The 72,089-nt window shown below is 34.3% G+C and overlaps 1 protein-coding gene and 1 long non-coding RNA gene across 4 annotated transcripts; one reads left to right on the top strand and one right to left on the bottom strand.

Annotated features, from left to right (window-relative positions):
* Window positions 1–14,223: 14,223 nt before the first annotated feature.
* unc-5 lies at window positions 14,224–49,604 on the bottom strand. Of its 3 annotated transcripts, none has more exons than XM_036372186.2 (12): window positions 49,446–49,604; window positions 38,849–39,485; window positions 38,560–38,776; window positions 24,607–24,815; window positions 23,533–23,611; window positions 23,287–23,457; window positions 23,157–23,210; window positions 22,860–23,090; window positions 22,669–22,797; window positions 22,436–22,604; window positions 22,304–22,377; window positions 14,224–17,054 (listed from the first exon to the last, which is right to left on the bottom strand). In XM_036372186.2, exons 2-12 carry the CDS (start codon window positions 39,416–39,418, stop codon window positions 15,718–15,720), a joined length of 3,240 nt encoding a protein of 1,079 aa, XP_036228079.2. In that variant the 5' UTR covers window positions 39,419–39,485; window positions 49,446–49,604; the 3' UTR covers window positions 14,224–15,717. The 3 variants fall into 3 exon arrangements, with proteins under 3 accessions (XP_036228079.2, XP_036228097.2, XP_036228090.2); XM_036372204.2 differs by having other exon boundaries at window positions 22,869–23,090; XM_036372197.2 differs by lacking the exon at window positions 49,446–49,604 and adding an exon at window positions 49,005–49,407.
* LOC118682831 (uncharacterized) lies at window positions 21,395–21,960 on the top strand. The gene is made up of 2 exons (XR_004978636.2): window positions 21,395–21,646; window positions 21,709–21,960. It is a non-coding gene; the product is annotated as an uncharacterized lncRNA (long non-coding RNA).
* Window positions 49,605–72,089: the final 22,485 nt, after the last annotated feature.

The raw sequence follows: 72,089 nt of genomic DNA, 5'->3' as shown, positions 1-72,089 counted from the left end.
AAATTTAATAGTTGCGTACACCCTACCATATGTAGGTTTTGAGACAACTTTTAAGGTGTCAATATACAAGTATTTGCAGACTTACAGCTGGGTATCTGAATTCCGAGATTTTTATTTTTCCACCTGCTCCAGAACATTTGCTAAATACAATTTTCTGCAACTGCAAAAGTGTTTGTGGTTCGCGATGCGGATGCAGGAAAGCGGGCTTGCAATGCTCTTTAGCTTGTGGCCAATGTAATGGGCAAGCTTGTCTCAATGTTCTACCATATCAGAGCGACATTAACGAAGATGGAACTTTTGACCCCGAAATCATGGAAGAACTTGAAACAAATGTCGTTGAAGACGATAATGAAGACCAGTTTAAAATTTACCAGCAGCCGGAAGACGACGATGAAGAGGAAGAAGATGATTAAAATTATAAATTGTAGTTTTTGTACCCTTTATTCCATTTTTTTACTTTTAATAAAAATAAATGTATTGAATGATATTTTTTAATAAATTTTTTTTATTTTTTTTTTTATCATGTAAGAAGTTATTAATATTAATAAGGTTTAAATTCAAATATAATTCCTATATTTTCATTAACAATTCTGCAATTTCATGGGCAGGTAAGTGTTGTTAAATAAATTAATACTAAAAAAATGTTTAAACAAAATTTGTAGAGAATTTTGTATTCTACAATATTGATAACAAATACCAATAGCAAAAAACCCATAAGAAATGAGATATTTACAAAAAAAGCGCAAAAAACCGATTTTTGTGACCTTTGACCTTGAAATTTAATAGTTGCGTACACCCTACCATATGTAGGTTTTGAGACAACTTTTAAGATGTCAATATACAAGTATTTGCAGACTTACAGCTGGGTATCTGAATTCCGAGATTAAAGGTATTTCCCCGGCCTTGATCTCTACAAATTGTGAGAGTATAAAATATGCAGTAATACCTGATCTTAGCCCTTCCGTACTCGTTATACTCTTGCAACATGTGGCTAAAGAGTGTAATAGTTTGGTTCACCTAACGGTTTGTATCACCTCAAACTAATCGAGTTAGATATATATACATTAATGGCCGAATAAGAGTCGAGTTGAAATCCGGGTGATTGTTTGTCCGTCCGTCTCTGCAAGCTGTAACTTAAGCTAAAATTGAGATATCATGATGAAACTTGGTACTTGTTTCTTGACACCATAAGAAGGTTGGTATCGTAGATGGGCGTAGTCGGACCACTACCACGCCCACAAAACTCCACTAATCGAAAACCAATAAATTGCAAGCACCACAATCAAATACAACACTGTTTTTTGTGGTGTCCCATATCTCGGGATCTTTTTGACCGATTTCCACCAAATTTAAGTAACATTACAATGCAAAATGGGTGAATTCGGATTACAACCACGCCTACTACCCATATAACACAAATTTAAATCAAGCACTAAGGAATATATTGAAATAAAACTTTGCAAAAATAGTGAATTCAAGATATGCCATCTTAAGTCTAAAAATTGTCTCACGTAATTTAAATGAAAATATTAAATATAAATACAAAGGGACGAAATTTAAAATATTGGGTATATGAAGGAAAAGTAAGTGGAGGTGCGGAAACAATTATATTAGAGGTATGAGGCTTAAACTAAACTATATTTATCGATTCATTCATAATCAGAGACAAGCCATTATGTTTAAAAAAAAGTCCATTTAAATTATTTGAGCATCACTCATACTGAGCTAAATCAACGGTTTAAAGTCAACGGGAAAGTCAGATATAACTTTCCCAGGTATGTGGGGACTAAGGGAAGTATTAACCCGATTTTTTCCAGTTTTGGCATCAGGACACAGTGGTACCCAAAAAAAAAGTTCTTTTAATTGTATAATGAAATATCTCAGAGATTGTTCTTTAAATTTCTCACAGAGTAAACGATTTTTTAGAGAAAAAAGTCAACCATTGACATTAAGGTCCCCATATTAGGTACTATTTGTGCTAACTTTTCTTCCAATATCATCGATTCGTCCATTTTCACACTGTGATATTGGAATGTCAAGATTTTATGATACACCAAAGATGGTTGAAATTAGCCGATTTGTTCCTAAGATATGGGATTTAAAGTAAAAGTGAGCGGTTTGCAACGCTTCCGTTCCATTTTCATTGCGGACGTGCTTATCATCAGATTTCACCTCATTGCACATTGTAATAGGAAATCTACTAGATATGTTTGTTCATTAAACATATTAGGTTACTCCCTACTATGATCGTCTACAAAATTTCGAATTTGAAGCTTAATGAGGGGTTTTGTTTTTGTACTTTATAGATTTTATTTTCGCTTACCGACATTTTGAGGGAGTGAATAAATGTCGTTCAATCTATAAGATATATTCTTCAAAGTCAGAGCTAATCTTTTCTCGATAAGAATGTGCCCCTGTGTCAAATATGGGTAAAATTGGGTCGATACTTCCTCTAGCCCCCTAATATAGATATCTTCGAACTTCCGGTAGGCTTTATGTCGCATATATCGTTCAATATATGAGAAATTTCAATGATTTTAATTTAATTCAAAGTGTGTCTATTTCAAGTAGCAGTATATCCATATGCCTAAAATGCATAAAATCACATCAACTTCCCGTAACCGCCATATACCTAATATAAGAACTTCAAACATCCGGTTGGCTTTTGCCGTATATATCGGTCAATATGTAAGATATCTTAACAAAATTAAGTGAACGTATTAAAACTGAATATAATATACTTTAACCCCGAAAATGTGTGAAATCGGTCAACGAATTACCTCAGCTCCCATATACTACATAAATACAAGGTGCGTTCCAAAGTAAACAGTAAAAAAGTAACAAAGTAAACTCTAGTGGCGCCATCTGTATGTCGACTAGTGCGTTAGAATCTGCTATTCTTTATCGACTTCCAGTAAAAAATTCATAACATTTCATCTATTGGAAGTGAAGTTATGGCGTTTTAAGTGTCAGTATGTTTTTGTCATCGGTGCGAAAATGAGCTTCGAACAAAGAGCCAACATTAAATTTTGCTTTAAAATTGGTAAAACTTTTACCGAAACGTTTCAATTAATGAAACAAGTTTATGGCGATGATTGCCTATTCCGTAGCAGAGTGCATGAGTGGTTTCAACGTTTTCAAAATGGTCGTGAGGACATAAATGAGAAATGAGCCGAAACCCAAAAAATCGCGACTGGAGAAGTCAAAAGTGAAGACAATGCTGATTTGTTTTTATGATTCCAAGGGTATTGTCCACAAAGGAAGTTGGCGTTTGTTGCACGATAATGCGCCTTCTCATCGATCGACGCTTGTGGCCGATTATTTGACCAAAAATCACATTTTACCAATCAACCACCTGATATGGCACCGTGCGACTTCTACCTTTTCGGAAAAATGCATTTTCCGATGAAAGGAAAGCGTTATGCAGACGTGGAGGCCATTCAAAAGGCTTGCACCGGCATACTGGCGGCCATACCGGGCAACGAGCTAAAACACTCGTTCGACATGCTTTTGGACCGTGCAAAAAGCTGTATTAAAGCAGAAGGAGACTATTTTCAATAAAATTAATTGATTTTGCCGATAAAACCATTTGTTCTGTCTTTTTTTAAAAGTCTTGTTTACTTTAGAACGCACCTTGTATAATGATCTTTGATATTCTTACAAACATTATACCGAATATATCAGTCAATGTATATGTTATCTTCCTAAAATTATGTGGAAATGTGTTCTCGAGTATACTTGAGTAAGCTAAACTTTATTGCATTCCACACAGATCTCCCTTATCATCAATATATCCCATATAGTGATTTTAGACTCTGTATTTGACTTTTACTTATTTGTGGTAGTCAATATGTGTGATATTTATGGGCCCAAAACGTAATTTATAATTCCATATGATGTGAAAGCACTTTATAGTATATACAAGTAAATAACATTTTCACGCAAAATGCATTATGGTATCCCATCTCATATCCAAAAATGGTTGAAATCGGACCATAATTTTTAAAGACCCCTGATACCGAATATGTAGACTTAAGGCTTCTTTTTACATAAAATATTGGTCAATCTGTGAGGTATCTTAATAAAAAACAGACAGCAACTTTTTCTGGAAATAATACAATATGTCGTGACGCTAAAAACCGATAACGTCGGTAAAATACTTCTCCTAGTCTCCATATACCTAATTGAAAGATTTTCGAACTCCCGGTTGACTTTGTACCGTGTACCTGCCAATATGTGAGATATCTTAAAGAAATTAAGAGAGCGTCTTTCCCTAATAACAGTGTGTCCTAGTCGAGTTAAGTGGAATTCTTAATAATTATATTGTTTAACGCTGAATGTGAATGAAATTCAACCTCATATCTCTAATATAATGACTTCCGATTATTAAACGTAGACCCTATGGTTGAGTTTATATCACATTTATCACTTTTAAGTTAATTAGCTTGATTTTAATATTAATATTTTGGACAAGCAAAATGTGGTAGGGAAACTAAGTGAAGCTATGACTAACTTTATTCAATAAAATACCAAATTTGATTGTAATACATTAGCTTTTTTCGATTAATGAGAGTACAATTACGCCTGAACTTAGCCCTTTCTTATTTATTTTTATAACACTTTTATGAGCTTCACCTGTTTGTTTTTATGTATGTGTGTATGTTTGTAACTTTTTTCAGTGGCACTGAAACTGAATGGCAATGTGTGAAAAAATAATCAACAGGCACTGCAAAAAAACAAAAATGCGCCTGAAACTATGCAGATAAAACATCAACCATAGATGATGTCATTTGAATATCAAATTTACTTCAACACATCCTTAAAGAAAACGAAAACACCACGCGTTTCTAAATAATAATTATGATTTAAAAACTAAATAACATGCGTTTAGAACAATAAACTTAAAAGTGAAAAGTAATTCTTAATATAAACTGACAGTAATATCGATCGCAATATACTTGTATTACTGCTAAAAAAGCATGGGATGCCTTGTGCCATGTTACTTGTATTAATTATGCATATACCCTGCATTTTCACAAGTTGATTATTAGCAATTCATTTTTGAAGATACTTTAAATTTAATAAACTTAAAACTGTGCAATACATTTAATAAATTTCACGACGAACGTACAAAGTAATTTAAGTCTTTTAAAAGACTTTAAATTCTAATGAACTTCAAATTTGAGTACTGCCGCAAAACACTTTATACACTGCTTTTCAAAGATGTAAACTCTCGGATGTTATCTGCGGTTTTAAGTTAACTGCCTTTAGTAGCTTTCCGCAAAAGAAAACCCGAGTATATCGCCAACTACAATACAGTATCCTTCTGAAATTGGGGTGTTATATACCGAAAAATGGCATTATGTGCAAGTTAAAGTTTATTATTTATTAGATTACGATTTGGATATTCCATAAAGTTATTCTTCATATTATTCAAGGGCTTAAATATTTATAGTAAAATTTTAGAATAATTCAACATTGATATATTAATTATTATTATGCAAACAAAGAAAGCCAGCAAAATCAGAAATAATACAATAAAATTAGGTTAAATATGTGAAACGCAAATGTTTAAACAAATTTTATTAACATATTTCGAATGCTTAGTAGCTATCCGATTTAATTATTTGTATAAAGATGTGCAATAAGAAGTACTTAACAACAAAATTAACTAGTAATGAAAGCCTAAGTTCGGGTGTAACCGAACATGATACACTCTTTCAACTTACAACTATCAAAGCCGGCCCAATACCTTCAGGTGTTGGCAATATTAAAAAATGTAGCGAGAGGATTCCATTTCATTGGTCGAATTTGGTCTCATATAAACTTATTTTGAAAATCATAGACTCCCTTAGTTTAATAACTATATTTTTCTTCCTGTCAGCGAAAAGTATACTAAAAAAGGGCTATTTATTTTTCTTAAAATTTGTTGTTCGTAAGACAGTGTACGCCCAATTAAAATGATGAGTAAATCAATATCTTGTCCTATTATTTACAAATTTACAGATTTTAAAGAAGATGCACTTAATTATTTTCTAATTAAAATGTCATTAGTGTTAATGGGAATATAATTACAGTAAGATTTAAGTTTTTCCTTTCATTATTTTTTAATTTTAGGAAACGGTGATCAGTATTATTGAATAGATAAAGATTTAAGGCATAAAGAAAATGATAAAATATAATATAATAGTTAATAAAAATTGACAAATATTTATAATCATTGATTTATCGATAATTCATCAACTATATATGGCGCGTTTTTGATCGGAGGCACCGGTTGACCTGAAGTGATGCTGTGACCGCGCCCTCTATCTCGAAAACGGTTCACCGTATTAAAAAAATGTTTAAACAAAATTTGTAGAGAATTTTGTATTCTACAATATTGATAATAAATACCAATAGCAAAAAACCCATAGGAAATGAGATATTTACAAAAAAAAGCGCAAAAAACCGATTTTTGTGACCTTTGACCTTGAAATTTAATAGTTGCGTACACCCTACCATATGTAGGTTTTGAGACAACTTTTAGGGTGTCAATATACAAGTATTTACAGAATTACAGCTGGGTATCTGAATTCCAAATTTCTTACCTAATTTAAGCTTAAATGACTGGACTACTAAAGGTATTTCCCCGGCCTTGATCTCTACAAATTGTGAGAGTATAAAATATGCAGTAATACCTGATCTTAGCCCTTCCGTACTCGTTATACTCTTGCAACATGTGGCTAAAGAGTGTAATAGTTTGGTTCACCTAACGGTTTGTATCACCTCAAACTAATCGAGTTAGATATAGGGTTATATATACATTAATGGTCGAATAAGAGTCGAGTTGAAATCCGGGTGATTGTTTGTCCGTCCGTCTCTGCAAGCTGTAACTTAAGCTAAAATTGAGATATCATGATGAAACTTGGTACTTGTTTCTTGACACCATAAGAAGGTTGGTATCGTAGATGGGCGTAATCGGACCACTACCACGCCCACAAAACTCCACTAATCGAAAACCAATAAATTGCAAGCACCACAATCAAATACAACACTGTTTTTTGTGGTGTCCCATATCTCGGGATCTTTTTGACCGATTTCCACCAAATTTAAGTAACATTATCATGGCATTACAATGCAAAAATGGGTGAATTCGGATTACAACCACGCCTACTACCCATATAACACAAATTTAAATCAAGCACTAAGGAATATATTGAAATAAAACTTTGCAAAAATAGTGAATTCAAGATATGCCATCTTAAGTCTAAAAATTGTCTCACGTAATTTAAATGAAAATATTAGATATAAATACAAAGGGAAGAAATTTAAAATATTGGGTATATGAAGGAAAAGTAAGTGGAGGTGCGGAAACAATTATATTAGAGGTATGGGGCTTAGACTAAACTATATTTATCGATTCATTTATAATCAGAGACAAGCCATTATGTTTAAAAAAAGTCCATTTAAATTATTTGAGCATCACTCATATTGAGCTAAATCAACGGTTTAAAGTCAACGGGAAAGTCAGATATAACTTTCCCAGGTATGTGGGGACTAGGGGAATTATTAATCCGATTTTTTCCAGTTTTGGCATCAGGACACAGTGGTACCAAAAAAAAAGTTCTTTTAATTGAATAATGAAATATCTCAGAGATTGTTCTTTAAATTTCTCACAGAGTAAACGATTTTTTAGAGAAAAAAGTCAACCATTGACATTAAGGTCCCCATATTAGGTACTATTTGTGCTAACTTTTCTTCCAATATCATCGATTCGTCCATTTTCACACTGTGATATTGGAATGTCAAGATTTTATGATACACCAAAGATGGTTGAAATTAGCCGATTAGTTCCTAAGATATGGGATTTAAAGTAAAAGTGAGCGGTTTGCAACGCTTCCGTTCCATTTTCATTGTGGACGTGCTTATCATCAGATTTCACCTGATTGCACATTGTAATAGGAAATCTACTAGATATGTTTGTTCATTAAACATATTAGGTTACTGCCTACTATGATCGTCTACAAAATTTCGAATTTGAAGCCTAATGAGGGGTTTTGTTTTTGCACTTTATAGATTTTATTTTCGCTTACCGGCATTTTGAGGGAGTGAATAAATGTCGTTCAATCTATAAGATATATTCTTCAAAGTCAGAGCTAATCTTTTCTCGATAAGAATGTGCCCCTGTGTCAAATATGGGTAAAATTGGGTCGATACTTCCTCTAGCCCCCTAATATAGATATCTTCGAACTTCCGGTAGGCTTTATGTCGCATATATCGTTCAATATATGAGAAATTTCAATGATTTTAATTTAATTCAAAGTGTGTCTATTTCAAGTAGCAGTATATCCATATGCCTAAAATGCATAAAATCACATCAACTTCCCGTAACCGCCATATACCTAATATAAGAACTTCAAACATCCGGTTGGCTTTTGCCGTATATATCGGTCAATATGTAAGATATCTTAACAAAATTAAGTGAACGTATTAAAACTGAATATAATATACTTTAACCCCGAAAATGTGTGAAATCGGTCAACGAATTACCTCAGCTCCCATATACTACATAAATACAAGGTGCGTTCCAAAGTAAACAGTAAAAAAGTAACAAAGTAAACTCTAGTGGCGCCATCTGTATGTCGACTAGTGCGTTAGAATCTGCTATTCTTTATCGACTTCCAGTAAAAAATTCATAACATTTCATCTATTGGAAGTGAAGTTATGGCGTTTTAAGTGTCAGTATGTTTTTGTCATCGGTGCGAAAATGAGCTTCGAACAAAGAGCCAACATTAAATTTTGATTTAAAATTGGTAAAACTTTTACCGAAACGTTTCAATTAATGAAACAAGTTTATGGCGATGATTGCCTATTCCGTAGCAGAGTGCATGAGTGGTTTCAACGTTTTCAAAATGGTCGTGAGGACATAAATGAGAAATGAGCCGAAACCCAAAAAATCGCGACTGGAGAAGTCAAAAGTGAAGACAATGCTGATTTGTTTTTATGATTCCAAGGGTATTGTCCACAAAGGAAGTTGGCGTTTGTTGCACGATAATGCGCCTTCTCATCGATCGACGCTTGTGGCCGATTATTTGACCAAAAATCACATTTTACCAATCAACCACCTGATATGGCACCGTGCGACTTCTACCTTTTCGGAAAAATGCATTTTCCGATGAAAGGAAAGCGTTATGCAGACGTGGAGGCCATTCAAAAGGCTTGCACCGGCATACTGGCGGCCATACAGGGCAACGAGCTAAAACACTCGTTCGACATGCTTTTGGACCGTGCAAAAAGCTGTATTAAAGCAGAAGGAGACTATTTTCAATAAAATTAATTGATTTTGCCGATAAAACCATTTGTTCTGTCTTTTTTTAAAAGTCTTGTTTACTTTAGAACGCACCTTGTATAATGATCTTTGATATTCTTACAAACATTATACCGAATATATCAGTCAATGTATATGTTATCTTCCTAAAATTATGTGGAAATGTGTTCTCGAGTATACTTGAGTAAGCTAAACTTTATTGCATTCCACACAGATCTCCCTTATCATCAATATATCCCATATAGTGATTTTAGACTCTGTATTTGACTTTTACTTATTTGTGGTAGTCAATATGTGTGATATTTATGGGCCCAAAACGTAATTTATAATTCCATATGATGTGAAAGCACTTTATAGTATATACAAGTAAATAACATTTTCACGCAAAATGCATTATGGTATCCCATCTCATATCCAAAAATGGTTGAAATCGGACCATAATTTTTAAAGACCCCTGATACCGAATATGTAGACTTAAGGCTTCTTTTTACATAAAATATTGGTCAATCTGTGAGGTATCTTAATAAAAAACAGACAGCAACTTTTTCTGGAAATAATACAATATGTCGTGACGCTAAAAACCGATAACGTCGGTAAAATACTTCTCCTAGTCTCCATATACCTAATTGAAAGATTTTCGAACTCCCGGTTGACTTTGTACCGTGTACCTGCCAATATGTGAGATATCTTAAAGAAATTAAGAGAGCGTCTTTCCCTAATAACAGTGTGTCCTAGTCGAGTTAAGTGGAATTCTTAATAATTATATTGTTTAACGCTGAATGTGAATGAAATTCAACCTCATATCTCTAATATAATGACTTCCGATTATTAAACGTAGACCCTATGGTTGAGTTTATATCACATTTATCACTTTTAAGTTAATTAGCTTGATTTTAATATTAATATTTTGGACAAGCAAAATGTGGTAGGGAAACTAAGTGAAGCTATGACTAACTTTATTCAATAAAATACCAAATTTGATTGTAATACATTAGCTTTTTTCGATTAATGAGAGTACAATTACGCCTGAACTTAGCCCTTTCTTATTTATTTTTATAACACTTTTATGAGCTTCACCTGTTTGTTTTTATGTATGTGTGTATGTTTGTAACTTTTTTCAGTGGCACTGAAACTGAATGGCAATGTGTGAAAAAATAATCAACAGGCACTGCAAAAAAACAAAAATGCGCCTGAAACTATGCAGATAAAACATCAACCATAGATGATGTCATTTGAATATCAAATTTACTTCAACACATCCTTAAAGAAAACGAAAACACCACGCGTTTCTAAATAATAATTATGATTTAAAAACTAAATAACATGCGTTTAGAACAATAAACTTAAAAGTGAAAAGTAATTCTTAATATAAACTGACAGTAATATCGATCGCAATATACTTGTATTACTGCTAAAAAAGCATGGGATGCCTTGTGCCATGTTACTTGTATTAATTATGCATATACCCTGCATTTTCACAAGTTGATTATTAGCAATTCATTTTTGAAGATACTTTAAATTTAATAAACTTAAAACTGTGCAATACATTTAATAAATTTCACGACGAACGTACAAAGTAATTTAAGTCTTTTAAAAGACTTTAAATTCTAATGAACTTCAAATTTGAGTACTGCCGCAAAACACTTTATACACTGCTTTTCAAAGATGTAAACTCTCGGATGTTATCTGCGGTTTTAAGTTAACTGCCTTTAGTAGCTTTCCGCAAAAGAAAACCCGAGTATATCGCCAACTACAATACAGTATCCTTCTGAAATTGGGGTGTTATATACTGAAAAATGGCATTATGTGCAAGTTAAAGTTTATTATTTATTAGATTACGATTTGGATATTCCATAAAGTTATTCTTCATATTATTCAAGGGCTTAAATATTTATAGTAAAATTTTAGAATAATTCAACATTGATATATTAATTATTATTATGCAAACAAAGAAAGCCAGCAAAATCAGAAATAATACAATAAAATTAGGTTAAATATGTGAAACGCAAATGTTTAAACAAATTTTATTAACATATTTCGAATGCTTAGTAGCTATCCGATTTAATTATTTGTATAAAGATGTGCAATAAGAAGTACTTAACAACAAAATTAACTAGTAATGAAAGCCTAAGTTCGGGTGTAACCGAACATGATACACTCTTTCAACTTACAACTATCAAAGCCGGCCCAATACCTTCAGGTGTTGGCAATATTAAAAAATGTAGCGAGAGGATTCCATTTCATTGGTCGAATTTGGTCTCATATAAACTTATTTGGAAAATCATAGACTCCCTTAGTTTAATAACTATATTTTTCTTCCTGTCAGCGAAAAGTATACTAAACAAGTAAGGAAGGGCTAAGTTCGGATGTAACCGACCATTTTATACTCTCGCAAAGTCAAATGGTATACTCGTTTGAGATTTCTTTGTGGATTGACTGATATTTTCCACATATTTAGTACTTAGGGGTTTGAACAGTTTTGGTTCGATTTAGACAATTTTTGGCCGCAAGGTGGCATACTTTAATTGCATTATTCATGCAAAGTTTTACCCCGATATAATCATTGTTACCTGATTTGCATAGTGGAAAGTGAAAGAATCAGATGGAATTGAATATGGTGTTACATGGGAAGTAAGCGTGGTTGTAGTCCGATTTCGTCCATTTTCGCACTATGACATAGAAACATGAAAAGAACGTTATGCACCGAATTTGGTTGAAATCGGTTGAGCAGATCTCAAGATATGGGTTTTCACCTAAAAGTGGGCTGTGCCACGCCCACTGACTAATTTTGAACGCGGTTCCTATAAAGCCAATTTATACCATCTCAGAGATAAAATTTAATGTCTCTGGCGTGTTTAGTGCTTGATTTATCGCGCTTTTAGTAGTTTTTAACAGTACCGTTATATGGGGAGTGGGCGGAGTTGCCACCCGATTTCAACTATTTTCACACCGTCAATAGAAGTGCTAAAAACATTTGCTTCCAGTTAATTTTGTTATTATAGCATTAGCGGTTTAGGAGATATGCACATTAAACCTATTAGAGGCGGGACCACGCCCACTTTAAAAAAAAAATTTTTAACTGCAGATGCCCCTCCCTAATGTGATCCTGTGTACCAAATAACAGTCTTGTATCTTATTGCGGAGCTTAGTTATGGCAAGTTATTTGTTTTTGATTAATGGCGTTTTGTGGGCGTGGCAGTGGTCCGATTACGCCCATCTGCAATACCAACCGTCTCACGGTACCATGAAACATGTCTACCAAGTTTCATAAAGATATCTCAATTTTTACTCAAGTTAGAGCTTGCACGGGCGGACGGACAGACGGACAGACGGACGGACGGACAGACGGACGGACGGACAGACAGTCACCCGGATTTCAACTCGTCTCTTCATCCTGATCATTTATATATATATAACCCTATATCTAACTCGATTAATTTTAGGTGATACAAACAACCGTTAGGTGAACAAAACTATTATACTCTGTAGCAACAGGTTGCGAGAGTATAAAAAGGGCTATTTGCATTAATTGCTCAGGTATACTTAAGAACTTATTTTCAAGGAATTTTATAAATGTATAAATATAAACATATACATACATACATGGACGTTTCAGAATCGTTAATTTTGGGTATATGGGGTCTAAGGCTAGGTTTTCGCCCGATTTTATCCATTTAAGGGACAAAAATACACTGTTATTAGAAAAACACGCTCTTCTAATTTCATTAAAATAACTAGCACATTGGCGCATATATACAAGTATAATATATGGTATAAAGTCAACTGGAAGCTTGTAAATCTTTATCATATATTAAGTATATGTGGACTAAGGGAAGTATTGATCCGATTCAACCCATTTTTGACATAGAGCATATTATTATCACAGAAATATTTTCCACGGACTTCAATAATATATCGCACAAATTGACCGATATTTTCGGCGAAAAGTCAGCCATACGAACAGAGGTCCAAAAATTTGGCATGGGTTCTTAAAAATTGGAATCCGATTTCGACAATTTTTGGGCGTAAAATTAAATACCTTGAGGGCACTATGTAATTAAATTTTTATCTGGATACATTGATTGGTTCTTGATTTGTATATTGGAAAGTAAAAAAATCAGATGGAATTTAAAATTGTGTTATATGGAAAACCAAAAAAAAATTAAAAAAAAACGTTTTTTTTCGTCGAACTGCTTTCCGCGGCTCAAAAAAATAACCCTAGACAGTCCGAAACCGGATCATAATACAATCGCGTCAAGCTCCTTTTGGCACTGGCGCCTCGTCCGTTTTTTGGCTGGAATGTTTGAAAAATATATCTCTGAATCATATAAACAAAGCAAAAGAACTGATTTTGACATGCTGACGAAACAACCTTATATAATTGAATCATGATTTTAGTAAATTATTCGATTTGAAACGTTGGTAAATATTGTAAATAAAAAAAGAAAGAAACATATTTTCTTTAAAGATATTCAATGTGCCCTTGAGCAGTTTCCTGATAGTATTCTATAATATAAACGAAATGGCAACAGACGACTCACTACTCTCCGATAGATAGTCGATATTCACTCGCAAAGTGCAATTAGGTATTCTCTTGTGGAAAGTAGGCTATTCTCGCTTAATTATAAATGCGCAACATGGGTGTTACAAAAGTGTTCTTTAAATTCGAAATGCTTTTTTTTAAGTTTTAATGATCTCAAAATCAATTTCGTGAATAGCAGGACACCTGCAACATAGGTGTCCTACTATGTAGATAAGTTAGATCCTTAATTGTTTGTATATTTGAATATAGCGAATGCGCAATACAACAAGTAGCCTTTAAATTATTTTTATACATACAGTTATCAAAACAATTGTACTTACCTTTTTTCTATTCGAAAAAACAACTCTATATGGTAAATACCAAAACAATGTATGTTACATTATGTAGTAATGTTTATTTATAAAATTTATACTTAACTTTACTTATGTGAACTTTGTCCAAGAACATTCTGAAAAAATTTAAATGTTCATGATGTTTGTTGTTGCAGTTGTACATGATTAATTTTTAGTTTAAGAGTTATTCTATTTGAGCATATACATATGTAAATTGCGATCTATTCATTTATGAGTATATTGTTTTACAGTCAGAGCAAACCATATTTTGTTCTTATACATACTTTTACATGATTGCGTGTTTAATATTCATTTCTTTGAAACAATTAGACTCAATTTTATATAGTAGTATGTGTTGAGCAGTCATTCTAGTCAATCTTATGAACTACATATAATATAAATACATATGCCACTCCATTCTTATCCTTAATAAACGGAGAATTTGGCACGGAATTTTTTTTTTCGCTTTTGCACTTGGAAAAATTTGGACACTATTTGTCTTTCACATGCTTTTTATATTTGGCTACGCAAATAAGTATTATTTTAATTTAGTTTAGCTTTTTCTCACAATCGCGGTCATTTGTTAGAACTGATTAGTAAGTTGTGCAGCAGTAGTCTGTTTTTGTTCTAAAATTATTGGCTTAATATAATTTGAAAAAAATTATTCAAATAAACCTGATTTATTATTTTGTTTAATTAACTGCAGTTATAAATTCGAAAGTAAAGCAATCTATGAAAGCACAATAATAGAAAATCACAAATATATTTTAACACGGTGACAGTATAAATACATGTATCATATTTACTGAAGAAAACGTTATTAGCATGCACGTGACACTATCTTCTCTCGAAATAAGTTTTAACTTCGTATTTCCAATAATTAATTGAATATATATATATATATATATATAAATTAATTTCATGAGAAAGCCTGTTAATTTCTTAAAACTTACTATAATATATAGGCGTGGAATACACAGTCGTAAAATATTATAAATTTATTATATAATATTATAATGTGTAAATAAAACTAAAAATAATCAGATCAGAATATAAAAGAGCCCAATAAAAAAAAATTTGTATTACAATTTTTGATCACAGGTATTAAGTAATTTCCTTTTATGTATGTTAGTACTTTTTATTATATTTACGTGTTTTATTTACTTATTTGTTGCTTTCATATCATTTTTTACGCTTATAAAATGCAATATCGAACACTGTATATGCTTAAATGTACAGTGAAACTATAAATATTATTTTATAAAATAAGTAACTAAACCACAAACACTTGCAGTTGTAAAATAAATATTAAAATACAAGTTTTTAGCACTGGTTTGACCGCGACTATGCATGTAATATTTTGGGAATTCCCCTACTATTTAAGAGTCAAATCGAATATGTTTCGATACTTAAATACACATTTACTTATACATGTTCTTACTTATTTTATAATATCTACTATTTTAATATCTTAATTTTCCAAATAAAGGCATTTCAACTTATCAGTAATAACATTTGTGCAAATATTTTTTTCACACCCAAAGAGGGCCAATAGTATCTGAAACAATTTGTTTTATATCCCCTCTGTCCATTTCACTGAACACTATTAATAATTCAACAATTGTACGCGAGGAATGTTTTGCACGACATTCCCATAGATTGAGGATTTGCTCGGTTGGCGATGATTTTGTAGCGAAATACGCAATATAATGATCTGTGCCAAGTTTTTTAGCCAACAAACGCCAATCTTTTTCATCTTGGCGAGGTGGGTCCAAAGCAGCGCAGATCAGCCGCTTGCAAGTGTGTGGTAAATAAACGCTATTCAAATTTTTCGTCTCATTTATATAGCTAATATCACGATCAATAGAAACAATTGCTTGATGTTGTCGATTTTCAAATGTTTGAGACCGAACGTCGCCTTGTGAAAAATGTTCACTTGAAATAATGAACGAGTGTATCTGTGATTCGATGTTTTCTAAACCACTTTGCTCAAAGTCCACATCAAAAACTAAATGTGAATTGAGTGATCTCTTTATGGTAAACTCACAATGCAAAATTGAATTGTTATTGAGAATATGATTATATGGAATAACTTGTTCATAATTAGTTTGTTCCTTGATGTCCCACGAACTTGACTCCGTATTACGAACACGAATAACTAAATCGCAGGTGTTTAAGTGAAAAGCAAAAGTCTCACTTTCACCCATTATAGTACCGCCCAACTTTGTCTCAATTGTCTTGCATATGTCCCTACTATTAGGAAAGTGTTTTACAACATATATTCGAAGACTACAGTTCGAGCTGCTCGGCGTTAATTGACTAAACGCAATAAGTCGCATTTCAATAGCAGGCAGGTAATCGGTGAGATTGTTTGGTTCAGCAACTACTGCGAAACGTCCTAATTGTTCTGTCATTATATATAAATACTTATCTTCCAAATTTACAAAAACCGGTGTGTTTATAGTTTCTTCTCCAACGGAAATTATTTTTCGCCAATTCGAGTTAATATCGTAATGATCGTTATCTGCTTGGTATATATGCACATTCCAGTGTTGAGGTTCAATTAAACAATGCGGTAGTTTGATTATAACTGGTTTCTGGAAACTATAATTTCGCGGAGAACAATATACAATTGTGCTGCAAACGAATAACGATTCAGCGCAAGGTATTCGGACACTTTCGTCACTCAATACAATCAAAGACATGTGTTTTTTCTGATTTTTACCAATAGCCAACTCTGGGACATGCAACATCATTTCTCCTCTATAAAGGCTTAAGCTGCCGCCAGAATTATTTATTATTTCGGTTACTACATTTTTTGATGACGACGGCAAGGTAAAATTTGCTTTTATATCGTATGTGGAGTTTGCTGTAATGGAGTAAAATAATTTTTTTTATAATTAAATGCAAAGAAGTGATCAAAAAAGTTTGTTAAAATCTTAAAAGTGTAAGTAATTTTGTTAGTTTCAAAGGAATGTACGTAAATCGTTAGCTTTAGAAATTTTTTTTAAGGTACGTTTATACACTTATAAAAAAAAAAGTAAATTAAGTCCAGAAAAAACTTTTCAAATACTTTCGTTAAATTAAATTCTAATTTTTAATCTCAATATTTTTGATTGTATCGTTTTAAGTTTGGGATACAAAATTTGATTTTCATTTTTTAATTCCAATGTTTGAAATTTTTGGGATTAAAAATTAAAAATTTTATTTGAATCCCAACATCAGAATTAAAAATTGATACAATATAAATCGTTTAAATGCGTTAGTGCTCTAGAGTATTGAGGATGATAGCTCTTGTGCTTGCTCTAGTTCAAAATGGTAGAACACGAAGTACGGAAACGCGAAAAAATTGTTGATTTTTCATAATAAAATAAGGTAAATAAAGTAGAATTTCTTGACAAAAATGTTCGCATAAATCTGAAATATATACTGCCGAAAACAAAGTTTTCCTTGGATAACAATCAAATTTGCAATCATATTAGCTTATTTTGAAGGTCATAAACTCCCTTTGTTTTATTACTCTATATTTTACTTCCCGTCAGTGAAAATTATACTAAAATCATTGGAGGCAGAGAAATGGAAGTGCTGATTGCATTAATTGTTGACATTTCTCAGGTTTACTTGAGATCTTATTTTCAAGCAATTTAATAAATCTTAACATATATATGGAGTTAAGTCTGCCGGACGTTTCAAAATCGTAAATATCAGTTATATGAGGGCCAAGGCAATATCCCGCTTTCATTTTATCCATTTTAGGGACAAAGATACACTATTATAAGAAAAACACTCTCTCTCCATTTTATTAAAACAACTAGCACATTGTCCGATATATGGGGTATAAACTGGAAGTTCGAAAATCTTTATTTTAGGTATATGGGGCTAATGGACGTATTAATCCAATTCAACCCATTTTTGACACAATGGTATATTATTATGAAAGAAACATTTTACCCGAATTTCAAATTCAAATATATCCCGCTTTCAGTAGTTTTCAACTAAACTGTTATATGGGGATAATGGGAGGGGTTGTAATCAGATTTCATCCATTTTCGCACAGTAAGGGCTCTTAAAGGATTTGTCCAAAGTGAATTTGGTTATTGTAGCTTTAGTGGTTTAGGAGATATGTACATTGAACCTATTAGAGGGCGGGGCCAAGACCATTTTTCCAAAATTTGTAGCCCAAGGGTGTCCTTTGCTACTGCAATCCCTTCTACTAAATTAAACTTTTATATCTTGATTTCGTGCTTAGTTATGACATTTTATAGGTTATCGATTAGTGGCATTTTGTGTGCGTGGCAGTACATGTACAAAGTTTCATTACGATATCTCAATTTTTACTCAAGTTAAAGCTTGCAAGGGCAGACGAACGGAACCCCGAATTTCAAATCGTCTCGTCATCTTGATCACTTATAGTTATATATATAAATCGATATCTTTTAGGTGATACATGTAACCGTTAGGTGAACACAACTATTATGCTCTGTAGCACCATATTGTAAGAAAATATAAAATAAATCTCATATAAAATTAATTGATAACAAGTAAGGAAGGGCAAAGTTCGGATGTAACGGAACATTCTATACTCTTGCAACTTGCAAGGATCAAAGCCGGCTAAATACCTGTCAGGTGAATTACAATCAAATTTGGTATTTTATTAATTATATTATAGGCCATAAATCCAAAAAAATTTATAACTATATTTACCTTCCCGTCAGCGAAAATTTAATTAAAATTATCCTCAAATGAGATATGTATATCTGACATAAGCTTAACCGAAGAGAGTAAATTTAATACGTAGAGTTGATGTGGAAAGCGTCAACCAGAAGATCGTAATTGCTAAGATTAAGACCAAGGTCTAAACCAACTCCATTCATGTTCAGCGCTAAACCATTAATATAATAAAATTTCGCAGAAACAAAAGTATTTACAATTATACGTTCAGTTAATTTTTCTATGATATCTTACATATTGGCCGATATATACGGTATAAGGTCAATTGAACTCGTCTAGTCACCCTGATCATTTATATATATATAACCCTATATCTAACTATTATTATTAGTTGATTATAATCGTTAGGTGAACAAAACTATTATACTCTGTAGTGACATGTTGCAAGAGTATATAAACCAGACTTGTTTAAATGCTTGATTTATTAAATTTGTATACTAAATACTAAAACACAGTATTCTTTCTTTCTAACGGCTAATGCTAACGGCGAAAGCTAATGAATTTTCAAAGCTGATTTCGAAAAAACGTTACTAATATCATTAGCCACCCTTGTAATTTATTTAAAAATTAAACGCTCAGTTTCTTTCAAATTCATTCAATTATAACACAGGCCTAAAATGATTTTGGTACCGGTAAAAGTAAACATTATTTCAAGTACTTTCGTTACCCTTATTAAAACTGGATATTTAATATTTCTAATATTACGTGTTCCTTTCGCAAGGGTTATAAAATAAAAATACCGGCTTTTAGTTTTTCATTACTTAAGCCGGAAAACTTAAAATATATACAAAACACGGACCATTTTAATCTAATGCCTTAACATACCTCGTATTGCTTCATAAGTCTAATTTGAGAAGCAATGAATGTAAAATAATAGTATCTATAGAAGCTTAAGACGTTTGGATACTCCTTTCGTTTTGTTGAGTGAGCTACAGGCACAGCTGCTTGTTTATTACCAACATCCACTAAAACACATTTTTAACTTCTCTTACAACATTCCATAAACAATCTCCATTCCACAGCTTTATATGTTGAGAGCCCCAGTTTAGAAGGGCAGCAATGTTATTACAATAAACCATATAATTTTCTGAGCTTGAATATTTTTTTTACAAACGCGATAAAATTTTGTTTTTATACCTTGATATTACAAATTTTTTTCTTAAAGTCTAGCTACTAGTAGCTCAAATCGCTCTTTTGAAAGATGGCGCCTTTTATCTATTTCTTTAAAACCTCTGTCACATTTATCAGAAAAAACTTCCACCAACATGTGTCCGACAAATCTGATAGATGTGAAAGATTTTGAGTCAAAAACAAGTCATCTGAACACAGTCGAGGTCTTTACGCAGACGGTGAAACAGGATATGTCATTTTTCTTTTGTTAATGGCATATAATTCTACAACATAACAGTCATGAACATGTTGTTTCGGTTCTGTTCAAATTTTCCTCACAATAGACTTAAAAGTGATTACGTTTACCGCTTGCCCACTCTCTTACAATATTCCCTACACAACTTGCACAAAATGTTTGAAATAACTCATGGCAAATTTCGTGAAGATATCTCGTCAAATGAAAAAGCTTTTCAAGCAAGCACTTAATTCCAATCGTTCAGTTAATATGGCAGCTATATGATATAGTGACCCGACCTAAACAATTACTTTGGTGATTCCATTTTTGACTTAAATAATAATCCATGCCGAATTTCGTGAAGATATTTCGTCAAATAAAAAAGTTTCGCATACAATATGTTATAGTTGTCCGATATCGGCCGCTCCAACAAATTAGCAGCTACTTAGTGAGGAAATGACAGGTGCAAAATTTCAGATCGATAGCTTAAAAAGTGAGGGACTAGTTCGTATATATACAGACAGACTGACGGGCATGGCTAAATCAACTGATCATTTATGTATACTTTTTAAAGGGTTTCCGACGTTTCCTTCTGGCTGTTACAAACTTCGTGGCAAACTTAATATACCAAATATATATGTAAATATAAATTATTATGTTGATAATGTATAACCCACTTCTTCACAGAATTCTGTAAAAAAAAGCTTCAATTATTTTCTCTCCTATATCTATAGTTATATTTTAGAATAGGGAGAAAAAACGTACGAACCTATTTTATATACTAAAATAAGGGAATTACATAGCTAAGATTATAAAGGTTGTCTTTGGTGCGAAAAAGAGACTCAACAGCTTTTTTCCAACTTGTATAAAGCGTTACAAAATGTGCAGACAATAGTTTAGTAGTGCAAGGTCTTACCCTCCTCAAACTTAATATTAGCTGTCTTCGATTCGCCAATCTTTGGAGAGTAGTGAATCGAAGGAATTATACTAGTTCTTCAAACAAACTGGTACTACTTGTGTTGCAACCCTACGCACATATTTGTTACAGAAAGTTTTCTTTACGAGAAAAAAAAACGTTTTAGTAACATCATTTTTCGAACCTTACGTTTTCTATAAAAAATTATAAACTATTTCATGTCTTTAACTTTTAATGTCAATAAAAAAATTTCAATTCAATTTTCATTTTTGAAAGCTATTTGTCATATGAGCCGTTCTCAATTGCAAAACTGTTCAAAATTGTTACAAAAATATCATTATATATAGCGATTACACCGCTTTAATGGAAACTAATTATCTTATGCATGAAACACAATGAAAGCGGCAGACGGTAGGCAGCATCTGTTAAATATTAAAATACATACGTTCCTTTGGGCACAGTTATTCAGGTAACATGTGAAATGTAAAATTATTCAAAGCTCTAACAAGTCTAACCTTATTTTACCAACAGATATATAATTTATAATAACAATTTATAGTTTAACACTAGAGCTACGAAGATTTGCCATATAAATATTTCAAAGGTCTCTCTCTCAAAATTAGAAGCGTAAGAACAAAATAATCTATAATGTTATTCTGTACACAAATTTAATAAAAATGATGACGTTATTGTAAAATATTAAATAGGAATAAAGAGGAAATGGTATAAATAAATGATGCAACCGGTCATTTTGACCGTTTCGCAGTTCTAGTATTAAAACAATTGAATCAATCTATTTACTTATTTTTTGCACAAAAAAATTTCACTTTGAACAAAATATTTAAGTGTCATTCAAGTGAAAAGTTTCAGCAACAACGAAGTTGTGTACATCAGCGTTTGATATGTAGCTGCCGTCTTCAAAATGTTCAAGAAGCTAGCTTCAAGACGACATTTGCAGACAAGAAAATTTCACTATCGTCGGTCGTCTTGTGTTTAAAGCTTTACTCATACATGTAAATTTTTGACAAGAGAGCATCACGCATAGATAGCAAGCAGAGAAATTATGAATCAAAAAAAGTTATTGAGATTATAGATATGTAACTAATTTAGGCTTAAACGATCTTACATGTATCCGCTGTAGATGTTTCTGGTGTATCTGTAATATACTCCGCACTTATTTCATCTATTGGGTTGGTATAACTATAAAACAAGATGAAGTTCAAATAAGGAACAAAATAAAATAGACAACAAATTTTACTTGGCAGATAAATTCGGTACGTCATAATGATGTTCGGAAGCTTCACAACTAATTATATGATCATTAGACATAAATCTGTGATCGGAACTGGGATAATCGTAATTGACATTTGCCGTCTCAATATTGATTCCCTTCTTATTTATTCCTTGCATATAATCCGTGTTAATATCTAAAAAAAAATATATATATATATATATGAAAGTAAATGAGGAAAAATCAAAGCAAATTCTTACTGGTTCTAGTCATATTATAGTGAGAATTTATTGTCAAATTCCGACGAGCACAGTAAATTAGAGCAGCACCAAATGCTACACATACAGTTATGACAAAAGCCAAGCCAAGGTAAAGTGTCCAGTCGAAGCCTTCAAAGTGAAATAATATATATACATTTTCTCAACTGAATATATATTTCCTAAAGTCGTACCATCATTACCAATTAAACAGTGCTCTCCGCGACATTCCGCTGTTTGTATATCTTTACCAGGACACTGAACCTTTACCAGCCCCAGACCAACAACCCCGTTATTGTTAACAGATCCTTCATGGGACTCAACACTCGAATCTTCAGAAACAGGATAAATGCACTTTCGCCGTCGTATTTGTATACAGTCAGGAGAACACGAGCTCCAATCACTCCACTGTGTCCATCTACCTACTGAAATAATATTTCATAATTGACCTACAATGATTACCTAATTTATAATTTCATAATTAAACTTACACTTCTTACTCGATAATGCATCATATCCATCAGAGGTTATAATTTGTGTGTCTTCTGTTCATTTTAAGAAAACGAAAACAATAACATATATTTAAAAGCAAATTGAATACGTTATAAAATATAATATTACCTTGACAAGATACACAGTCCGCAGATTTCTGAACTTGTGCACCAGAGCATAACGAACCACCATTCAAAGGAATGGGATTATTACAAAAACGAACTCTTTTTCGACCTTGACCTAATTTTCCTAAACATTTGCATTCTCTCCAAGGGCTCCATGAACTCCAACCTCCATTCACTAAGGAATAATGACAAATGAAAATTTATTAACATTGCAGGATCATGTTAAAGCATTCATTTTCTATTTGCTTACCGTAAACTATTAAAACAGCTGAGTCCGAAATTCTTTTCCCGGCCACATTCTCTGCATGGCATGTATAGTTCGCCATGTCCTGAATATTAAAAATAAGTATATTTTTCCAAATTTCTGTTGCATACAACAGGATATAAAAAAATGGTATATACCATATTTTATATATGTATGTGCACAAAAATAATATAAAAATATACATAAGAACTAAACTTATATTATATAAATGTTAAATATTGATTAAACACAAGTTATATTTTGTGTGGATTTAGGTTTTTTTGGTGCCAAAAAAATTAATCGGGATTAGTTAGCCAAACCTCAAAAGCAAATACATATCTTTAAGAATTTCGTGTCACGTTCCGTCAGGGATAAACTCTTAAACAATTGATCCGATTTTAGAATTATTTAGCACACTGTGTGAGAGTTTTCAAAAATCGATTCTTTGCATTTTCATATAGTATAATATCTTACAAAAATTATCTGAAAAGTAAATCCGACAAATACCTTTCGAGTTATTCGAAAATTAGTAGGGGTCTGAGGCCGCCATTTTGTTAATTAAAACAAAGGCTAATTTATTTTTTTGTCTGATTGATTTTATATGAATTTCCAAGGGTTAGCGATGGTCACCGCAAGGAGCTTCGGTTGGAACTGGACCAACAAAGTCAAGTCGAAAACTCATTTAATGACACTATGTTTTTACTATAATTAAAAAGATTAAAGAAAAATTATTTAAAATTGTCGTTTTTTCATTCCGTTGACCACTCCTAACCCTCTATGTTAATAGTTTCAAACAATTCATAAATAAAAAAATATATTTCTAAACATAAGCATGTGTTCAAAATAAACAAAAAGATACTTTTCATAATTTTGCATAAAACGTCAAATGGAAAATTCATAATTTTGACAATTATTTGCATCAATAATTTCGAAAATTAAACCTCAAACACAATCCCTTGTATTTTTACACCGGGATAATATTTTCACTGTATAGAACATTTTATTAGTATAATAGTATTAAATGTATACTATAGCCACAGCAATGCGTAGCCGAATCTGCTACTAGTATATATAAAGTACCTGCAAAGATACAACATCAAAAGTTACTGTTGTAGCATCAGTGGATATAACCGTTCCGTGATCATTAGTATTTGCAATCGGAGCATTGTTTTTGAGCCATGTTATTTTTGGTTCTGGAAATCCTCCCGGAGGCTCGCAGTGCAATTCTGCTTTGGAACCCAATTCAATTTTCAGTGATGTTGGCGAGGAAACAAAATGTTTCCTTATATCTACAAAATCATAATTTATTTTATTAAAAATATATTTATATATGTACGTATATGTATATATACTATGTACCTGTACATATGTAAGTTTTTATTCATGTTTGCACATTAACACCCCTAACTCGATTGATTACCAGCGGATATCTAGTAGAACCTACGCAACTTTATATATAAATTTACATTAGGCTTGGTACAAGCCACTTTTTATGGTTTGCATTATCATACATAAAATATAAAGTCGCGCCACTACTTTCGGTTATGTGTTTGTATGGTAATTTTTATGCTAATGTCTACAGCATTATTTTGCAACTGGTTTTTTATTACGGCCTCTGCGAAAGGCAGGCACCTTTCGTGGTACAGAGACTTGAGCCGCAAGGCAAATTAGGCACCTCCCAACTGGTGTGAGAGGTGCTGCCTGGCACTTCTCATGCGGGTTTTAGGAGGCCGCATGCATGCGGATGGAGCCTTCCCAACACTGGGCCGCATTGGGAAGAAACGCTGGCCTTACCGCGTCATGGGGATCTGGCGCGAGGGACCTTTGTGTTCCCCTTATTAAACGCTGACCTAACGGTTCACCACTTTGATCCAAAGGTTGTAAGAATAAGATGGACTCTAAAGCAACAACCACAATGACAAGGCAACAACAAAAACAGCAAACGACGATGGACAACGGATACAACGACAAAATCGATAAAGGTAAAAGAGGTTCAGGCGCTAAAGGTAAGTTTAGCTGTTGAAGAGAACAAAACTAAAGCTCATCCCAGCAGGATCAGTTGCTCGGATTGAGTCGCAACGGGCTACTACCGGGGGTGCTCGCAAAAAGAAAAGGAAGAGGGGAGACAGATTGCACCGTCTACCACCAACTGGTTGTCCCGGAGGACATGATGACCCACCAAGGAAGGCATGAGCGGTGCCAGCTTAAAGTGATACCTAAGGCACCTCTAGGAGGTTTTTTTTGTAATTTGAGTCCACTTTTCCAAATTTTAAATAAATAAAAATTTTGTAAAACTTTATTCAGATGCATTTGGGGTATGTTCCATAGAGTGTCCCAATGTGTTTGAATATATTTAATTGATACTAGGTTAAAATAAAATTTAAAGGAGATACCTGAGTCTTGTCAATTGAATTTTTAACTACTACGATTTTATGTGACACTATCAAAGACAGAAGAAAATAATAGCAAATGTAAATTTATAATAAATTAATATATAACCTAATAATATAAAAGAGGTTTTATTTCTGACTTCTTATTATACTCTGAACTGGGTATATTAAGTCTGCCACGAAGTATGTAACACCGAAAAGGAAATGTAGAAGACCCTATAAACTATATACATAATCAACATGAGTTGATTTAGCCATGTCTGTCTGTCTGTATATATACGAACTAGTCCGTCAGTTTTTATGCTATCGATCTGAAATTTTGCACCTGTCCTTTTCTCACTAAGAAGCAGCTCATTTGTCAAAACGGCCGATATCGCACCACTATCAACATATAGCTGCCATACAAAATGAACAATCGGAATTAAGTTCTTGTATGGAAAACTATTAACTAACTAACCCAAAATTAGGCACATGTTATTGTCTAAGGCAACAATGTAATATCCGGAAAACTGTTCAGTAAAGATCACTATATAATATATCTGCCATACTAATTGAACGATTGGAATCAAGTTCTTGTAAGGAACCTTTCTATCGAAGGGTATTAAAGCTTCGGTGCAACCGAAGTTAACATTTCTTCTGTGAACAGTTTTTTAAACGAAAAATCAAAACAATTCAATCTAGTTTTTGCTCCCTTAAAGGTGAATAATTATTAAAATAAATTTAATTTTGATTTATATTACGATGAAAGAAATGTTGGGGCCAAAACTGATGTGCGTCCCATACGCGCAAACTTTCAAACTCCAAGTCAAAGTTTATTAACAGTAAAATAGCTTTTTAATAATGTTTACTGTGCAGATTCATAAGTTTTTTTCGTTTAAATAAAGAAGGATTTTGTTTTTTTACAAAACGAGATGAAGAAACATTACTACAAACTCTCCGTTACCATACTACGAACGAATACCAAATATGTGTCAAATACAAGCACTTTACCATGTAAGCAATGTAGTATTTTGCTGGAAACAATATCATCATATTTTATCGTGTTATTTCTTAAAACACAGCTAAAAAAAGGTAACGAACTTAGATAAAAGCTTTTGCACAAAGTTTGGAGCCAGCATGTGGAAAAACTGCGAGGAATTTATAAATATAGCCATGTGTTTAGGAACATGTGCGTGTGGATTATATATTGCTTATGAAAGAATGCTAATATTTGAGTTTACTACATTTTTATATGTGTTAACCGTAATAAACAAAATAACATAGTATTTGTATTATGGTATTGTTACCACATGTCTGTCACAGACATAAATGATTTTAACGTTGGGCTGGAGCAACCTACAATATCTATGGTTGGCTAGGAGGTTTTAAATATTATATTATGAAAACCGTTGTTGTTGTTGTTGTTGTAGCGACAGAATTCTGCCGAGTTGACAGTCCTTGGCCGGAATAAATCCGGGTCCGTTCCGGTTACGTAGACCCGACTGTCGTGGGAACGGGTAAAACCGTATTTGTGCGCAGTGGATTAAAACACAAATGACTGAAGAGGAGTAAAACGCTTCAAAAATTTAATTTTACTCAAAAAGTACATTCCTAGGAAAAGTAGATCTTTATGTTCAAAGCTTTTCCCACGGCCCCTTTATTCAACCTTTACTGTTTATAAATTATAGCTTGCCTCGTCTAGTTTCGGGACTTTAGTCCTCTATTTCATCAAATTTTTCATCTTCAATGAAAATGAGAGAGCGTGTTTTACTCATAACAAGATCAAATCGGGTGAAAATTTTCCTTAGCCCCCATGTAACTAATATCAGGATTTTCGAACATTCGTCTGACTTTACTCCATTTGATTGGTGATGGTATGTGAGGTACCTTAATGAAACAGTGGGAGCATTTTATTAGTCTGTGGAATGTTAGTAGTAAAATTAATAAAATCGGGTTAATACTACCCTCAAATTCTATATACTACTTATAATGCTTTTCGTTATTCTAACCAGTTTTATGCCGAATATGTCGGTCAGTGAGTATTAATATTTTTTTTATACTCTCGCAACCTGTTGCTACAGAGTATAATAGTTTTGTTCACCTAACGGTTGTTTGTATCACCTAAAACTAATCGAGTTAGATATAGGGTTATATATATAAAAATTATCAGGATGAAGAGACGAGTTGAAATCCGGGTGACTGTCTGTCCGTCCGTCCGTCTGTCCGTCCGTCCGTCCGTGCAAGCTCTAACTTGAGTAAAAATTGAGATATCTTTATGAAACTTGGTAGACATGTTTCTTGGTACCGTAAGACGGTTGGTATTGCAGATGGGTGTAATCGGACCACTGCCACGCCCACAAAACGCCATTAATCAAAAACAAATAAATTGCCATAACTAAGCTCCGCAATAAGATACAAGACTGTTATTTGGTACACAGGATCACATTAGGGAGGGGCATCTGCAGTTAAAATTTTTTTTTTAAAGTGGGCGTGGTCCCGCCTTAAAATATTAGGTTTAATGCGCAAATCTCCTAAACCGCTAATGCTATAATAACAAAATTCACTGGAAGCAAATGTTTTTAGAACCTCTACCTACAGTGTGAAAATAGTTAAAATCGGGTGACAACTTCGCCCACTCCCCATATAACGGTACTGTTAAAAACTACTAAAAACGCGATAAATCAAGCACTAAACACGCCAGAGACATTAAATTTTATCTCTGGTATGAGATGACTTTATAGGAACCGCGTTCAAAATTAGACAGTGGGCGTGGCACAGCCCACTTTTAGGTGAAAACCCATATCTTGGGATCTGCTTAACCGATTGCAACCAAATTCGGTGCATAACGTTCTTTTCATACTTCTATGTTATATTGCGAAAATGGGCTAAATCGGACTACAACCACGCCTATTTCCCATATAACACTATTTTCAATTCCATCTGATTCTTTCACTTTCCACTATGCATATCAAGCAACAATGATTATATCGGGGTAAAACTTTGCGTGAATAATACGTTTAATGTATGCCACCTTGTGACCACAAATTGTCTAAATCGAACCAAAACTGTTCAAGCCCCTAAGTACTAAATATGTGGACCCCAGTGCCTATAGTTGACCTTCTACCGAAAATATCAGTCAATCCACAAAGAAATCTCAAACGAGTATACCATTTGACTTTGCGAGAGTATAAAATGTTCGGTTACATCCGAACTTAGCCCTTCCTTACTTGTTTATATATAAAATTGCTTCAAAATATGTTCTCGAGTATAGCTGAACAATGTCAAAATTAATATATTTCTCTATCCACAATATATGTATGATTTCCGTCTTTCCACCTGACTTTACACCGTTCCGGTTGATCAACGTGATATTTTAACGAAATTAAGTGGAAAAGATTTCTTAAAAATTATGTGGTTTGACGCTGAATTATAACGAAATTAGTATATACTAAGTCTAAACCTCACACCTTCATATAATGAATTCCGATTCTCTGGATGACGTTTGCCACCTAAGCTTATAATATAAAATTTAGGCAGCTAAGTAATATAAGGTTGTCAAATATCTCCCTTCCGCTTTTTTGTCTTTTGAATTTCGCGGCTATGTACAAAGCGCTACAGCAAATTGCAAATACTGTTCAACATAGAACAAGGCGGCAAGATCCGCAAATTCGCTCTGAAGAACAAATAAGAGATACTCGAGGTCATAGATCTCGTCGAGAAAATCCTGAGGTACGTTATGATGAACAAAGTAGGAACACTAGGGATCATAGAGAACTTCGCGCAAGAAATCCTGAGTATAGGAATTTAAAGCGCATTCGTGATCAAATGCAAAGGGAACATGCAAGAAGAAATCATGAAATAAGGAGAGAGGAGCGTGATAGAGAAACACAACGTCGACAGCTTAGTAGGAAGGGTATGAGGGAAGAAATTTTGAATCAGAGACGTCTTAGACAAGGTCAAGTTCGCCTTCGTAGAGATAACCCACTCAATAGACAAATTGAAAACCAAAGGCAGTCCCAACGAATCCGATTAACGAGAGCAAATAATGTTATAGAAACTGATAATAGTGGCAATTTAACAGATTTCTAAAACATGTATTTCCAAAATATAAATAAGAGCCCTACTGAAATATGTATTTGCTGCGGCGGCTTATGGTTTTCACACCAAGTTCGCACTTAAGAAGACGTTTGGAATACAATCATGATTACATGATCGATACCATACGCCCCGCAAAGATTATGGAAGCTTTACAGTTCTTAGTGAATACCCTCTGTATCGTGAGCGCAATATACATATTAATGAAAACTGGATTTCAGAATTTAATAACCAAGAAGAAGTTCCGTTTGTTGCATCTGCAGAGGATTCCCGATTGGTTCAATCTTTTCATGCGGCACAAACTTCTCATGATAATCCCTCAGGTAATAATATTCCCACGGGTCTTTTACGTTCAGAGCTAAATACAGGTGGTCAAGAAACTCTTTTGGACAATATTCCTGTAGAAAACTTAGACTATAACCGTTTAGTTATAACGCCAGGTGAAGAACAAAGACCAATTGACATAATTCAAGATAATAACTTAGAAGAGTTGTCATTTGGAACAATATACGTTGGGCAGAAGCGTACATGCTCTGAAACGTATAGCAAGATAATACGTTCTGAAATTCGCCGTTTTGACAGAAGAGCATGTACCATTCCAAAGTTTGTTCTATGATTACAAAAAATTAGAACTGCTACAAATTAAGAATAGTACTTCCATTTGCCTTAGAAAGTTTTCAGGTCGCAACCGAATTACGGCCAAAAATCTATTAAACGAAAACTTTGTTCAAAACTTGATTCAACACGATGATGGTTACAAGGTTTTGAAAGGCGTTAGATCCTCACCTGCGCACTGGGAAGCTGAGAAGAAAAAGGCAATCGCTATAATTCGCCAATTTGGGCTTCCAACCTTCTTTATCACTTTATCGGCTGCAGAATCTCAGTGGGTTGAGCTTTTGGTCCTCCTCTCTAAAACTGTTGATTCTAAAGCTATTTCGGAAGAGGAAGCCAACAGTTTAACAACCCAAGAGAGATATCGCTTAATTCGGTCAGACGCGGTTACTTGTGCTAGATATTTTGACTACCGTTATCGACAAATTCTTAAGCTTTTTAAAGATAACGCCGGCATTTTTGGAGAGCATTTTGTTACAAATTTTTACCGGAGAGTGGAGTTTCAACAGAGAGGTTCCCCGCATGTACATGGCATGTATTGGCTTAATAATGCTCCCAGGATCAACCTTCAAGATCCTCAGACATTCCCCGATGTCATTAGATTTATGGACAATTATATTTCTACCGATGGTTCGATCTGCCACTTAGAAAATTATTTGGGTTATCAAAAGCATAACCACAGTCGGTCTTGTACTAGGGAAATAAGAGGACAACAGTTTTGTCGTTTTGGTATACCATATCCACCAATGCCTTCAACTCAAATACTGTTACCTTTTACAGAAACAAGTCAAAATTCAGAAAGACACAAGGAAAACTTTTTCAAAGTTCAAAACGTTTTAAATTCAAATATGACTACAGAAGACATTTCTAATTTAAACGATTTTGAACACTTCCTGTCTGATAGTAGAATAAATATGTCTTTTGATGACTATTTGTTAGCCCTTAGGTCAAGTTTAACAAAACCCAAAATTTTTCTATAAAGAAAATTACAGGATCGTTTTATAAACGCTTATAATCCTCTGATTTTGGAACTCCATAGAGCAAATATGGATATCCAATATATACTGAATGCATATGCTTGCTGTTCATATATAATTAATTATATTAACAAGTCTAACAGGGGAATTTCTAGGCTCTTAAATGAAGCTATATTAGAGGTAAATGCTGGAAATTATACTATTAAGAAAAAGCTTAAACATATAGGTCACAAATTTATATCAGGCACAGAAATATCTGCACAAGAAGCAGTATATTGCTGCATTGGGCTCCATCTTTCGGAAGCAAGTAATGCAGAAATATTTATAAATACCTCTCGTCCTGAGGAACGTGTTCGAATGGTAAATCCTAGAGCGGAACTTCAGAACCTTCCTTCAGGTTCGACTGAAATATTCGTAGCCGGTATTTTAGACCATTATGTTCAAAGATCCGATCAGTTGGAAACTCTTTGTTTAGCTGATTTTGCATCTAGGTATAAATATTTTAAATCTAGTAGAAGAGCAAAAGATAGCGATCATGAAGAAGAAGAGAGGGAAGACGATAATTTACCAGAAAGCGGGGTTGTCATGCCTCTCATGCGAAATGTTAATGCTTTACTATCCTTGGCGGAATGAACAGCAAGATCTCATTGAAAACGATAATGAGCAGACTTACATAACACATAGTATTATAATTGAGGAAAATCAAAGAAAATATGATGTGATAGACTTGGACGAAGGTGTTCAAAATGAACTACCTATCGTGGAAAATGAGTTTAGAGTGTTGGCACTTCCAGAAATAATAGATAGATAGATTCAACAGATAATGGCACTGAATCTGATTGCAATATTAGACTTATTAAACTACCCCCTTTAATTCCAGTTGAGGAATTATTTTCTTTAGTTCAAAGTCTAAATACTAAGCAAAGAACCTATTTGACACATTTGATGCACCACCTAAAAACAAATCTCCCATTTTATGAGTTCATTGGCGGCGGTGCAGGTGTAGGAAAGAGTCGTTTGATATCTGCAATATATCAAGCTCTTAACCATCGTTACAATTCTACACCTGGATCCAATCCAAGTTCCTTAAAAGTTCTTCTTTGCGCACCTACGGGTAAAGCAGCATTTGGAATAGGTGGAATTACCCTTCATTCAATATTCTCTTTACCTGTTAATCAGTTGAATAGAGAGTTGAGACCACTTAGCAATGACACAGTGTATTCATTATATTCCAGACTTATCGATTTAACATTAATCGTTTAGCTCTGTTGATGCGAGATTAAAACAAATTTTCAAAACAGACAGCCCCTTCGGTAGTATACCGATCATAGTGTTTGGTGATTTGAAGCAACTCTCACCTGTTGGAGATAAGTGGATATTCTCTCCTAATCCCAATGATGCATACAGCACTTTAGTTGGTTACCCTTTGTGGGAGTTATTTAAATACTTTGAATTAACAAAGATAATGAAACAACGGGAGGATCAGACCTTTGCAATTGCATTAAATCATATGGCATCTGGTACTATGACAAATAAGGACATATCTCTCATTGAAACTCGAGTAGTTAATTTCGAAGAAGTTCCCGATGATGCCATACATTTATTTTGGTCCAATGAAGAGACAAATAATTTCAATGCACTTAAGCTCAGTCGAATCCCAACAGAAGCTTTTCTTTTAACTGCAAAAGACTCAGTTAAAGGAATTGGTATAAATGAAAATGATAATATTTTGGAAAGAGTTAAACTTTTCAAAACTTCTAAAACGCAGGGACTGCCCTATGAATTGACACTAAAAACCTCCGCCAAATATATGATTACAGCGAACATAAACACGTGTGATGACTTGGTTAATGGGGCAGCTGGACAACTTATGCAAATTGATTTCCATTGTTCTTTTCCAACAATTCTGTGGATTAAATTTTTGGAACCTTCTGTTGGTTTGATAGCACGATCAAAAAAGCTTCATCCTCTAGAAAGTTCTTGGACACCAATTGAAATAGTTCTAAAATCTTTTCAATATAAAAGAAATGAACAAATTTCAATTGAAAGAAATCAGTTTCCAGTTGTTCCGGCTGAGGGAACAACTATTCATAAAAGTCAGGGTGCCACATATAATAAAGTTGTAGTTCATACTCGACCCAGAATGCATAGAGCTTCAATATATGTCGCTTGTAGTCGAGCTACTTCTGCAGAAGGTCTATTCATCATAGGAAATTTTATTCCTCCTAACAAATTTTCTGAATCGGATACCGTATTTAGGGAACTGAGGGAATTGAACACATCAGGACATCAAATTTTATTCCATAATGTTCAGAGTCTTCACGCTCACATTAATGATATAAAAAGCGACTGTTTGATAATATCTTCAGATATTTTATGTTTTGTAGAAACTTGGAGTTATCCTTGCGAAAGTTTTGATATACCAGGATTTACTCCAATTAACGAGCTGAGGATAGATAGCACGGAAACAAGCAACAGAAATAAACGGGGCATTATAATATATGCAAAGCATAGTATTGCTCTATAGAATCAAAGGCTGTAAAGAAAATTTATTCAGGCCGCAAAGTTTAGAAGCGGTTTTGTTTAAATGTTTCAATATTAATATTCTGGTTCTATATAGAAATTCAGCTTTCTCTGTCAGACAATTAATTGTAGAACTTCAGGAAGTCCTTACTTCTGAGTTAGGCAATCAAAATGTGCTAATTGTTGGAGATTTTAACATTTGTTTAATGTCTACAGGGACTGCAATAAGAAATCTGCTCCAAGAAAAAAACTTTAGTTCCCTGCTTGGTGCAGAATATTCAACTACACCTACCGGTACACAAATTGATTGGGCATTTTCAAACATGGATCGTTCCCGTGTAAATGCAATTACTTTTGAGACAGTACACAGCTATCATGACAGTATTTGTGTCTCTATTTCGAACTAAAGTTTTCAGACTTAGTGCAATAGTTCTTCATTTTTTTCCAAATATAATCGAATTGGAATGGTATAGGAATTTTGACAGTAGTTTTTAAGACAATTTTAAGAAAAATATGTAAATAATCTAATTAAGAAAATTTTAATTATATAATATAATAATTTGTTATTATATATGACATTATTGTATAAATATATGATAGAAATTAAATAGTATAAGGAAAAAAATAAGCTAAACATGTATAATAATATCGATATAATAAATAAAAAATGTTATTCATTGTCCAAAAACGATTTCTTTTCATACTTCTCAATACAGTTGTAATGCATTCTATATAAAATCAATTATAAGCGTATACAAAAAGCACAAGAACGATTTCTCACAATTTGAGTAAATTTAGTTTACAAATTGCTCTAATTATTTTCACTGTGAGTGAAAAGTAAATAACTAAGGCAACAGTTCTTACTTCTAATTATTAAAATATATAAAGAAGTCTCAAACGAATATACCATTTAACTTTGCGAGAGTATAAAATGTTCGGTTACATCCGAACTTAGCCCTTCCTTACTTGTTTCTAAGTACATATTATACAAAATAACTGATTATAAATAATTTGATTGATTGATATTATGCTATTGCTTGATATTATGCTATTGTTGCTTGATATTCCAGTAAACAACATGAACATGAGAATAACGAAAATCAATATATGTAGTATTGAGGAGTTTGGGTAATTCGTAGACTAAAATCACTTATACTATAATACATTAAACTATAGTATATCCAATATTATCCGTTCAGTTAATTTTGCTAAGATATCTTACATATTGACTGATATATAATATTATATATGGCTTAAAGCCAACAGGAAGTTTGAAAATCTTATATTAGGTATTTGAAAGCCTGTTATGACCTGATTTTATCTATTTTTGGTAATATAACGTACTATTAACAGAATAAAATGATCCCTGAGTTCCATTAAGGTACCTCACGTACCATGACTAACATATAATATATGAACTGAAATCAACGGAATGTTTGAAATTTCTGTGGTTAGTTATATGGCACTAGGGCTAGGCAAGGTTTTGTCCGATCTTACTTAGTTTAGGTATAAAAATGCACCATTATAAGAAATATACCTACACTTCATTTTATTAAGATAGCTTACATATTGACCGATATACGCGGTATGAAGTAAACCGGAAGTTTGAAAATATTCATATTAGGTATATGGGGGCTAAAGAATGTATTAACCCGATTCAGCCCATTTTTGACATTCAGACATAATATTATCAGGAAAGGATTCCCTCCGAATTTTATATATCACACATTGACCGATATTTTCGGTAAAAAGTCGGCACTGGGGTCCACATATTAAGTACCTAGGGCTTAAACTATTTTAGTTCGATTTGGGCAATTTTTAGTCATAAGGTGGCACACCTTACCAAAAACATTACTCGTGCAAAGTTTTATATGGATATATTGAATGGTTCTTATTTGTATACTGGAAAAAGAATGAATCATAGGAATTTAAAATTGTGGTATATGGGAAGTAGCGTGGTCGTGGTTCGATTTCGCCCATTTTCGCACTGTAATATAGGATCGCCAGGAGAATTTTATGTACCGAATTTGGTTGGTTATCATCCGATTTCATTTATTTTCACGGAGTAGAAGAAAGAGTCAAAAATATGTATTATGTGCAAATTGGTCATGTAGCTCGAATGGTTTAGAAGATATATACATTAAAATTATTAGGGGGCGTAGCCATTTTTAAAAAATTTTCAACCATAGATGCTCCTCCCCAATGCAATTGCCTGTACCATATTATAGACTTATATCTTAATTTAGTGCTTAGTTACGGCACTTTATAGGTTTTCAAATAATTATGTGTACAGCTTGTCCAGACGGACGGGCGGACAGAAAGACAGTTGCCTGTATTTCAACTCGCCTCGTCATCCCGATCTATATATATATATAACCCTATATCTAACTCGATTAATTTGAGGTGATACAAACAACCGTTAGGTGAACAAAACTATTATACTCTGTAGCAACATGATGCAAGAGTATATAGACATAATACCACAAAAAAGTTGAAGTCTGAAAACACTGGAACCTACATTTTTTTTACGGAATGAGAATCAAAATGTAGCTGAGTTGAAAACAGTAATATGGGCTTAAATTTATACAATAAACTCAATGTTTTGTGACTTACTGATGCTTATGCAAGAATCAAAAAGGTTATCTTTATATATACATTTCTTGTGTGCGTGTGTATGTCACTGAACTCCTCCTAGACGGATGGACCGATTTTGATGAAATTATTTGTGTGAGTTCAAGGGGGCTCGAGGATGGTTTAGATTCACAAACTCTGGAAAATGTTTATTTAACTAATTCTTCATTTATAAGTAGTTGTTAATTTTGGAATGTTTTACATAGGATCCGGTAGACTGCGCTACCGTCGCAGATGTTAGAACGTTTTACATAGAATTCCGGAATAATACGCCGCAGTCGTGACAGATATTCAAAAGTATATTTGAGCCTGGTAGATGGCGCTGAGATCAGATTCTAAGATAGTATAAGTATAGTTTAAACTATTAAGACTATAGACATGTGTATGGTGTATAGTGTTTAAACATTCTTACTGCTATGCTATTCTATACGGAAATAGTGAATAGAACTTTAAATTGCAATAAAACAACGATGGATTATTCGATTGACATGAATTTTATTTATCCGAAAGATAATCTTGTGGCATTACATTTTGAATATGATTTCTGGCATATGACCGCAACGGCTGGCTCGGATGTAGTCCAATCTGAGTCCAAATTTCCATGACTTTTTCCAACATTTGTGGCCGTGTATCGGCAATAATACGGCGAATGTTGTCTTTGAAATGGTTAAGTGTTTCTGGCTTATGCGCATAGACCAATGACTTAACATAACCCCCGGAAAGTAGTCTAGCGGTGTTAAATTACAAGATCTTGGAGGCCAATTCACAGGTCAAAATCGTGAAATTAGGCGGTCACCAAACGTGTCTTTCAATGAATCGATTGTGGCATGAGCTGTGTGGACATTATGGTTGTTCAATTCAGGAATGAAAAAGTTAGTAATTAAGAAGTATGGACCAATAATTCCACCAACCCATAAAGCGCACCAAACAGTCAGTTTTTCTGAGAGAATAAATCACTTGACTGCTGTTAAATCTCTCGCCATCTTGAACAGTAAAGCCTACTTAAAGTTCTATACCTCGAAAAAAACACCCGATATTTCTTGCTCTTCCGCGAAGACGTGGCATTTTTGGTAGAAATAAAATACTATGAAAAAGGACCAATGATTATTAGTCATAAAAAAAATCATGGGCAACATTTTTGAAGCCACTATTTTGAGTGGAAAATTTCAAGGTGAAGTTGTACTTCTGCCACGCATTCCAATGATTCCTTCAGATTCGCCGTTACCATTTAAACATTTACAATTACCCATCTGCTTGGCATTTGCGATGCCTATTAATAAGGAACAATGTCAAGCAATGACGATTTGTGGATTAGATTTAGAAAATCCATGCTTTTCTCACGGCCAATTATACGTTGCGTACTCGAGAGTAGGAAAACCATCAAATATATTTGTTTATACCTTTCAAGGATTAACCAAAAATATTGTACATCGTACCGCATTACGATAACTTCAGTTTTTGTAGAAAATTAACTCTAAGAATAAATACCCGTTATAGAATGGATTTAACCTTTTCACATTCAATTAAAACGACTTCAAGTTTTCATTCAATACAGCTTCTACAATTAACATCTCTGAAAGCATTCTAATATACATATTGACACGCTATCGATTGGCCGGATTGTGATAAATATATATGAATAACATTAGATATTGTAATAAGTTTATAACAAAAATTTCAAAACGGTCTAATTGTTACAGCTAATTTCAAAAAGTTTACATTTAAGACGTGGGACAGGCCAACGTCTGTCGGGCTTCTAGTATCATACAATTTTAGAAAGTGAACAAAATTACGTTAGCATATATTGTTCAATAATAATTACTCACATGCTATGCTTATTGTAGCTGATTGACTTTTAGCCACACCACGTGAGGACCATGCATGGCATTCACATTTGAAAGGACCTTTTCCAAAATATTCATCAATCAAATCGCGGTGGATAGTTGCAGTTACTTCTTCAACATGAACACCCGTGTGAGGATCAACGTGTTTATCGTGTGTAGATGGAGGAGGCTGCGAACTACCACTGCACTTAAAGTTTAACTAAGGGATTAATTATTATTTATTTATTGAATTTTATGCACTGAATATAAGAAATTATTCGAAATTACCAACCTGAAGTGCATGTGCTGCTTTGCATTTAAGTACCCCTGGTCTGTTCTTAATAACATAGACGTCCTCGGGTTCTGTTAAAAATATTGGCAATGCAGTACCAGACTCAGCGGTATTAATTTTATCTAATATAGGACCAGATGATCGCTCTTCATATTCAACATTTGATAATTCACCGTTGTTATTTGTAATATTTATTTCTTCATTTTCGTAAAATTCATTTTTCACATCATGTGTAGATTCACCCGCTTCTTTGCGATGTATGGGTTCTGTAACGTGTGATGGATTTTCATTGTCATGAAATGAAATATCTGAATCTACTGGAAATTCCGCGTTTTCCACATCGACTCCACTGTGAAAAACTCGTCTTGATTTCGGAAACACTTGTTGAGAACTATTAAAAGTACTATTTTCTTCAATCCTTGAATGCTTATTAAAGGTATTTATTGAGGGTAAATTGTAACTTCGTTGCTCAGTGATTGAGTCAGTTGTTCTTTGTAAATTTGCCACAACTGCAACCTTAAAAGTAATTAAGAAAGCAATAAGTATATCACACTTCTTAAGCTTCGTCATTTTTCATTTGGTTTTATGGAATTATCCAGTTTCGACAATTTTAGTCCATAAATTCTTTCTTCGACATCTGCAATATAAAATAATAATTTAACATATTTTTCGACCTAAATTACTAATAAATAATAATATATATACACATATACATAAAAGAAATCGTATTAGTTACACTTTTTATAATTCAAAAACGGTTTGCCCGAGTTGGCTAAAAATTGGTGGTTTTTTCAAAATAAAAATAATAATAAAAACAACACATATACCATGCTTATGCTTCATTTCTACTCGGTTATTCTTATTTTATATTTCTTTGATCGACTTTTAATTAGCTAAAAAAATGAAAGTATGGAAGAAAATTGGATAAATTTGGGTAACATTTTTGTTAAATATTGTGACGAACACGAATGCGAGAACAAAATAGAATCGACGATAAATTGCCAGAATTAACTAAACAGCAAAATTCGTAGTTACCAGAATGTTCGAGTGGTGAAGTTTTGCTAACGATCTACTATATAAGAACTGTCGGAAATATAATAAAGAAGTTGTAAATTCGGATAATGAGTAGTAAAGCGTTAAGTTTGGATTGGAAATAAAGATAAGTGTATAGCCAATAATTTGGTTCTTTTACTTAACAATCCAGTGATCGGATTCAAGAATGAGTAATAAAGTAGACAATTTATCGAGAATTCCGTTACAATTGGTGACAGAAATGGGATTGTAAAATAAACTTCCGAAGAGAGAATTGTTTGAAAATTACTGAATTACAATCACGTTTGCGAGAGGCCACGTAAGCGGAAAACATTAGTGACGAATATGTTTTTCAATTCGAATTAGATGAAGAAACAACGAAGATAGAAGAAATGTAAGAGGCTCAAGAAAAGTAAGAGGTACATGGAACGTGGCTTCAATGTCGCAAATATCGACACAATTTAACGAGCAGGATGCACGTATGACCCAATTCTCCTCGCAGTTAGAAACACGGTTGTGAAAGCTGTTGGAAGAGCGGTTTGCAGCGTAAGATGCACATATATCAACATAGAATCCTCACAGTCAGAAGAAAAAGAAACTTATATACCAGCACAGTTCACACAGGTAGAAGAGCAGGAAGCGTATAAGTTAACACAAGTTAACTAAGCTAGCCTTTTGAGCTGGCAAAACTGCAATGTATGCAGTTTGATCGCGCATGATTCAAATGAACTGTATGACCGACAGCCGCAATTCAACACCTTGCAGTAGCTACCGACCGTGTGGCCGGCGGATGTAACGCAATTCCTTACACAAGCTTGGGCGTCAGCAGAAATTTAGAAAAGCAGCGTCAATGACGGTAGCGGCAATAGTAATAGTAGGTTATAAATAAGGGAAATGTAATTTTAATAAATCAGTTAGAACGGAATTTAAATTGTGTTTATTTAAAATAACATAATTCCGTGGTAGTCGACAACACCGTCGCTATCGCATAAACGGAATATTATTTAAATAGTTCGTGGGTAGTCGACAACACCGTCGCTACCACTCACAACGCACATAAATATTCAAACATAATTCCGCGGTAGTCGACAACACCGTCGCTCCCGAATAAAGTAACAGTAAAACTACAATAAAAAAATAACTTATATACAAGTACAAGGGTCCTCACAATCGGAAGAGCAGGAATCGCGTATATTAGCACAGAAATATCCGGACTTGCAAGGTGTGATGAACGGGTGTACAACGAGTGAAGAAGTTGATTCAAAAGGATTATTGGGCAGAGCGGAGCAGTTTAAAGTTGGTGTGTGGCAGCTTGCATCGAGTATGACAAAAGGAAGATGGGCAATGCTCCCGAGCTAACCGGTCCATTCCCTCAACAGTCGGGTCTAAGTAAACGGAACGGACCCGGAAATTACTTCAGGAATGTTTTCTGCCGGTACTACAACAGCAGTTATGGTTGTTTCAAAGGTTGGAACTCCTGAGGTTCTCAGCGAGCTGCACAGCGGTCCAATGGAGGGCACTTAAGTGTCACGAAGACCTTGGTTAAAAAAGCAAAGATTTTATTGAGTTGGTTGATGTCAATCAGTTACGGCCAATTATGCTGAGTGCATAGCAGCTAAAGGATTGAGGTTTAAGAATCATGGCCAGATGAAGCAGTACAATCCAGGTGCACCATTTAAGCGAATTACCATAAATGGGGATGATCCATTTCCCACAAATAAATTTGGAAACAAATGTGGTTTGGTAGTCAATTACCATTTCAACGAAGGGCCAGAAGTAAACACAACTCCTAATCAAGACGCTGAACCAGTATCGGACGTATTCATCATTAAGAGGGTAACGAGATTCGGTGTTCCAATAGAATTACGTTCAGAAACTGGGTAGCCAGAAAATGGATGGAATTATTGCCAATAAGAGAAAGACGTTTAAGGAAGGCAACAGCATCCTAGAAGACGAGATGATGCGCTTGGGACCGCAAATATGTCTAATGGGGGCGATCAGACTTAAGACAAAGTAGAATCGACGATAAATTGCCAGAACTAGCTAGACAGCGATATTTGTAGTTATCAGAATGTTCGAGCTAAGTTTTGTTAACGATCTACTATATAAGAACTGCCGGATGGTGCAGCAAGGACAGTTATAATTAGAGCGCTGCCGTATGAAGACCAATTGAAATATTATATTATATAAGTAAGAAGTTGTAAATTCGGATGAGTAGTAAAGCGTTAAGTTGTTTGGATTGGAAATAAAGATAAGTGTATAGCCATTAAATTGGGGGTTTTATTTAACAATCCAGTGTTCGAACTCAAGATTGAGTTATAAAGTAGACGATTAATCGGTAAATCCGTTACTATGTATTTTTGCCAAAAAATAGCAATACGGGAGCCCTGTTTTAATCAGCTTAAAACCAAATCAGCTATTTATTTCTTCTGAATGGAAAGACAAGCAAATGTTTATAATTTTCTTTAAATTTGTGCAAAACATGCAGCAAATGCTGATGGATAAAATATTAATATTAGGTAAAGTAAAAAGTTCTTTCGGTTTTTTATTGATTTTTCAAAAGATGATAACTTTGTGTACATTTGTCCGATTTAAGTCAAATATGCGCCGTTTTGTTCGTAAACTTGTTGCCAACGAGATGCCAACTTTATTATACCCCTCTCGTAGAAGACTGCGTCCCTATTGCCAAAAAACTCGGAGAGCCAATTTTCACAGACCTCTCTTGAGGCCAAATTCTCACCATTAAGCGCGTTCGCCATGGACAGGAAAAGATGGTGATCACTTGGTGCCAGGTCCGGACTAAAAGGTGGGTGCATTAGAACCTCCCATCCGAGCTCCAGGAGCTTCTGGCGAGTCACTAAAGACGTGTGTGGCCTGGCGTTGTCCTGATGGAACACAATTCGGCCTCTGTTGATCAGAGATGGCCTCTTCTGGATGAGTGCTGCCTTCAAGCGGTCCAGTTGTTGGCAGTAGAGGGCCGAATTCAGTGTTTGGCCATTGGGGAGCAGCTCGCAGTAGATGATTCCTTGCCCATCCCACCAAACACACAGCAAAACCTTCGTGGCCGTCAATCAGGTCTTGGCCACCATCTGGGCCGCTTCCCCGAGCTTTGACTACGACCGTTTGCGCTCGATGTTGTCATAAGTGACCCATTTTTCATCGCCAGTCACAATCCGCTTCAGAAACGGGTCGATTTTGTTGCGATTCTGCAGCGATTTTCTGATGGAAATTCGGTCCATCATGTTTTTTGCGTTAGTTCGTGTGAGACCCAAACATCGAGCTCTTTTATGAATCCAAGGTTATGCAAATGGTTCCAAACGGTTTTCTGGCTTATCTTTAGTTCCTCAGCAATTAAATAATTGCTCACGTGACGGTCTGTTTCCACTATTTCCATGGTTTTATCGCAATTTTCGACGACAGGCCTCCCGACGCGTGGTGCATCTTTGACATCGAAATTACCGGAACGGAACCTAGCAAATCACTTTTGTGCTACACTTTCGTTTACAGTATCGGGCCCATAAACTAAATTAACGTTTTCAGCCGCTTTGGCTGCTTTTTCGGTTTGATGTAGTATGACATGATGCGACACGTAACACTAGTACTATGGACATTAACGCCATCTCTTAGATAAAAACCGAAAAAATTAGAAATACTCTTAAACTAACTCAAAATCACAGTCGAATAAACTTATTTGTAAATAGTTAGACTAGTTTTAATAGTTAGATTTAAGTTTTGAGCATTTGTATTATGAAAAATGTTAACTAAAAAACTAAATGTGTGCAAAATCATGTATACAAATTGAGCAATGGCAACATTAGTGAAATGAAAACAAAAAAAAACCACTGATTTCTACGATACCACTACGGACATAACTATTGACAAAATTTGTTTAATACGGGCAGTAAGTACGGAAGGGCGGAATGTCGGTGACTGTTTCCAGCATAAAGTTGTTTATATACCCAAGTTAACACGTCTTAAAATAATTGCAAACTGATTTAGTCTCAGAAATAATATTTTCTGGATTTTGGGAATTGGCATTACGAAAAAATCTTGGTTAATTGAGAGTATATTCCTGAAAGTAAAAATTAATTGTTTCGATCATAAATGGCTCAGTACATGCTACATTAGCGGCCAAAACTGTGGAAGATGATGAAATTCCAGTTACAACTGTTGTTGCCAGGCTATCAGATGTATTTTAAATCAGTTGCTACTGATGTAGATGAAAATGAAAATGCAAATTATCTAGATATACTCGGAATGATATCTCATAATCTTCGGTTGAAAATTGTTTAACTATTATTATTCAGCGTAATTTCAATCCACCTAAATTATGCAATGGTACAAATTTGGTAATCAAAAAGATTACGGGAAATATTATTGTAGCAACCATTTTTACTTGAAATTTAATGAAGAAATAGCCCTCCTGCCACGTTTTCCTCTGATACTATCCGAATGAATGATAAGATAAGAGCTGAATTAAATTAAATTTTAATATGTTTTTCATTAACTAAAAATATTATTGTTAACAATTACGAATGATCTACGCTCTTTCATTATCTCAAATGTTTTCAACAAACAACTTTGAAAATTAAAATTAAAAAATCAACATAATTTAATTATGTTTATTACGTACTTAATAACAAATCGAAGGAAGTTAGTATTAATCATTTTCAAATTTGGAAGTAATCCACAGGGTTATTCTTACACCGGAAATAACGTTTTCATTTTTATTCATAAATACAATTTTACTGTATTGAATAAGTTACAATTAATGTATACCTTAGCCACAGCAACGCGTGGACAAGTCCTCTAGTATATTTTTATAATTGGATTTTCATTCAAAATTTTTCCAAGCTAATTTTTTATAATGAATTAATATCAGTTTTATTCCTAATATGAATGTATGTTAATTTTACAGGAAATAATACAATTAAGGAAAGGCTTGCATCTTTACATAATAGACTGAAGTGTTTTTAATGATATCTCAAAATAAGTTGTTCAACTAATATTATTCAGCGTAATTTCAATCTACCTCAATTTTGCAACAGTACACGTTTGGTAATCAAAAAAATTACAGGATGAATGGAGAAAGGGAGAAATGGTCCTCTTTCCAATGATACTATCAAACTGTACGATACGAATATAAGATAGGAATGATCTACCCTCTTTCATTATCTCAAATGTTATAAACTGACAACTTTGAAAATTACTCATTTGTTACAAACTTGAATATAAAATTAATATAACAAAAAAATCACCATAATATATTTAATGTTCATTTGTGCTTAATAACAGTTCGAAGGCAATAAGTATCAATCATTTTCAAATTTGAAGGTAATCCACGGGGTTATTCTTACACCGGAAATAACGTTTTCATTTTTATTCATAAATACAATTTTACTGTATTGAATAAGTTACAATTAATGTATACCTTAGCCACAGCAACGCTTGGACAGGTCCTCTAGTAAAGTTATATAATTGGATTTTCATTCAAAATTTTTCCAAGCTAATTTTTATAATGAATTAATATCAGTTTATTCCTAATATGAATGTATGTTAATTTTCAAGGAAATAATACAATTAAGGAAAGGATTGCATCTTTACATAATAGACTGAAGTGTTTTGTAATTTATTCAAGTCATACTCTTTTCTAGATAAGTTAAACGCCGAGTGCAGGAATAGTTGCTTGGTGCACTGACTTTGTACATACATACATATGTATGTAAATACATACAATCATATATATGTTCAAATGGGCATTCCACAATTAATTTATATATACTTAAATATATACATACATACCTATAAATTCGTGATCGCGAATTGAACAGTGGAATTTAAATCCACACTTATCAAGGTAATATATTCAAATTAATATATATATATTTATACTTTTACCAGTGATCATTATTGAAGAAATGGAAGTTAATTTAATTCGTTTATAAATTTGAGGAAACTACGATATGAAAGAAGTTTCTAAACTTATGAAACCAGATAAAACGTAATGATTTCTAGACCTTAAACTTTCTAAACTAATATACATATTTTAAAGGGACGAATACGATTCTTTTGGCACCGCGATCTGATAGTACCGATGGATAAAAGAGGTCTTCAGGATTAAAATAAAACGGTAAATGTATATTTTAGGTCCTCCAACTAAGGAGACCTCAAATATAAAACTTTTTTTAAATCGTCTTATTTTGACGCGAAGATTACAAATCCGTGAGCGGAAAGTGAATTTTTTCAATAATTTATGTATATATTTAACACACTTTGCACATATTTTTCAAGTCACTTAGTTGTTATTGTTGTTGTAGTATGAATGAATATCGGAGATCGGTGAACTTCTTTCCACACTGGCGGCCTTGGGCCGCGCTTCAAAAAATAACCCTGGTCGGTCCAACACCGGTGTGTTCATAATTCAATCGCGTCAAACTCAATCGTGTCAAAACGTTTCTTTGTCTTTTCACCAAGAGCTGCCGACTAGCAATTTGAGGATTTTGGTCCGGCTCTGTACTTTGGGAGTTATCGCGGTCTTGGGAGGAGTGAAAGAGCAAAGACTGTCTAGTGTAATGCCTAAAACTTTAGGGTTGTTTACTGTCGGAATTTTGGTGCCATCGACTGAAATGTCTAGGTCCAGTCTGTACTCCTTCGTCCAGTCTGAAATATGGTCGCTGTGAATTTAGTGGGGGAGAGTGCCAGACTCCTTGCAGAGAAGCGAGAAAGAACGGAGAGATAGCCGTTTACTTTCGAGCACATGCCATCGATTCCATTGCCCGACGTCAATATCGTGCAGTCATCAGCGTACGAGGTCACTGAAATTCCCGCTGGTGGCTGGGGGAGTTTCGAAATATAGAAATTAAACAGTAGTGGGAGAGGACACCGCCCTGCGGAACCCCCTGTTTAATTTCCCTAAGCTTGGAGTTTTGACCTCGAAACAGTACGGATGAGTGCCGACCCATCAGGTAGTTCATAGTCCACCGCTTCAGCCCTGGAGGGAGCGTTGATTGTTCTAGGTCTTCAAGTAGCGTTGTGTGATTGACTGTGTCAAAGTATTCACTACTGGGGAAAAGAGAGTTATCGGGCGATAAGACTCCCCTTTGTTGGCGGGTTTTCCAGGTTTCAGTAGTGGGACCACTCTTCCGACTTTCCACACATCGGGTATTTGAAGAGTGGACATCGACAAGTTGAGGACCTTGGTAAGATAGTTTACTCCCGTTGAGCCTAGATGTTTTAGCATCAGCATGCTTATTCCGTCAGGGCCGATAGCTTTAGACGATTTCGCCTTTTTGATGACACTCTGAACCTCCCCATTGGTGAAAGTAAGTGGTGCGCAGTCTTTTGGCATTTTGCGCAGCCGTCGGGTAACACATCGTTTGACTTTGTCGGTCGAAGGGTGCAGTGTAAACTGCCGGCTAAAATAGCTCGCCCACTTCTCTTCTTGATTCCCACAACAGCCGTTTCTACGTTACCGGAATTGACCCGGATTTTATCCGACCAAGGGCTGTTATTTCGGCGATCCAACCCTGTTTGGATCGGTAAGTGTTAGTCTAAGTCTGTCGTCACTAGAGCAACACCTTGCAGCAGAGTTGCTCCGTATCCTCTAGACCCGTGCTGGCATCGAGTCCAACCCGGGCCCCGAGGAATTCTTTTGCTGCGTATGCGCTAAAAGGCTCCATCCAAATACCTTCATCCTGCTCCAATCCCTGTGCGAGAACTACTCAGCAACTCCTGGTTCCTCGCACAGTCTGTCCCGTGTGTCAGTCCGGAACACGACAGAAAGTGACACCAGCCAGTGCAAGAATTGCACTTGACTGATGTGACGTTCCGGCGTATTACGGACTGACACACGGGACAGACTGTGCGAGGAACCAGGAGTTGCCAGCTGCAACAACCACCACCTACACGTACCTTCCTCACCCCCAGGATCACGACTAAACACCCTCGACAAACCCGAATCCTACAATTTAACTGCAAAGGACTCCTGAGCAAGATCGAGGAGATAGTTGCATATATGAGCCGGGAACGTATATCGATAGCTGTGGTCCAAGAAACCAAGCTAAACAGCCGCTCAGTTACATGTTGCCCAACAGGATATCACCCGAACATAGGTCCGCTGCTTCGTGGTGAAAACCGTTTGGTGCTAGGCGACTTTAACGCGCACCACGATCTTTGGCATTCCTGCCTGTCAAACGATCGTAGGGGGATGGAGCTGGCGGAACAAATTGACGATTCGACATTCTGCACAATGAATGACGAAGCCCCCACCAGAATTATGGGCACCTGTAATAGCTCGCCCGATATTACCATCGCTACCCTCCTGACTTTATTTCTGTGGACAACCGCACTTATGTTAACTTTAACAAAGCTAACTGGGTCGGCTTCACAGAATTTACTAAGAGCAACTTCAACGCACTATCCATTCCTACGAACGTCATCGTTGGGGAGCGTCAGTTCAGCAAGGTGATCGCTGCTGCAACTGCTCGCTTCATACCGGCTGGTAGAATTGCGGAACTCCGCCCAAATTTCCCAGCCGAAGCAGCTATATTAGCAAACGAGCGCGACACCTTACGCCATGCCGATCCCTGTGATCCCCGAATAAGGGATCTCAATTGGGAGATTCGGCAAATGGTAAACCAACATAAGCGGACAAAATGTCCGAGGAGACATGACGACCGGGTTGAAATTCAACTCGATGACCATGCCTCCTCGGACGCGACATGGAATTCTTTTGCTATTGTACATATAGCCAAAGATGTATATATAAATAAATTTTTATTTAAAGCTAATATGAAAATAATTGATATAAAATAGTGCATAATAATACAATATAAAATAAATCGAGAAATCGCAAGATAAAAATTGTCAAATTCTCAACCTTAATTGCGAATATCTCGAAAACTATAAGATTAGACTGCTATAATTATATACATTTTTTCTTAATGTGGAGAATCTCCTCTATCCAACCATAACCCTTTAACACTGAAATCGTGGGATGCTATATCAAAGCCGACCCTAATCACACACTAGGTAGCCGTTACAACAACTACCTTAGGCATTTATTTATCGTGTAAACAAAATTAAATTATCAAATATATAAAATAAATATATCTCTTACGCTTACTTCAATTCATATCATATATGCAACTATTTATTGAGTTGTGGCATTGCATCCCAAAACACTGAAAATACGTCCCACACTAAAGCAACAGTAGTACACCTCAGGAAATGTGTTCTGCCCATAAATTACGGGTGCAGTTCGCTTTACATTAAACTGTGTCATGATATCAGCAAATATGCAAAACATATACTTATATATAAGTAATAAGGTTCCATATATCATTCTGAGAAATTCATTATAGGATCGTAACACCACAATTTTTCAGTAACATATAAATTTTGTTTCGCACTAAACCATTTCTAAAGAACTCAGTCTGTAGCAGTATGTAACTACCAATATTTCGTCCTTTGCTTGCTTACATATATTTGAATTTTAAGTATTTATATGAGTATATATAGGTTAAATACAATCAAAGTACAATTGCTTAACATTTCAATTATTTACTTTATAGTTTAACATCCACCTAATTTTAATTAAAATTATTATTTTGATCGTCAACCACAATTATGTATATGCACACCACTTCGTCCCGAATGAAACATCGAAAGCATTTGACTGTTCTTACGTTCCACGCAACCTTAAACACGTAACGCAAACTTATAAGATTACTGGTTATGAGAGATGTAATAATCTATGCTTCAATCGATATGTTTTGCTATTTAAGACCGAGCTTATATACGAATAATAGAAGACAAGACTTGTCGTACGTATTTACAGTAACTTTTTTTCGGTTTAGGCTGTGACAAAGGTTACAAAACCATATTGCACTATAAAAATTCATTTGTAACCCTTAAAGAATGAGAAGAAGAATCATAGAAAAACTTTCGAATATCATGTAAATTGTAAGCAAAAAAGGTTGACACTTTTATTAATTCGTGAAAGAAACTTAATTTTTTAGTTTAAATATTGTAAAAAAAATTTAATAATTGTAAAACACAGTAAACAAATTTGTAAATTATATTATGCAACTCTGGTTATCAGCAAAGCAGCTGACTTCTATCTTTTTATCGTGTTGTGCGTTCTAAAAAAATGAGTTATGCCAGTGCTCCACCAAGAAATGTTTGGAAGGGTTTGAACTTTCAAATTCCAAATATGACTAAAAATATACGGCCCTTTGCCTCTTTTGTAAACAAACATTCTCAAATATTACCATAATTTTTTGCTATTATTTACAATTATTTATATTGCCCACGATTCTTTACAAATGTATAAGTTAACAATAGTTAACTAAGTCAGTCTCTTGAACTGCCAAAATTGCAACCTATGCAGTTTGGATTTCTGAATGACCCACAGCCGCAATTCAACACCTTGCAGTAGCCACCGACCGTGTGACCGGCGGATGTAAGGCAATGCCTTACACAAGCTTAGGCGTCAGCAGAAACTTAGAAAAGCAGCGCCAATGGCAGTAGCGGCGATAGTAAAAGTAGGTTATAAATAAGAGAAATGAAATTTTAATAAAACAGTTTTAGAACGGAACTAAAATTGTGTCTATTTAAAATAACTTATTGTAACTCCGTGGTAGTCGACAACACCGTCGCTATCGCATAAACGGAGTATTATTTAAATAGTTCGTGGGTAGTCGACAACACCATCGCTACCACTCACAACGCACATAAATATTCAAACTACTTAAAGTAAAAGTAGTGATAGTAAAAAATTAACTATTATTTAAATAGTTCGTGGGTAGTCGACAACACCGTCGCTACCGAATAAAGGAACAGTAAAACCGATAATAAAAATATAACTTATATTATTTACAGCGAAAAATTCAGCATGTAAATATTTACTTTATTTACAAGTTAAGAATTATTGCAAATCATTTTACATGCACAACCATGGTTTAAAGTGAAAAAGTTTTAGTTAAATATGTAGAATAAGGTTTTAGTTAAATATGTAAATGTAATGTAAAATAAATACTATTATCTATTGACAACATAACTGCCAATTAAGTGGATGATTAAAAGAAAAGATGGTAAAAAAATTACGATAGATCCAGCTGTAGTTTCCTTTATTGTACACAAATGTATGCTATATATAAAGTATATCAACACTGTTATTAATATAGGAATGTGAATTTAGATTACATTTATGTACAAAGTAAGAAACTATTGGCAGAAATATCGTGAACACAATTTCGTAAAAATACATCGGAACTATTATTAATATATGAAAATATCTGTGTGCCATAAGATAAACTACTGCTGGATACATCGCAATCACAATCATTTTTAATCTTTTGCTTCATTTTCAATTATATTGTCAATAGTCAAAAATAATTATTTAAAAATTACCCAAATATATTCCCGTAACATTATTCTATTAATTTCACTACAACTTTTTCACTATAAACTAATGAATTAAGTCTATTAAACGAATTAACAAACGTGTTTGCGTTTTATTTAAAATTTACATGCTGTTCTTAGCTTCTTCTTCTCATCTCAAAAGAATTAGGTCACAAGATGTTACACAATTTTTTCAAAAATCCCCCCATAAAATAAAAAACTCTCTCTCTACCGTCATGTCATGTTAGTTTTCCCTGCAATATTCCCTAAAATTTATTGATCATATTCATATACATATATATATGTATATGCGAATTCATTTATAAGAACGTGTATATTTAATATGTACTTATACACAACAAGTCATTTATTTTTACTCACAATGTTAATAAGCTTTGACAAAATTAGACTATCATAGATTTACTACATTTACTAACTAAAGTTTTAAACAATGTTCATGTATATCAAGTATTTTTATGATGATCATATAATTCAATAGCTAAAATTTTTTTAATGGGATTCTTATTTCGCTCATTATCGTCAAATTCCCTTTTGGGGTCGCCCTATGCGTTCACACGAGCGAAAAGAGTCCAACAACTTGAGTCGAGTTTTTCTGCCATTGCTTTTCATAAAATTTTTGCAAATGTCTGTGCGGTTCGGCTACGCGACACGAGCGTGTTGCATATTTCATTTTTATGTTGGGATGGTTGTCTCACATTTTGCTTGCAAGGAATTAGCATGAATCTGATAGAACAATATACATACTTATGTAATACCCGCTGTTAATAGATTCAACTTGTGACGGGAGTTCTCTAATTCATTAAAGTGTGTTAAATATCCGCTGTTAATATTTTCAAGGCCAAATTTATGACTGGCAATTCCTCCTTTATCGGAAAATATATACCCGTAATTTTTGAAGCCATATTTTTTTATTTCTTACAAAACATTCATAAAATGGCAATTTATCGTCGGTTCGATTTGTTCTATCATCCATCTTCGTCACACTGCCCTCCCCTAAAGTCTGATCATCCCGATAAGACATATTTGCGGTGCTAAACACAAATTTTTTATGTCCCCATCTCCTCTTCTAGGCTGATGTAAACTTCCTTAGCCGTCCTTCTCTTCTTGGAGTTAATTCCATCCGTTTTCCGGATACCCAATTTCTGGTACATCCCTTGACTTAAAGCTGACACAAGATTCAATTCTTGATCAGAACCTAACTCCATTGGAACACCAAATCTAATTATCCACTTGTTGATGAATGCGTCCGCACTGGTTCGGCCTCTTGATTAGGAATTGTGTATACTTCTGGCCATTCGTTGAAACCAAAACATGACTATTTCCTAATTTATTGGTTTGAAATGGACCATCTAGATCCACGCCAATTTGTTCAACTGGCGCATCTGAATTGCGCTGTTTCATCTGACCATGACTCCTGGACCTTGACCCTTTATCTACAATAGACTCAGCATATTTCGCAATACTCTCCATAGCTGATTGACGACAACCAGTCCAATAAAACCTTTGCTTCAATTTCTCCAAGATTTTCGTGATTCTCAAGTGTCCTCTTCTTGGATTTTTGTACTGCACGTTAAGAACTTCAGGAATTCTAATCTTTGGAACAACAATAAGTACTCGGGAGGTTTACCAACTTTAAACTGCTCCGCTCTGCCCAATATGCTTTTGGGACTGAGCTTTCTGAATTTATTTCTCCACACGTTGTACGCTGGTTCCACTCTTCTTCATGCATTACACCTTCCAATTCTGGACCTTCTTGCAAAGAGTCATCCGTTTCAAGTTTAATTTTATCCTGCTCTTCCACCTGTGAGGATACCTTCATCCTTTTCCGACTGCGAGGACACTTGTGCTAGTATACACGCTTTCTGCTCTCCCAACTCTAAGGACACTTGTGCTGGTATACAAGCTTTTTCCTCTTTTGACTGTGTGGACCCTTTTGCTGGTACATAAGCTTCTTGCTCTTCTACTGATTCACATGCTTCATGATCTTCCAACTGTGAGGATACATGTGCTGATATATGCACGGCCAGCTCTTTCGACTGTGAAGACCCTTGTACTGTTACACACGCTAGAGGAGGCTCTTCCGACCGCGAGGACACTTGTGTTGGTTTTCACGCTTCTTGCTCTTCATACTGTGAGGACCCTGGTTCACATGCTTCAATGATCTTCCAACTGTGAGAATACATGCCCTGACATACACACGTCCAGCTCTTTTGCTGCTGACAACTGTGCTGACAAACTTTCAAAGAACGATTCTAACGCAGCACAAATAACCTCTCCATTGACATTGAGTTACTTCCTTCTCTTGTATCTTTATTGTCTCTTCCTCTAATTCCAATTGAAAGACATATTGCTAAACATTATTGTTTTTTGATTCCATTGCTTTTCGTAAACGCGACTGTACTTTGGATTTTACTCCCTTTGTTGCCAAGCCACGTTTTTCTAGCTCCTTTTTCAGTTGTGGAATCCTCAGATCATTAAACTTAGCAATTTTCAAACCATTCTCTCTTCGGGAGCTTATTTGACAATCCCATTCTGACTCCAATTGTAACGGATTTCTCGATAAGTCGTCTATCTTGTAACTCACTCTTGAGTTCGATCACTGGATTGTTAAATAAAAGTCCCAATTTAATGGCTATACACTTATCTTTACTTCTAATTCCAACAACTTAACACTTAGTGCTCGTTATTCGAAATTACAACTTCTTGCTTATGTCTCAATTACTATTGACACTACAACACTTTTACTAGAATTGTGTTTCTGCACAGTCTGGCAGCCCTTATATAGTACATCTTCAATAAAACTTCGCCTCTGAAAATTCTGCCAACTACAAATGCGCTGTTTGCTTCTAGCAATTTATCGTCAGTTCGATTTTGTTCTATCATCCATAATCTTCACAATATTATTATGTTTAATACTGCTAAATCTTATTAAATAATTAAATTAAATATTTTTGAGTATCTCATTATTCTTATTTACCATTTGGCGAAACTTTAGTATACCATATAACGAAATTTGTGTAAAAATAAAATGCTTATTTAAAGAAAATATTAAAATAATTAATATAAAATAAATATGTAGAAACATTGTAGTGAAGTGCAAGTGTATATTATAAAAGAGTGCATAGTATAAAAGAAAAATTAACTATAAATCGAAAAATTGTAAGATAAAAGTTGTGAAATTTTCAACTTATAATGCAAATATCTCGAAATCTATAAGTTTTTGGCGGCTATAACCATGCATATTTGCATATTACATACAAAAATTTCTAAACAAATCGTATATGCATACATATTCAATTGAACCCGAGCGCTGGTGCAACTTTGAAAAAAATTTCACAATGAAAAGGAATGCAGAAATATGTAACGTTGACCTGTTACGAACGAGAACACAAAACTTGTTCTGTCTTTTTCGTCCCTTCGCCAACAAAAAATCAGTTTGGGCGACAAAAGAGGCCCTGTGTGAACTTTTACTAAGATGGAACGGACAAGAGAACGTAAAATCAGAGAACGTATATCATAGAGAAGGTTCATGGTGTGCCGATTGTCAAAATGTTCCTCTTGACGGAGGGTTACTCGCCAACTTAAGAGGATCTCACCTCAAACAAATTATAAGCGGATTTCACCAGCATTTTACCCCTGCGGAGCGCTAAATAGCAGAATTGAGCATTTTGAATGTTAAATGAGAAAAATAATGCTAAATTCAATGTTAAGAAATGTACGCCAACAGATTCGTATATATACAATGCGCAAACGAATTTATATATAATTTTAAGATATTCTGCATATACAGGGCGGCTCACGAATCGTGCTACAAAAATTAACCGTAATAAGTTTCTTTTTAGTCAATGCATTACATACATTTTTTTTTATTGTATAGAAAATTTTATTTTATTTAAACAATTAATTATTCCTCCATGCTCAACCACGCATATGCGACACCTAATTCGGGATTGCATCATCTATCTATTTAATGGACTGCTTCAGTTCAGTCAGATTTATGGGTTTGATTTTGTACACCTCTTGCTTGACATAACCCGATAAGAAAAGACGAAGCGGTCCCAAATATTCTTATTCAAATATATATGTATAATTATGTTTGCATGTAAACAAATATGAAAGTACCCATTATAATTGTTAATTTGTCTATATGCAACGTATGTATGTAAATATGTACACTCATTGTTTCATGGGAAATCTCCGTTGCCCTGGACAACCAATGGCCGAAGCTCACGTTTTTTGTTTCCTTGTCAAAGAGTCACTGTGTCGAAGGACTGACGCGACGACAAAGCGTCACAACATTGTGTTGTTGGTAGAAAATCCGAGCTATGCCGAAAAAATATTAACGAACGGCCGCCGATTGTCACCGCTTCCCTTGCCGCTCTAACAGCTTTGTCCACAAATCATCGTAAATATGTATGTTTATATATGAGCATGCATACATATTGACGCAGATTTTTGTGAGACACGGAAAAATATTTTAAAATTGTAAAATATTTTAAATCGACAAAAGCTTTGTTGCCAGTTTTGTCAATTTTTTCTGTGTTTTGTGAGCTTGCGTGGTTGCAACTTTTCCCTTCCAGAGGGAATATCAGAAATTTGTTTAGTTTATGATTTTTAGCTTTTGCCATCGTCGCGAAAAGAAGCTTGTTGGCAAACGCATGCTCGGGGGGATGTGAGGGTATCTGCTTTTATGAATGAAGCGAGGTTGCTTGTTAAAAGTATGCCTGCGTTCATGAATGAAAATGTTGTTGTTGTGTAATTTACTATAAATTTGGGCTTCGCCTATTTGGCTGACATATTGACTTGTGACGATTGTTGTTTTTGTAGAACAATGTTTGTAGTTTTTGCGGGTGACATATTTACATGTGTACGCACACACATATGTAGGTTGGTTTGTGAATGCATTATTTGTTCGGCAATTTTATGTAGATATATGCGTGTACATATAAATCAATGCGCGCACGTATAGTGTATTGATAAGGGATAAAATCATAATTTGACTTTCTGAATGCGTACATTCAAATACATACGTACATACATATGACTATATAAGATTAATATGATAAAAGATGTACATACATATGTACATATATTGTAATAAATTCAATCTCTATTATTATAATATAAACTATTTAGTATGAATGTATATTAGGTAAAAACTAAATAAAATTATTAAATGCCCAAATTGACTATAAATATTATTTCGAAATTTCATAATTTAAAAGATCTTATCAGTTTTGCATGCATTCATAAAAATTCGCAAAATGATATTCATATCAATAAATATGATTGCATATAAACAGAGAACGTAAATGAATAGAGAAGGAGCAAATGTTAACTGAAAACTTTTTGAGTACTAATTTGTAGTTCCAGATGAGGGAACATCGAAAAATATAACTTCGAAAAAGAAAAATACACCACACAATGTGCGAAATGCTATAAATAGACACAACGAATATTCCTATATGAAAAATCGTTGCGCATACCTATTTAGATTTATGTTTTCAATTTCTATGATATGACAAATTTATAATTATGAAAAGCCTTCTGAATTAAAAATCTGTATTACCGGTAAAAACCTCAGAATTCATAATAAAATAAACATTTAATAGGCTATTTTTCCAACTTATGTATGTGCGTTATGTGAGCAATTGCTTATTAAACAAAGGATAATAATAAAACGGTGGCTAAGCGGCCACATTTCCACTTTTGTGGTGGCTGAGGTCGTAAGCGGGAAGGGGTTAAGCACAATCCGAATACGAACCTATACGTTCGAATCCTAAAACTCATGAAACTGAAATTTTCTTTAATTTTTATTTTATTAATTGGAATCTAAGCATATCATAATTCAATTACTTTAATAGCATATTTAACTTCCTGAGATAATTAAAATATTTCAGGAAAATATGTTCATATGTTTGGGTTTATTGCATATTCCTTTATTTATGCGTATTTACACAAATGTGATAATCACACATACATTCATGAGTACACGTACGCTGATGCTTGCTTCTTCTTGCCCCGCACAAGCAATGACTTTTGTCCACACTTTTTGCTTTTTGCGAGTTGAACGATCGCAGGCAAGGAGGGATTGGGGCGCACTGCCACATAATTATTTCAGATATATTTTTATTAATCGAATTTATTTTAAAAACGATTATAAGTATGAATATATGTGTATTTATATTTTTACGTATATTAATATTATAATTCGAAAATAAGTAATTTATGCATCAGTATTTTTCAATTCAAATTAAGCAGCATATTAATATACTATGAGCCCTCAGTTGAAACGCCTTTGTGTATGGTGGCAAGCCAACGAAATAACGGCGAGTTCGCGCGGACATTGTGTTGTTGAAAAAAACCAAATGACGATTTTGTCGACAAACATACATATATACATATGAGCTCGCATACATATTGACGCCGAATTTTGCGCATCGTGGCGGAGTTGATAAAATTTGTTTCAATCGACAATTTTACGACAATGTCGATCGGCTATGTTGTCTCGTTTGTCCTTTTTGCAGGGCTTTGCTGTTGAAAATTGACTTATGCTCTTTTGAAATATTGTGATTACCGATTGGCCTGCATTTTCATAGCGTCGTATTTAGATAAAATGAGCTAAATCGACAAACTATGAAATAATGATAATAAGTAAACATGTAAAAGTACTATATGCAGTGTGCATAGAATATATAGAAGTAGTTAAAGATTTCTTATGAATGGCAATTTTATATAAATTTTTTAATTTAATGCCATATATAGTGCATAATATGCAAAAATATAAATATTATTTAAACTCGCTAATAGGTCATGTTGCCAATTCTCCTTTCTGAAGGGAACATCAGACCAATTCTTCAATTTCTGATTTTTAGCAAATGTTGTGAGGAAGCAGCTCGTGGGCAACATACAAACGCGAGGGCGATGGTAGGATTTTCAGTGATACAAATTGTAAAATTGAAATTTTGCTGATTCTTCAATTTTACTGAAGACATTCAAATTCAATTTCATTCATTTTTATTTTCGCGCATTTGCGGTAGGAATTCTATATGAAAACCAAATGTGGTTTACCAGGCGCACAGAAAATATAGCGCGGCGCAGAGTTATGAACGAGCGCACTTTGCTTTGAAGCAGACGCACGTTCCTTATGAATGAATTTGTTGTCGTTGTAATATAAAATACTTAGAAAATATGCCGCGAGTTCGCTTGAATATTATTGGCCGATGATGGTGCGTCTACGTTTTTTTGTCACTTGCCCGAATGTTTGATTTTTTGCGAAAGACATATTGAGGTACATACATATGTACATATGTGTACATATATGCAAATATATTTGGACATGCGAATGAAAGAAGGCAATTTCAAGAATATTCACATATGGACATATGAACATTTGAAGCAAGTAAACAATAATAGCTGTTTGAATTCACAGATTAGACTCAAGAGCTTGAATATTGTCTGTGGTGCTGCTTGTATAGCAGACTTCTTTATTGCAACGTGAAATATTTTGCCTAAGTTCAAATCCAATCATATATTATATAGTCCTTTTTTATTTTTATAACCCTTTTTTATGAATTGATATTTGAATTCTATTTTAATATTATTTCCCTGATTATTAATATTTTCCTGTCAGAAGTCAATTTCTTTCGTTTTTATTATTTAAAGTTTTGTTTATGCGCATATCAAAGAACATCTGTGCATATGTATGTGTATACATTTTGCTTATAGAGTGGTGTAGTTCGTTTCGTACCCTGATAGTTGTGGTGAAATTTTATTTTCCAACTGGCGCGTTTTCGATGTTCCTCCATCGTAATTAACATTTTAGTACTGCTAACATTTGCTCCTTCTCTATTCATATACGTTCTCTGATATAAACGTATAAAAATATAAGCCAAAAGGCTAACATGCAGCTGTAATATCAAAGCAAGTCTCTGAGCATAATTTTCATACAATGCTCAGCTCTGTTCACTCTCCACTGTTAAAATTTCTCCTTCCGAGCCAAAAGTGGTGAAATCCACTATTAAAATCTTGTTAGGTTTTGACAATTCACACGCTGGTCGGCAATTGAACCTTCTCTATCATATACGTTCTCTGGTAAAATATAGAGAAGGTCCAACTACGGACCAGCGTGTGAATTGTCAAAACCTAACAAAATGCGATGAGAGTGTTTCACCACAGTCGGCTCGGAAGGAGAAATTTTAACAGTGGCGAGTGAACAGAGCTGAGCATTGAATAAAAATTATGCTCAGAGGCTTGCGTTGATTTTACAGCCGCATGTTACTCTTTTGGCTTATATTTTTATACGCGTATATGCAATTATATTTATTGATATGAATATCATTTTGCGAATTTTTATGAAAACATGCAAAACGGATAATATTCTAATTAAATAATAAAATTTTCAAAATAATATTTATAGTCAATTTGGGCATTTAATAATTTTATTTAGTTATTACATAATATACATTCTTAATAAAAATTTTGTATTATAATTGTTACTAATAGTGATTAAATTTATTACAACATATACATACATCTTTGATCAAACTAATCTTATATAGTTATATGTATGTATATCTGCACATTCGAATGTATGCATTCAGAAATTCAAAAAATGATTTTATCACTTATCAATACACTATATGTGCCCGCATTGATTTATATGTACACACATATACATATGTATGTATAAATGACATTGCCGAACAAATAATGTATACACAAACCAACCTACATATGTATGTCCAAGCGTACATATGTATATATGTATGTCACCCGCAAAAACTACAAACATTGTTCTACAAAAACAACAATCGTCAAAAGTCAATATGTCAGCCAAATAGCCGAATCCCAAATTTATAGTAAAATATACAACAACAACATTTTCATTTATAACCGCAAGCGTATTTTCAACAGGCGACCTCGCTTCATTCATAAAAACAGACACCCTCACATCCCCGAGCATGCGTTTGCCTACAAGTGTCTTTTCGCGACGATGGCAAAAGCTAAAAATCATAAATTGAACAAATTTCTGATATTCCCTCTAGAAGCGAAAAGTTGCAACCCCGCAGGCCCACAAAATACAGAAGAAAAGTGACAAAAGTGGCAACAAAGCTTTTGTCGATTTAAAATATTTTACAATTCAAAAATATTTAACAATTCGGAAATATTTTTCGATGACAAAAATCTCCGTCAATATTTATGCATGCTCATACATATTTACGATAGTTTGTAGGCAAAGCTGTTAGAGCGGGAAAGAAAGAGTTGACACCCGGCGGCCGTTCGTTAATTTTTTTCGGCACAGCTCGGATTTTCTACCAACAACACAATGTTGTGAATACCCCTCTTAACCCTGAAATCGTGGGGTGGTAAACTAAAGTTTTCCAATTGCTATTCCTCACCACCTCTGAGGTTGCAATATAGGCGCGTTACAGACCTTTTTTGGGTGTTTCTTTCCCCAGGACTAAACCGGTAAACTAAGAATTTAAATATTCAACAGACAAAGAATTTTTACTCACAAAAACATAAACATGTAAGTTAAAAAAGATAAAATTGGAAACATTTAATAATATTTCAATACAATAAATAATAAATTAAATAATTCTATGTAAATTTAATCTTTAGGAATTAAAACAACCGAAAAATATTTGAATATGGAATAAAAACATTCTTAAAGTTATTAATTTTAAAAAATAACACGGCAACACACTAGAGCAGATTTCTGTCATTTGATCGTTTTAGTAGTAGAATATTGGTTGGCAACCCGTACAAAGTGTGCTTTTAGTAGCAGAATATTGGTTGTCAACCCGTTCCAAGTGTGATTTTAGTAGTAGAATTTTCGAGGCAACCCGTACCAAGTGGGATATTTTAGCGTGTGTATTAGTGAAAATCTTAGGATTGGCTACTTGTAGATTTATACAATGTACATGACCTTCCGCAATTGTTTGTCCGTGACAACGGAGATTTCACATGAAGCCATTAGTTTATATATTTACATACATACATATGTTGTTTGTAGACAAATTTACAAATATTTTTCTTTCATATTTCTTTACATGTACACATAACTATATATGTAAAACTTTTTAAAGAAAATATTCAATATATTGTTAGAGAATGTTCCTACGTAAATATGTATGTACAAGTATATTTCAATATGCTTTTTACTATTATATGTTTATACAAATAAATGTATATTTGTACTATACTATAAATCAAAGACAAGTGTTTTATTTTCAGAAAATATATGCAAATTTTATTGATTCATTCTTTTTACTCAAAGAAAGCTTTTTACATTTGTAAAATGATGAAATTAAATGTTAAACAAATATATAAAAAAATCATGCCGAATTACGAAATTGGCCATTTACAATGGAAATTCCTCACACGACTTATTAATTAAATTAAGTCATTTATTTCACCTGCTTTTTTAAACACAATTTAATCCATCTTGATTAGGTTCAACGTTAGTGTTTAAAAAAGCTAGGCTCGGTTGGCATGCTAAAAAAAAAGAATAAAAAAACACCTGGAAGTATATAGAGAAAACTGAAAGTAGAGAAAAAAGTGGAAATAAAAATACCTGTAAATAGAATAAAATGAGAAACTTTAAAAAATGTAAATATTTATTTCATAAATTTATTACTCACCCAAAAGTAAGATGTTCTTTAAACAAAGGGTCTTGACTTGCAACTTAATTAAGTTTTTTTAGTTTAGCATCTCGCTTCCGATGTCGTTCCCTATTTACTTCCTGTTTCACAAATCATTTTGAATTTTTATATAAAAGTACAGTCACTAAATAATCTAACAATTTCATTTTATGAGCGAAACACTCATCAGTTGGGTCAAACCATTGGGGAAAAAAATGTTCCGTTTTTTCTTTTATTGCGGACAACATCAGACACCGAACATTTGGATAATGAGCGTATTTGTTGAAGAGCTTGACGTACCACATCATCTGCAGTCGACATACTTCGAAGACCTTATTACTAGGATTGACTAGCCTTAAATCGCTGTCATCCTTTTAATTTTTTGCTCTGATTAGGGCCTCCGAATACAGCGTTAAATCGCTCTGTGTCTTCGTCATTGCCTTAGTGCATTTTTCGAAATGAATCTTACACAGAATTTTCTGGTATATACCATAGCCTGTGTAGTACCGCTTCATTTGGACGTCAGCTTTGTCGTCCTCTTCAACAAAATTCCCGTCTGGAATTGTAAATGTTTCCAAGTCGAGTTGCTCATATTCCGGTTCGTTTCCCTGTATATCTAGATGACGAACTTCGGGGCCTAGGATCCAATCTAAATTTATATCGTCATCATCCTCGCAATTAGCCCCCTTGTCCTGAAAATTTTGTCTCAAAATTTTCATTGAAATTAAACGATTAATTTTCCCAAGGAATATATAACTTAATTCCTTTTGATCCCTAAATAGCTCTTCGCTCAACTGTATCATTCCAATAATTGTGGAACAGAACCCATTAATACATTTTACTTGAGCATTGGTCGGAAGTTTCATTGACTTAAGATACTTTATATAATCATAGAGGCGTTGGACCTTCCCGGAGTCGTTCTTTAACAGCGGATATTTTAACGGATTTTTCGAAACAAAATTTTTGCAATCTAAATCGTCAAAGAGATCATTCTTAGAATTTTCGTGCATATAAAAGGGGGTTTCTTCAGAAATTTTTAGCAAATTAAAAAGTGAAGAATTTGCAGGCCCTTGATCGCAGACTAAAGCCTTTACATTTATATAAATTGACTTTAGTGCTGCAATATTTTTATTCAGAATTTCTTCCAATTTTTTTGTAGAAAGTCCATTTTTGGAAATATAGTATGAAAACACATATTTCCAATGTGAACTTAACCCTTTTACCATAAAAAAACAACACTAATTACCTAAAGTCATTTCACGATGGCCTTCCCCAAAATCCACAAACCCATCAATAACATCTCTAACTCTATTATAAGTTAGGTCGGACTTTATTGTTATTTCGTCAAATAACAGAACGCAATTTCGTTATTAAACGGACATTTTTTTGGAAATTTTTCCAATTTCCCATGACATTGGCATCGAAGCCACGGACAACATACCTAATGGGGCGCCATCGCAAAAGGGAGCTCTTGCTTGGTAAAGCGAAACCTAAATCGTCACGCATAAAACTATAAGATTTGTGGGACATGTAATTGATATTTTGTGCCAATGTCCTTTCCTCATCACTCAACAGTACGCTTCGTGACGATCATCCCAGCGAATGTTTTAGCATCAGAGCTTGAAGATTCGTCTTCAATTATTGCACTTTTTCTAAGACTTTGATATTTAATTTCTAAATCTCTAATCACCCCCTCTAACTCTTCGATCTTTCTATTCAATTTAAGCGCATTACTTTGATAGTAACGTGCTGATCGAGCAAATCGTTCACGGCTATCTAATGCACAGCCCTCGTCGTTCCTTTGTGGTTCTAATCCTAATCTATTATCCTCTAAAATGGAATATCTTTCGAATTCCTTCAAAGTTATGTCGTCCTCTTCTTCTCTACTTCCTAAAGCTACTTTAGAACGTCCACAAGTGACAGTGATTGGCGGGCACACCCAACTAAAGTCACCACTAGATGAGCTACGACTTAGTGCTGGCTCTAATCTCAAACAGGGAAAAGCCACAGGCAAAAGTTTGTACTTAGTGACGTACTGCGAATCAAAATGATTTCGGCAAATAAAAAGGGTATTTGAAGGCGACACGACTAAGTTGCAAGCCTTTGCCCAACTCTGTTGAACCAGAGAACTTAGAACAACGAGAAGGTGCAAATTGAATTTTGTATGATGCTCGATTGAACGGCTGAAAATTTGAGATCAAGGAGTTCACCATTTTCTGTAGTATTTGCTGTTAGTCAACAGAAATGAGAATTTATAACAACGTTCTCTGACAAAATACGTATCTCCCAACATAAAGAGAAAAATGAAATGAAATGAATGAGAACAATAAATACAAATGCCAATTCACATATGCATGATTATTTTTTTGCCATATAAACGATTTTTATGATGAAAAATTAATAAAATATGATTTTTTTGCACAAATGCTACATTGATAAAATGTGAAGGATTATGCAAGAAATGATTTTCATAATTTTCTAATTTCAGTTGTTACAGAATTAATAATTTATGTATGTACATATTTGATGTTATATTATATAATATACTTGTAATAATATATTATCAATTATCAATAAAAACATGTGAGCGCACTGCTCTATATGTAAGTATGTATGTACAAATATGCGTTTGACCGCGCAAAATATGTAAAGTACAAAAACAACAATTGTCTCAAATAGCATCAGCACCAGAAATCAATATGGCAGCCAAATTGACAAATCCTAAATTTGTAGTAAATCACACAACAGCAATATTTTCATTCATGAACGCTGGCGCCCAAGCAATAAGCTAAGTCGTTTCATTCATAAAAGCAAACGCCTTACACATCTCCCCGAGCAGGCGTTTGCCCACAAGCGTCTTTTTGCGACGATGGCAAAAGCTAGATATCATAAATTGAACATCTTTCTGATGTTCCCTATAGAAGGGAAAAGTGACAACCCTGCAACACAGAAAACAATGACAAAAGTGGCAACAAAGCTTTTGTCGATTTAAAATATTTCACAATTCTAAAATCTTTTTCCGTGGCTTCGTCAATATGTATGCATGTTCATATAAAAACATACATACCTACAATGATTTGTTGGCAAAGCTGTTAGAGCGGCAAGGGAAGCGATGACAATTCGCGAGCTTTCGTTTATTTTTCGGCACATCTCGGATTTTCTACCAACAACACAATGTTGTGACGCTTTGTCGTCGCGTCAGTCTTTCGACAGATTGACTCTTTGACATAAAAGCAAACAACGTGTCAACGGAGATTTCACATGAAGAATTGAGTGTACATATATACATACAAATACATACAAATGTGCAAACGACATAATATATGTAAGTACATATTTACGTACATAATTACTTTTACACATGCATTTGAAAAGAAAAATTGAAGCATGAATGTGAAATGCCGACGGCAAAACACAATTCCGTACTTTTGTGACTCCTTAATGGTGTCAGAGAATGAAAATGAATAGAGAGGAGCAAATGTTAGCTGTTCTAAAATGTTAATTACGATGAAGGAACATCGAAAACGCGCAAATTCGAAAATAAAATTTCACCACAACTATCAGGGTACGAAACGAACTACACCACTCTATAAGCAAAATGTATACACATACATATGCACAGATGTTCTTTGATATGCGCATAAACAAAAATTTAAATAATAAAAATGAAAGTAATTGACTTCCGACAAGAAAATATAAATAATGAGATAAATAATATGAAAATAGAATTAAAATATCATTTAATAAAAAAGGATTATAAAAATAAAAAAAGAGTATACAAAAATATCTGATAGGATTTGAACTTAGGCAAAATATTTCACGTTGCAATAAACAAGTCTGCTATACAAGCAGCACCACAGACAATATTCATGCTACTTTGTCTAATCTGTGAACTGAAACAGCTATTGTTGTTTACTTGCTTCAATGTTCATATGTTTATATGTGAATATTCTTGAAATTGCCTTCCTTCATTCGCATGTCCAAATATATTTGCATATATGTACCCATATGTACATATGTATATACCTCAATATGTCTTTCGCAAAAAATCAAACATTCGCGCAAGTGACAAAAAAACGTGGACGCCATCATCGGCCAATAATATTCAAGCGAACTCGCGGCATATTTTCTAAGTATTTCATATTAGGTTAGGTTAGGAGGTCGATCCCAGAAGGGATCCCACTTGGACAGCTTAAGACGCCAGTCCGTTGTGATACCTACGACTCCTATAGTCCGGATCAAAAGACCCTTACAAGTCGACAAGACGTCTTGTGCTGACTACAAACTTGTTAAGACGGCCAATATCCATAACGGATAGGTATTCAGGACCGCCAAACGTGTGATTGCCGAGATATTTCAATCGCAGCCTAGCGAATGCCGGACATTGGAGGAGAAAGTGCTGGGATGATTCCACCTCGCCCTCCTCCATACAACTTTGGCAACTGGCATCGGGTAGTACACCAAGCCGTACCGCATGAGTGCCCATTGGACAGTGTTCAGTGAGAACTCCTACAATAGCGGCTAGATGCACTTTGCTCAGGGCGAGAAGTTCCTCCGACCTCCTGCGATCCACTCTTGGCCAGAAGGATCTCGCGGTCGCACAGGACCTAGTCGTCGACCAACGTCTGCTGAGTGCACGCGAGGTCCATTGATCCAAAGTTAGAGCGCAGGACGCTAACGGAGATCCTACCCGATCCCATTCCGATGTGAGCGGGGCAAAGGTGCCCCCCCTGGCTAGCTCATCGGCTTTGCAGTTTCCAGCGATTCCGCTGTGACCAGGCACCCAAACGAGCCTGATGTTGAAACAACCAGACGCTACCTCTAAAGAGGACAGACACTCCTTGACTAGCTTTGATTGCACGGTACGCGCGCTTAAAGCTAGTATTGCTGCCCTACTATCAGAGTGAATGCTCACTTCTACAAACGAGGCTGCACTACGCAGCAGTACTTCTACCGCCGCCTTAATAGCAGCCACTTCCGCCTGAAAAACACTACAGTGATCCGGTAGCCTGAAGCTAAGACTGACGGAGAGCTCCTTACAGAAAACCCCCCCCTCCAACCTTCCCTCCTAGCCTCGATCCATCCGTGAAAAAGCTCACCGCGCCTCTTTTCCAACGGCTTCTTCCCACCCACATGTCCCTTGTTGGGATATGAGCGGAGAAGGAACCGCCTCGAGTGGCTACAGTGACGCAGTGATCTATATTTTCCGGGATGCCGCTGAAGGAGGAAAGAATTTCGGAGTGCCCTTGTTCGGACCTCTTTAAAAGCCCAGCTTCCCTGAGCCTTAGAGCACACTTCGCGGCAATGCACCTACCGGCAATGTCCACAGGTGCTATGCCTAAAATAACATCGACACGGACTTAGCTTGGACTATTAGATGGATCGGTTTGAACCCTGGGCTGGTGGTCGTGGTATTCTGTCACCTGAGTATGTAGGGGTGACACCCTGCAGAAATGGCTGATGGGCTAATACCAAGGCCGCCTCCGTCCCGTTAAAACCATGGCAGGCCTCTGAGTACGTTCCCCTCCTGTCATCATTAAGTTGGTGTGGTAGGTGTTTGTTGAGATTACTCCTTCTTTGCGCTGGTCGGCTCTGAACGCACTGCCTCATAAGGGCGTGCGTCAACCCTCGCCTTGGCCTCGTAACCGAGACAACCTTGGAACCATTTAAAGGCGACTACCTTTCCAGGAGACGGATAGCGGCTCTGAGTGGGGACCCAATTACAATGAATACAAAACAAGTATTTCATATTACAACGATAACAAATTCATTCATAAGGAACGTGCGTCTGGTTCAAAGCAAAGTGCGTTCGTTTATAACTCTGCGCCGCGCTATTTTTTCTGTGCGCCTGGTAAACTACATTTGGTTTTCATATAAAATTCCTACGCATGTGCGAAATTAAGTTTATAAAATGAATGAATGAATGAAATTGAGTAAAACGAGACAAATTCAATTATACAATTTGACAGCCACCACTGAAAATCCTACCATCCCCCTCGTATTTTGTATGTTGCCCACAAGCTGCTTCCTCACAACATCTGAAAATCAGAAATTGAAGAATTGGTCTGATGTTCCCTTCAGAAAGGAGAATTGGCAACATGACCTATTAGCGAGTTTAAATAATATTTATATTTTTGCATATTATGCACTATATATGGCATTAAATTAAAAAATTTATATAAAATTGCCATTCATAAGAAATCTTTAACTACTTCTATATATTCTATGCACACTGCATATAGTACTTTTACATGTTTACTTATTATCATTGTTTCATAATTTTTCGATTTAGCCCATTTTATCTAAATACGACGCTATGAAAATGCTGCCCAATCGGTAATCGCAATATTTCAAAAGAGCATAAGTCAACTTTCAATAGGAAACCACTGCAAAAAAGACAAACGAGACAACATAGCCGACCGTCATTGTCCCAAAATTGTCGAATCAAACAAATTTTGTCAACTCCACGACGATTCACACAAAATGGTGTCAATATGTATGCGAGCTCATATATGTATGTATGTATGTATATACATATGTATGTTTGTGGACAAAGTCGTCATTTTTTGTTGTCGGTTTTTTTCAACAACACAATGTCTGCGCGAACTCGCCGTTATTTCGTTGGCTTGCCACCATACACAGAGGCGTTCTAACTGAGGACTCTTAGTATATTATTGTGTTGCTTAATTTGTATTGAAAAATACTGATGCATTTATGAATTATTTTCGTAATATAATATATATTATATATATATATAAATACACACACACATAAATACATACCTATAATCGTTTTAAACTAAATTCGATAAATAAAATATATATCTGAAATAATTATGTGGCAGTGCGCCCCAATCCCTCTTTGCCTGCGATCGTTCAACTCGCAAAAAGCAAAAAGCGTAGACAAAAGTCATTGCTTGTGCGGGGCAAGAAAAAGCAAGCATCAGCGTACGTGAATTTAAGAATGTATGTGATTATCACATTTGTGTAAATACGCATAATAAGGAAATATTCAATAAACCTAACCATATGAACATATTTTCCTGATATATTTAAATTATATCAGGAAGTAAAATATGCTATTAAAGAAATTGAATTATGATATGCTTAGACTCCAATTAATAACATAAAAAAATAAAATAAATTTTAATTTACATCAGTTTTAGGATTCGAACTTATATGCTCGTATTCGGAATGAGCTTAACTCCTTCACGCCTACGACCTAAGCCACCACAAAAGTGGAAACGCGGCCGCTTAGCCACTGTTTTATTGTTATCTTTTGTTCAATAAGCAATTACTCACTCAACGCACATACATAAGTTGGAAAACTAGCCTATTAAATGTTTATTTTATTATGAATTCTGGGGTTTTTACCGATAATACAGATTTTTAATTCAGAAGGCTTTTCATAATTATAAATTTGTCATATCATAGAAATTGAAAACATAAATCAAAATAGGTATGCGCAACGAGTTTTCATATAGGAATATTCGTTGTGTCTATTTATAGCATTTCGCACATTGTGTGGTGTATTTTTCTTTTTCGAAGTTATATTTTTCGATGTTCCTTCATGTGGAATTACAAATTAGTACTCAAAAAGTTTTCAGTTAACATTTGCTCCTTCTCTATTCATCAACATTCTCTGATATTATATTCTCTTCAATATGCGTCGGTTGGTTATGTTAAGCGTATGTGTACAGATTCCCCGCTGTTATAAAAGCGAGAAATGTTATTTGTTTCTCGTGCATCTGTGGTGAACTCCTTGATAAATTCCTACAAATTGTTCGCTGTCGAACCAGAGAACTTAAAACAATGAGAAGGTGCAAATTGAATTTTGTATGATGCTCGATTGGTTGGCTGAAAATTTGAGATCAAGGAGTTCACCACTTTCTGTATAGTTTTGCTGTTATTTAACAGAAATGAGAATTTTTAACAACGTTCTCTGACAAAATACGTATCTACCAATATAAAGAAAAAAAATGAAATGAAATGAATGAGAAAACAAGAAATACAAATGCCACTTCACATATGCATGATTATTTTTTGCCATATAAACGATTTTTATGATGAAAAATTGATAAATTATTATTTTTTTGCACAAATGCTAAATTGATAAAATGTGAAAGATTATGCAAGAAATGATATTTTACTATTTTCATAATTTTCTAATTTCAATTTTTACAGAATTAATAATTTATGTATGTACATCAATATGTTATATTATATAATATAATAATATATTATCAATTATCAATAAATACATGTGAGCGCACTGCTCTATATGTAAGTATGTATGTACAAATATGCATATGACCGCGCAAAATAAGTAATGCATACACAAATCTACATACATTTAAGCGTACAAATGTAAGTACGTCAGCCAATAGGAAAAATACAAACATTGTTGTACAAAAACAACAATTGTCTCAAATAGCATCAGCACCAGAAATCAATATGGCAGCCAAATTGACAAATCCTTAATTTGTAGTAAATCACACACCAACAACATTTTCATTCATGAACGCTGGCGCACAAGCAATAAGCTAAGTCGTTTCATTCATAAAAGCAAACGCCTCAAACACATCTCCCCGAGCATGCGTTTGCCTACAAGCGTCTTTTCGCGACGATGGCAAAAGCTAAAAATCAGAAATTGAACAAATTTCTGATATTCCCTCTAGAAGGGAAAAGTGACAACCCCTCAAATATGAGTATAAAAATATTTTAGAATAAAAGTGACAACATAGTAAATTTGTCGATTTACAATTCAAGAAACTTTTTAAAGAAAATATTCAATATTCCTCTGATTTATGTATACAGTAAACCCCAGTTAAGTATCACTCCTCCAATCCCTCTTATCTGCCGGTGTCTTGCTGCATCTCACTTTTTTTTCTAAATTTTTTAAAGAAAACGGTAAATCTTTTTTTAAATACATAGAAATAACCCGGCACTTAACCGGGATTGACTGTATTTGTCAAAGAATTTACGTAAGTACGTTCGAATTTTTTGTACACACATTGACTTTGCACTTGCCAATATGCGATGTATGTTTGTAAGAGTGTGTATGGCACATCTCGGATTTTCTACCAACAACACAATGTTGTGACGCTTTGTCGTCGCGTCAGTTCTTCGACAGATTGACTCTTTGACATAAAAGCAAAAAATGTGTCAACGGAGATTTCACATGAAGTAATGAGTGTACATATCTACATAAAAATACATACAAATGTGTAAACGACATAATATATGTATGTCCTGTTACATATGTTTACACATGCATTTGAAAAGAAAAATTGAAGCATGAATGTGAAATACCGACGGCAAAACACAATTCTGTACTTTTATGACTCCATAATGGTGTCAAGTACAATTAATGAATTATTTTAAGAAATATATCAAAATACTTTATTAGTAATAATTTAAAAGTATTTTGATATATTTCTCATAATAAAGTAAAAATGAATTAACATAAAATAATTTAAAAAATAATAAATAATAGTTCAATAAAAGGGAATATATTTCAAATGGCATATCAATATGCCTAGTTTTGCTCACATATTATATTCTCTACAGTATGCGTCGGTTGGTTATGTTAAGAGAGCGTATGTGTACAGATTCACCGCTGTTATAAAAGCGAGAAATGTTATTTGTTTCTCGTGCATGTGAGATGAACTCCTTGATAAAATCCTACAAATTGTTCGCTGTCGAACCTGCACCTTCTCGTTGTTTCAAGTTCTCTGGTCCAACTACGGACCAGCGTGTGAATTGTCAAAACCTAACAAAATACGATGAGCGTGTTTCACCACAGCTAGCGCGGATGGAGAAATTTTAACAGTGGCACTAGAACAGAGCCAGAGAACGTAAATGAATAGAGAAGGAGCAAGCAGAGATAATCGCATAAACAAAAATTGAAATAATAAAAACGAAAGTAATTGACTTCCGACAAGAAAATATAAATAATGAGGGAAATAATATGAAAATAGAATTAAAATATCATTTAACAATAAAGGGTTATAAAAATAAAAAAAGACTATATAAAAATATGATAGGATTTGAACTTAGGCAAAATATTTCACGTTGCAATACACAAGTCTGCTATACAAGCAGCACCACAGACAATATTCATGCTACTTTGTCTAATCT

This window comes from Bactrocera oleae, chromosome 4 (assembly GCF_042242935.1).
Source record: "Bactrocera oleae isolate idBacOlea1 chromosome 4, idBacOlea1, whole genome shotgun sequence".
NCBI classification, from domain to species: Eukaryota; Metazoa; Arthropoda; class Insecta; order Diptera; family Tephritidae; genus Bactrocera; species Bactrocera oleae.
This window is presented reverse-complemented; position numbering and strand designations above follow the sequence as displayed.

Coding starts and splice junctions, on each gene's coding strand:
- unc-5 (XM_036372186.2), bottom strand. CDS start 39,418: ATGACGAAGCTTAAGAAGTGTGATATACTTATTGCTTTCTTAATTACT. Junction 24,816..38,559: donor AGCTACAATAAGCATAGCAT/GTGAGTAATTAT, acceptor ATGATTTTGTAG/ATATAAGGAAACATTTTGTT. Junction 17,055..22,303: donor AACATCTACAGCGGATACAT/GTAAGATCGTTT, acceptor ACTCCATTACAG/CAAACTCCACATACGATATA.